At 35.7% G+C, this 72,089-nt stretch overlaps 1 protein-coding gene across 1 annotated transcript; it reads left to right on the forward strand.

Annotated features, from left to right (window-relative positions):
• Positions 1–22,685: 22,685 nt before the first annotated feature.
• Positions 22,686–36,913, forward strand: LOC109110459 (malonyl-CoA decarboxylase, mitochondrial-like). The gene is made up of 5 exons (XM_042775461.1): positions 22,686–23,312; positions 31,220–31,332; positions 31,423–31,579; positions 31,867–32,019; positions 34,867–36,913. The coding sequence occupies exons 1-5, from the start codon at positions 22,764–22,766 to the stop codon at positions 35,410–35,412; spliced, it is 1,518 nt and encodes a 505-aa protein (XP_042631395.1). The 5' UTR covers positions 22,686–22,763; the 3' UTR covers positions 35,413–36,913.
• Positions 36,914–72,089: the final 35,176 nt, after the last annotated feature.

The raw sequence follows: 72,089 nt of genomic DNA on the forward strand, positions 1-72,089 counted from the left end.
CGGTTGTGGAGTTCTCTCAGCTGTTGCTGCAGGGTTATGGAGGCATTGTATGTCCTAAAAACCTTTGCAGTCAATCCTGGCATGAAGGAACTCAGGTGTTTATTCAGCATTTGAGTCTTTTAAGGCAAAAACAACACATTAAAGTTAGAATTCACACACAAACACTGAGAAAACATCATATTTTACTATCCAGCTTCACTGTTAACCACACGATGGCGCTGTTGCCTTTATTGTCTAGAAATAAATACGCAAAAAAAAAGAGATGTCTAAAACAAGAGCAAACATCAATAGAGCAGTCTTTTTTTCTTCTTCCAAAGATATCAGACATTTGTTCCAAATTTAATGGATTTGTGAGTGCAGGAGTATGGGTTGTATATTCCAGACATGAAGAAAACATATCCATTAAATCTGCCTACATCAACAAGATGTGTCTTAAAAAGGGCTCACAACAAGCTATGCAACCAACAAGCTGTCTGATGTGCGCCCACATCACACCCATTTGAAAACTTTTTAACAGTAAAACCCTTTCTCACTTTTCCTTTAAGACCAAAGTATTAACAATCCAAATAGTTACTTCAGAAACTGTGTAATCCAAGGGAAAACAATACAAGTACAGTCACACATTCTAATGAAGCTAGATGTTATATCTTTAACCCTCTATGGCAACAAACCATATAACCCCCCCCCCCCCATATATTTATATTTACATATAATATATGTAGAATTGTAGATATAATATCACCTGCAATGTCTGTTCAATAAAATGATGGGGTGAAGTGAAAACGCCTTCTTTTCAGGGATGGAGCAGTCATTTAAGGAAGCAAAGCTGCATGGGACACAGTGCCACAAATTGGTAAAATATATAGCACTGTTTAACATGTTTAAAATGAAATATCTTTATATAAAAATATATGCATGTGCATCAATATGTAAATACGTATGTTTGATCATTAAAATACTTATTTTGTTTTTATTTATATACTAAAACTGTTTTTGTTGTTGTTGTTGTTGTTATTGTTGCCTCAGGGCAACATTGTGCAGTTAGAGAACTTTTGTTCAGGCAATAGGCATATCATGCTAAAGTGAGGATGCATATTAGAACCATATGGTGCATTCAAGTCCTCCTATGATTTTAGGATTACGAGCTTTGAAAACTCAAAGAATGTGCATTATGTGTGTAATTGATATTTATTATTATTATTATTATGCTGCCACAGAGAATAAAGCCTATCAGCTGATAAACTGACTAAATGAGTAGTGTTTTCTGGCAAACTTTATCTTCACACACACACACATACACACACACAGTGGCGTGCACACAAAGTGACACACACACAGTGGCACACACGCAGTAACAGTGGTAATATGTTATATGAGGAACATTTATACATGAAGTGTTGTAATTAGCAGTAGTTTGTTTATTTGATTGTTTGAAGTTTTTGATTGGTTTGGAATAATTTGTGATTGATGTTTATCAGAATAATAACTTTTTCTAATGCATATATTGCTTGTTTTCTTTAATACACATATATAGAAAACCTTGGTTATAGTACCCTTATGGCATATTATTGCCCTGAGCCAACAAACCAACATCTGGGGTGCGACAAATTTTGTGATGGATATATTATCAGGGATCCCCAGGATCCCCAAAAATATTATTTTACCCAAAAAGTTTTTGCCATCGAGATACTAAAGCTAATGACACCAGCTGTATCCTAGCATGTCACCCGCCACTAATGTTCAGCACACGCACTGCCGTCTGATGATGACACGCGGATGGCAAAACACTTGACGCATGTTGAAGATGTCGGTCTGTTCGACACTGTTCACCAGGGAATACTGTGACATTTGGGCTAGGACACCCAATGACAACACAGCTGTTTTTAATCAAACTATACTTCTGGGAACACAACTGCTGCAGAATGTCCCTCAAATGTTAGCTAAACCTGACAAGCTACTTTTGGAGTCATCCTCATAAAAATGACTAAATGTCGCTTTTCAGCTCTATAGTTGTATTATAGGGATAAGACTATAATTAGTAGACAAGCATATTAGTTTGTATATAATTATAGTTAGCCTTTTTCAGTATTTTTGGCCTTTTTGGCATTGTGTGGATATGAATATGAAGAGAAGAGCAAAACAACAGTGGAATGTGATGTGGAAATGACAAACTTCTATGGTATATTTTCTCTCATTTTATTGTGCGCATAGAAAAAAGTAAAGAAGAGTAATAGAACATGTAATAGGTGAGTTAAAAACCCCATTCATATCCTCCTATGCAAGCTTTCCCTCATTAAAATATTTGTTTAGATAGCTAGGTAAATGATTGCAACTGACTGTTTGTAATAATAAAAACAGCGCGAGCATCATATATGCACACACTTGCGCACACAAGCTTAAAAGCACAGCAGCATGCATTAAGATTTGCAGCACTTTGTGGAAAAGGGCCAGAATTACTCTGTCGCGTCCTCCCTCATTCACCCCTTCGCTCGGCCTTTCGCCGAGTCAGTTGGAAGAGCCCAAAGTACAGATTAACGTTCCCTTCCCACGATGGCCTGCCATTACCAACCTGACCTCACTGAAAGGGCACATTTCTCTCTCTATCTCTTTCTTTCCCACACACACAAACAGTTTTTCAATTTTCTCTCAAAATATGTCTCTATGATGCAAAAATTAAGACTGATCGTATCCCTTTAGAATGAAAAATCTACGACTGTCTTGCTGCCGTTTCAGAACATTACACTCACAGTGAGTCGATCAAAGAGGTTGTCTCCTTCTTGCTTGTTTTCCATGAAAAGCTTGAGGTTTTTGAAAACCTGAAACAGAAAACACATGTTAGATTGTTTATCATATGCACAGAACAGAGGTTTAAAGGAAAGGAAAGAGTCCTGTTTTCCTCCACTCCTGCTAAATAAACCAGCTAAAATATGCATGGAACTAATTAATGGTAGCAGATGTTGGTGCTTTTAAATCAGTCTAATTTGAATAACAATTTATCCTTGAGCCAAATGCATGAAGAAGAAAGTAAACAGACCACTCGCCAAGCAATGACAGAATTTATATTTCTGGAACATTTTCCCCCAATTTAACACCGCCGTATGGTAGTAATGATTGATTCATATGTTGACCTTCCTGTCTAATAAGCACATAGAGGGGAGATAAAAATGAACATGATCACACATTCAACACTGTGATGTGATGTGATGTTCTCCACAAGTAGTGAGCAACAACCCATGGTGTCTGCCAACTCGCCCTCTGCCTTTTCATTACCTGCTTTCAGAGCCAGCTGAAGAGTTTAACACAAACATGCATCTGCTTCATTCAGACATGACACTACATATCCAGAACATCTTAGAGCGAATGCTTATCTGTTTGTGAACGTCTGGATATGCCAGTAGACTAAAAGCTGCAGTATGGTACTGTAGAATGTAATAAGAACTTACTCATAAAACCTTTGATATTGGATGTAAACTTTGAGACAGTATTTCCACACAGAACAGTGTGGAATGTGTGTGCAGTTTTTTTTTGGAAACTGAGGAAAGATGCTTGCCTTTAAAAGATATTTCCATGAAAAAAAAAAAGTTGAACAGTCAGATATAGACAAAATAAAAAATAATGAGATTTACAAGAAATAATTGCAACATTGTGAAAAAAAGTTTTTTTATAAAAGTTGCAAATTGGGAGAAATTCGCAACTGATAAATTTGATATTAAGATATGCTATTATGCAATTGTGAGATGAATTTGCAATCATGACAATGTAACAATTACTAAAAAGTTGCAATTGAAAAAATTGCTAAAATGAGACAGTCTCAACTGATAGATGTGAATTTATAGTGAAATTATGAAAAATATTATGAAAAATTGTTGCAAGAATGAGAAAGATGCAATTGTGACAAATTTGGTCTTATGAGAAAAGTTACATCAATTATGAGAAAATAACATTGTGGCAAATAAAGTTACTGTTATGTGAAACAGTTGCAACTATGATAAGTTATTGCAATATATGTTGCATAAGTCAATAGTCAATTGAGTCAACTGACTCTTTGCAAAGACCCGCCTTGCTTAGTTACTGTTGCTACATCCAACAAGCCATGGCGCTCTCACGCCACACATCATGTTCTCACACAGTGAAAAATAGAGGAAAGAGGACACTGACTACTACACAGAGCCGTAGTTCACTGACAAGATACACAAAATCGTGTTCAAAATCGGCAATGAATCGCCAGCAATTCTGTGTAGCTCGTCAGTGAACTATAGCTCTGTGTTGTAAAAGCTGCTCCCGGAGCGGCATTTACATTTACTGGGAGCGGAGTTATTATTAAATGCTCAGAGCGCGGAGGGGAAATTGTTGCCGCTCCACTCCGCTCACACGTGCAGGAGATTACCTACTTATCACAGGAGTGGCTTTACTGATGAGATGCGCATGAAAATCACATTTGATTTTTTGCCCAGCCCTACTTCTCACTTTTTGAATATATGTGATTCTACTTATGAATCCACATTATATTATTGTCTAGCTTCATAAAGTAACTTAAATTAACCATAACATGAGAAACTGAACTTTGATCTTTTGAATGAAAGATTTCATTTTAGGATGAAACACACTGTAACTGTCAGATCTTTTGTCCAAAACATCCATTAACTGTAATTAAGATGCAAAAATATCTCGTTCTGAAATCCTTGGATTTTGCAACTCAACTTCAGTTACCAAAATTAATTAACACACAGTCCAAAAGACCTTTATTAACAATATAAGTTAACCACAGGGGAACAATTTATAATATAACCTCCTATGAACACCTGTGCAGATATTTCTGAGTGGTTGTCACAGTTTAAACAAACGCCCAAGAAATAAAGTCATCATGATTGAAAGCCCTCTGATGTAGTGCATGTACACAAATTATGTCTGTGCAGGTTGTGTGGCCTGACCTTGTCAATAAAGTAGAGGGCTATGACTCTCTGGCGTGTGCCCATCTGTAGGTCTTCCTGGTACTGGGATTGGATGGCATCCACACAAGTCTTCAGTCTGCGAGCCACCTCATACTTTTCCCAATCCTTCTCACCCTACAGGGGACAAAATAGTAACAAAGAAAAACCAAATGATCTGACAAGGGGCAGCTCGGCCTGACACACCACGAGTGATCGGTCTTAAAGTACCATCTTATTCCAAAGGAACAGATTGAATTCTGAGGTGACAAAGATATTTTTTCATAAGAGATAAAAAAAAATATAGCTTTAAGATTCCATGAAATGGTTTGACTAACACATTTTTTGCCAGCCTTACCTGTGCAATTTTACTTTAAAAATATCAAAAAGCTTATATGTTAGCAAAAAGCACATCACTAACATACAGATGTCTTCAAACTAACAGACATGAACTAAAAGCCACAAAACTCATATACTGATTTCATGGAATCCTTAAGAATGAAAAGAAATTCAATAATGAAAAAAAATAATAAAAACACACAAGTCCAAAAAAAAAGAAAAGAAAACCAATATCATATTGACCTTTGTATGAAAACACATCTTTTAAAGATCCCTATTGCACGTTACAATCAGGTTTGTCTGAATCCAGCCACTAGCATTTAATTTGAACAAATAAAAAGGTACTTTCTTGCCACAGCAACAGCATAGTGACCAACATAGTCTAAAACTACTTAGCCTTCACTAATTCAGCACATATAAAGCAACAGGAAATAGACTAATGAAAGGACCCAGGAAAGAAAAGCAAAGTGATGAGGTGGTTTGGAGATGGTGTTGTGAATCTGTCCTTCTTCAGTTATTATTACTAGGATTCTTGAGAGGTGTCCATCACTCCATTCTGATGAAAAGGATTGCTTTGCTTCCTAATTAAATTAGCGAGAGGAAGTGAGAGGAACGAGGGTGAAGATGAGGTGCTGAACTGAAACTGAAAAAGTGGGCGTGATTCGGCAGAACACGAGAATACACGTCTGCTCTGTTTGATTGGCCTGGACTCAGTGCTAAAATGTGACATCAAATTACATCTATTATTAACAAGGAGACAGAGACAGACAGTCATGAGGTGAAGAGGACGTGAAGATGGAGTTGGAAATGAAGGGATGTACAGGCAGAGAGAGAAGGGAGAGGGTAACAAGTGCATTTTAAGCAAGTGAATAATAAGGTACTCACTAAAATTTTACTCTCATGTTGCCAGACTTTTGACTAACTGCATGAAGTTGAGTCAAGATTGCAGCTTATTCTGACCAAGAACCTTAAACTTATAAAGAAAAAGACTGTCTGACCAACATATAAAGCGACCAATCTGAATTTATCTAGGTAGATTATACTGCAGTACGTTTTTCTAGAGCCAAACCCCCAATAATAAGAAGAAAAAAGAATAAAAAATAAAGTTACTTAACAAAAATAATAGTTACGAAATTTGACATTCTACTCTAAGTAATTAATTTTTTTTTCAATATTTCACACACATTTGTGGTTTAAAAAAAAGTATATAATTATTTATTTTTAAAGAAAATGACCAAAAATTATCGTTTTGCTAGATAAGATGCTTATTCCTCAGCTGGGATCGTGTAGAGCTCTTTGAAGCTGCACTGAAATGGCAATTTGGACCTTCAGTCCCACCACTGAAGTCCATTATATGGAGAAAAATCCTGAAATGATTCCTCAAAAACCTTAATATCTTTGTGACTGAAAACAGAAAGACATGAATATCTTGGATGACATGGGGGTGAGTAAATTGTCAGGAAATTTTTATTCTGGAAGTGGACTAATCCTTTAATATTTAGGGGGTTTGAAAATGCCTTTTCTAGATATTTGGTGGGTCACAACCTAAAAAGGGTAACAAATCTATTCTGATATGGTAGCATATTATACATAGATTATAATTGTGCATGGTGAAATAACAAAAATTATTCTTTTTTATTTTTATGTTGTATGTTTTTTTGGTGATGATTTTTTTATTATGATGATGATATTATATTTTATTATTTTATTTTTTTTGTTGTTGTTGTCCATCACATATTTACATGATCCTAGCAAATTTCCAGTCCAGCTTGCTAGCTTTGTTACGGTGTCATCATGACGAACCTCCTTCCAGTGATGACCAGCTGGGGGTTCTGGGATACGAGAATCCCTGTGGGATAAATTCAAACCTTATACTTCCTCTGAACACAACACACTGACTGTAGAGAGAAACATTACTTGATATTGCATATGTATGTTTTTTCAAAAGAGCTCTTGAGGGAAAATAGTGGCATGCAACTTTCTATAAAACATATCTGTGATGTGCTTTTGTTAGGCCTTGAATTCATGCCAGAGTGCTACAGCAATGATCCCACTTCTGAACCTATAATATGTGACCCTGGACCACAAAACCAGTCTTAAGTGTCAGTCTTAACAGTCTTCGAAATTGAGATTTATACATCGTAAATTAGCTTTCTATTGATGTATGGTTTATTAGGATCGGACAATATTTGGCTGAGATACAACTATTTGAAAATCTGCAATCTGAGGGTTCAAAAAAATCTAAATACTGAGAAAATCGCCTTTAAAGTTGTCCAAATGAATTCTTAGCAATGCATATTACTGATGAAAAATTAATTTTTGATATATTTACATTAGGAAATTGACAAAATATCTTCATGGAACATGATCTTTACTTAATATCCTAATGATTTTTGGCATAAAAGAAAAATTGATAATTTTGACCCATACAATGTATTTTTGGCTATTGCTACAAATATATCCCAGTGACTTAAGACCTGTTTTGTGGTCCATGGTCACATATTATGGCTCAAAAAAACTATGCTGACAGTGGACTGTTACGACTAATCCTCACTTGCTGCAGCTGATGATGACGTCTTCATGATGTCTAAAGATTGTAACTTTGATTTATACCGTATTTAAAACATTCAGATTTTATGAAGGACACCTAACAACTTCTCCTCTTTGCTTAAGTTCTTCCTGACTTCCACCTTCTGTTTATGCTTAGCATGGAGTTCTCCAAAATCACACTTGTTCAGATCCATTATTAGCTGTTTCTCCTCCAAATTTATCTCTATGCAGAAGAGCATGCATAACCATTAAAACCAAGACTTTCCAAATGAAGTTTGAGCTAGGATAACTTAAGACGTCTGTGAATTTGGATCTCTGCAGTTTTTTCTAAGACTGTGTGTTACAGTTGTTACGGTGTTACATTACAGTGTTAAATTAGTATTATTTATGTACTATTATATCATTTATTATTATTTTTTAATAATTAATAACATTTATTAATTAATTTTAACTGCAGTTTACATTGTATTTTAGTTGTGTCTGCTATTTCTATGTTAGTTTTTGTTTTAAATATTTTTGATGGTTTTAATCTATTTTTATTTAAATTTGACAACATCTAGTAATTCAACTTATTTTAGTTAGTTGCCACATTTTTTATGTTTTGTTTTTAATCTAATATTAATATTTTATTTTATTTAAGCTTTATTCTAATTACTGAAAAATGCAACTAAACTTATAACTAAATTACAACAAACTTATATACAGTATGTGCTAGTTAAAACATTATACACATATTTGAAAGAAAATAAAAAATAAGTGGTGAGGATCAGACCAGACACAGCTCTACAGTGGCCGTTCTGAGCAGCAACTTTCCTCATTGATTTAATTTTCTTTTCAAATCGGATGGCAGCAGAACTTGAACCACCAACTGTTATTTTGGCATAAAAGTTGGCATTAAATATATTGGAGGTTCACCAGGCAGTAAAATTAGAAATCTTGCCTTAGTTGCTGTATTTAACGAAGGTCAAAATAAATTTGGAGAAGAATTGTGACAAAATAATACACAACACCTGCCCAGATGGCATTTGGTTTCTCAGAGGACCCCAGAGTAAAAAAAAAACAAACAAAAAAAACAGCAGATAATTTGCACAAAAATTTGTCCTGAGGTTGGGTGAGAAAAACAGATTTGGAAAGGATTAAAATCAATATTAAAAGCTGTGAAACACAAATTTAACTTGACTCCTCAGGGAAAACTAGTTCCATCCAAACAGAGCTTTCAAGATAGTGGCTGCTCACTTCATATGTCTACCAGACATCTGATAAGCATGAAGCTGAGGGCACTGCTTTGTATCCATACAGGGTGATAGACCAAGCACAAATTGCTTGAACTGCGTGAACTTCGGCTGACCTTGGGTAAGCATATATGTGTGAAGATCAGAAAATGCTCACAGACAACCTGATGTTTTTAGGAAAAACACAAACACTTGAATTGCACATACAGTATCAGAACTTGGCCTTTTTCTGTAACAACAGCAAGAATTGTTTCAAGGAAGAATATGTGAGAAAAAAAACTGATGAGAGAAAATTAAAAAGAGTATTGTTTAGCTAAAGAAGCTATCCATTTTCAAATGATCCAAATTGTCCCAAAGCTTCTGGTAGTAAAGACTTTGAATCATAATATTTTAAATTTTAAATTGTAATCATATTTTCACAACATTATTGTTTTTACTGTATTTTGATTAAATAAATGCATCCTTGTTGAGCAGTGACTTAAAAAAAAATAAAATAAAAAATAACGTCATCCCCAAACTTGTTTCATAGTGTACATCGCTCAAATGTTAGAACTATGACTTTGACTTTGCTTGGGTCAAGATTGTGAGAGATTACAGCAACTTTTTGAGTTAGCCATGCATTCAAATTGATTCCAGTCGGCAGTCCTGTCATGAATTGCAACTCTGTGAAGGAAAACCATACATTTTTCTTGAGACTGGGTAAAAGATTCAGTGCTTGAGACTTTTGTGACACATATTAACATGTATTTATCTGTCAGATGCTTTTAACCCTACCGCAACTTAGCATTCAAAGTATACATTTTATCAGATCCTACTTTCCTTGGGAATCGAACCCAAGACATTGGCATTGCTAGTACCTTGCTATACTGTGTAAGCTAATAATAAATTGACAAATAATTAATAGACTTCTAAAGCATTTTAATGTATTCAATAATTTACTCATCTTCCATAATAATGTCTTTGAATGATCTACTTCTGGGAGCTTTTCTCAGCAAATATTGAAAATGTCACCAATTAAATGGTATTTTATGTTAATGAATTAAAATTGTTACTATAGACAGCCCTACTTCAAATTTAAACTCCTTTGAGTGTACAATTTAAGTTTTTTTTTAGCAGCTGTCTACATCTCAGTGACTAAAAAAAGCCTGCCTTCTGATCCTTTGCACTGAAATTGCTTTGGGATTTGTTTTGTTTTATGATTTAAGTTAACAACAAGTACATCCTACATCAGAAGACACTAAAGATCATCCAAACAGCTCTAGAGGACCCAGATCCCCTCACCTGTGATGATCACAGCTTCCCCGTGGGGCACAGGAAAGCAGAAAGAGGAGGACGACAAGTGAAAAACGAGAGGAGAGAAAAGTAAGTATGAGATGGAAGGGTCACAGAGGACTGCCATACGCATTTCTCTTTTGTCGGCTTATGATTTATTCTTGCACTTTTGCGGTGCTAAATGTCACACTAACACTGATTCACTCTAATCTCTCCTCCTGGGGCTGGTGAAGAGAACCTGTGCCACGGGACCTCACATAAGCAATTTCCTCTGACCTGCCCCCCCTCCATCTCCCCATTCTGTCACACACATACACATGCTCGACCATGAATGGCACCCCTGGGCCATTAACCAGGGAGCAGAGCCCAGCACAGAGGGGAGGAAAAGAGTAAAATGAGAGGGAAAGTGAGAGAAGGGCCCAAAAATGGCACACGAACAGACTCTCAATCATCACAAACCCACAAATCAATTACAACGCATAAGAGCACAGCTCGATCCATGACTCTATACCAGGGGTGTCAAACTAAATTCCTGGAGGGCCGGAGCCCTGCAGAGTTTAGATTCAACCCTAATTAAACACACCTGATACAATTAATCAAGTCCTTCAGACTTATTTGAAGGCTCCGGCCCTCCAAGAATCGAGTTTGACACCCCTGCTCTGTCTATACCGTTGAATAAATCAAATTTATTAAACGGCACAACAATCTGGCAATCAAGAAATGTGTCACTGTATTTAAAGCTAAAAGGTCATTTCTGTAAAAACAAATGGAAAAAAAGTAGAATACCAATTTTCTTTTAAACTGTTGCAGTGCTTTGATTTTTCTTCCAGTCGGTTAAAGATTTGATACATTGCATAAATTGTATTCTACTTGAAATATTTTATTCATTTTATATTCTACCAGTGATAAAACTGTGCTTGATATTGATAAGTTTTGTTAGGGAGTGGCACTGGTAGGGAGCCTTTGAGTTTCATGGGAGCTCTGTTATGATTACTACTATATAGGGAAGCTGAAATTGTGTATAACACATAACAGTGACTGTAAAATGGATATTTAGGTACTGGAGTGGTATTTTGAAGTTTTAAATTTGAAATAGGGTCATTAGGTTCGTTTTGGGCTAGTTATGTTTTTCGCAGATATGGCAACACTCAAGTGATCTTGCCCATGTAAAACTCACCAACAGACTGCTAAGATGTTTAGGGTTAAAAGGGAATTTGTATGTTGCTGCTAAGACATTCAGAGTGTTTTTACTGTGTTGCTTGCTAGCATGATATGAGTGATTACTAACTGACCATGAACCTAGTAGTGCAGGTCCCTCCTTCAATCTAAGTTTATGTTTTTTTTTTTACACATCTTTTATCATCTGCCATGTACAAAATGTAAGTCTACTTAAAAAAAAAAAAAGTAACAGCACAAAGAGATTTGAGATTTAATTCAGCATTAGTAATAGTTTCCAGAACAGATTTCCCAAACTCTGGTTGGGCTAGGGATGCACAATATATCTGCACCATAACAGTTATACGCTTTTTTTTATATCACTAATAACATTTTAACATTTAAATTACATAATCTATTCTAGCACCAACTTTAAAGGACTAGATTATGCAATATTATGCTAGATGCTACATTATGGTAAAGATGTAACACTTTAACAGGGTCAAATTATTCAAACTCTCATTCAATTCCTTTGGACTTTCTAAGCTCTCTACTGTAAAGTGTTAAGTTTTTAGGGACAATTCAACCAGCAGTGCAATTTCATCATATATATATATATATATATATATATATATATCTATATATATATATATATATATATATATATATATATATATACCATCATCCAAATCTAAATGACTTTCATCTGAGGAACACCAAAAAATATATTTTAATGAATGCTAGTAGCCATACAGTCTTAGTGACCACTGATGTTTAATGTATAGACAAAAACAATACTATATAGTATGCGATTAACAGAAAGTAAAATGAGTAGTATGTCCAAATTCATGGTATTCACGAAAAAAAAGTAGGCAAAGCGTACCCAGATAACTTGCTACTTCCACCGAGATTCTGAATTCAATAGACATTTTCCTATCTCATGAGGTCACGGAAAGGTATTATGAATGGCAGTGAAGCAAGGCAACTGATGCTGGTAGTGATAGAAACAACATGTCAGATGCAGTATGTCCGAATACTTTATTCATCTTTCATGCTGTACATAATAATGTTGTGATGGCAAAATTCACTAGCATTTACAGTAAATGATTTATTAAAATTTTTGGTGTTTTCTTAATTTTTAATATATATCAGACATTTATTGGTTACTTGAAAAAATAACTGGAAAACAAAACTTATCTGTCTTGGCTAGAATTTCAATATTGTTGCTTCTGTAGTTGAAGCCATCACTAAGAAAAAACAATCAATGATGAATTCTCCTATACTTGCATTTCCACTTATCCTAAAAACAGTTTTGTATCTAGTTAAGAGTTAAGATGCTCACTGATTATGTCCTGTGGCGCCGGGTTCTGGCGGGCCTCTAATGTGCAGTAATTACCAAATGCTAAGAAGTACATAAACACGCCTCCTCTCTCCCAGCACACTTTTCATTGACCTTGTTTTTCTAATTGCTGTCTACATTGCACAGTCAATGAATGTGGGCACAACTGGGGGCAGCCATATATTGAAACACAAGAAATTCATTATCCACTAAGCCCTCAATGGTATTCTGAAGTTTAGTCTTCATTAATAAGTACTAAATTGGTCAAACGGTCATGACACATCTAAATGAACATTTTTAAACAAGTGTTTGCTGCAACCGCTACTCTGCAGATCACCCAGGAGAAAACAACGAGCAACAAACAGGTTGACACAAAAACACACTTTAGGAAAGCACTATAATAATAGAGCCTGTGTCTCATCACTTGAATTCCTCTCTCGCTCATTCTTGAGATTGACAGTCGGGCACGGGGCGGGGACTGTGCTCAGTGAAGCGAGCAGGGGCTTCCGTGTTATAATAAAACAGTTAAATTGGATTTGTTCATATGCGGGAAGCGAGTTGTCTGGATTAGCATATCAATGCCTTTACACAAATCGTATTTTCAAGAGCATTGAGCACTAAGCAGCACGAAATTAATTCTGCATGATATGCCCCGAGGCCTTCTGGGATGCTGTAAGCTTCATAACAGTTCCGTACTCATAACCTGACACCCATCCCTCCTAGAGCCTCCACAAACATGTAACTGTAAAAGCTAGTGGTTAAAGATTGAGCTAGGCTTACAAGTGTTGGAGATGTTTACCTTCCTCCAGTCCCTGAAGAAGTTATTGCGGAAGACCACTTTTGTGGTGTATTCGTGATCCAGCATCTGAGCAAAGAATAGGGCCACTTCCTCAGCTGCTAGGCTGAGCTTCACTGGCTTTCCTACAACAAAACAGAACATATTTACTTCCTCTAAGGACATTAGCGACTAAAGCAACCAGCTAACAACCAGCTACATGTGGGTTGGGTCAAAGTACTTCAAATTAATTATGTATGTTATATAAACATGGAGTAGATGATTTAATGATCATCTAGTGTTTATCAACTAATGTTAATATATTGACATTGATATTTAAAATCAACATAAAATGAAAATGCACCCTTATTTATAACTAATCGTTTGTGCATATAGGTTTCATTTTTTACGTTCTTTTGATGTCATCATTTCTAATCAAAAAGTCATTTTTGAGTGCAATGTCCAAAATTCAGAATCCTATGGATATTTAACAAACTACTTTTGTTTCATCACCAGATTAATAAGACATTTAATAATGCTGTTATATGAATCTTCAGAAGATCTAGCAATATATTCATTTCATACTTTATAACGTAGTGATGCCTAAATTCACTTTTTTTTGCACTATCATTCAATTCAAAATTTAAATTGATCAGTCATTCACAAACATAGTGATTAGTTATTATAGTGCTTTCTTTTTCAACATTTCATTGTTTGCAAGGCGCAAAAAGAAAATTCACTCTTCTGATCATCAAAAAAAAAATCACATATCTCCTCTGTAAGCTGAATGATCTGAGATTTCATTCATGTGTAAAGCACTAATTGCATGCAAGTTTAATAATTAGTGTACACTAATCCTAAATATGAGTATTCTAATGACTAAAAGTTTGTTTCTGTAAATTCAGCATTAGTTAATCTATTTATTAGCTTATTTCCTCCTAAGACAAAAGCACATAAATAAGATATTGTTTGCAAAGATCTACCACAGAAGATTGTTGAAGGATTTTATAACCATCTTAAAGGGTTAGTTCACCCAAATCTGAAAAGTCTGTCATTAATTACTCACCCTTGTGTTGTTTCAAATCTGTAACACCTTTGTTCATCTTCAGAACACAAATTAAGATTTTTTTCTTTGGAATCTGTAGTTGTCTGACCCTGCATGGACAGCAATGCAACTGAAATGTTCCCAAGTCCAGAATTTTTCTTTGGAATCTGGAGCTGTCTGACCCTGCATGGACAGCAATGCAACTGAAATGTTAGTGAAAAAAAAATCACAACAACGTAGAAAACAGTTCCGGCGAAGGTCTTACGGGTTTGAAATGACACAAGGGTGAGTAATTAATGACAGAATTTTCATATTTGGGCGAACTAACACTTTAAGATGAGTCATCATCAGACTCATGTTCCCACAGGACACAACAGCACACACAGCAAAATAGGACTTTAAATGCATCACGGAGAATCATGGCCTGGGACAAATATAATCAAAACTGCATTTATAGCTTACCGTTAAGAGAGTCTCAGTTACAAAATCCAAATACTTCCCCCTCTGGTTTATTCTACCAAGATTAATGGCCTGGGCCTTCCAAAACGCACTTATAGTTTAAGAAACGCCTCTCTACGGTAAATGGCAGAGTGGATATTAATAGAGGAAGCTGACCTTAAAGTTTAGTAAAGAGATTAAAGATTCTTCCTGTGCTCTATAGAGCACGCCTGACACCAGCAGAGGAAGAGGTCAACCTTGAGCTGGGCTGTGTGCCCAAACCGAGAAAATTAAAGGGAAAAGCACTGACCAATGAACTGACCGCTCTCTGACCAAAATCTCTCTCTTTTGTACACGTTTTGCTTTGAAACGATTCCATGTGATGCATCAGTAAGACAGACACAACTAGATCTTTATAATGTCTGAATATGTACCGCTATAGTAAAACTGAACATCATCTGGAAGGGGTTGTTACTCGGGAGGGAAATACGGCTCTTTGTGTTCTAGAAACTTCCATTTAATTCCATGCTCATACTTCTCTTCTTCCCACCTGTGAAAGAGTCAAGAAGTCAAGAAAAGTAGAAAAGAGACAAACAAAACTTCCGGACTAAAAGGTGTCTCTCTTCCGAACAGACAAGAAGATGCATGCAGACAGCCCTACCATCTCCATCTTTGATTTTCTTCCTCTTCTTTCTTCTTTATCTTGAGAGCCCTGGCTGCCTCGATCTCTGCCTTGTTTTTTTTTATTTATTTTTTTATTATTATTATTGTTATTATTATTATTTTTTTTACATTTTAATTGAACATATCACCTACATAACAACTTGAAATTAACTTTGGGTACAATATTACACTTCAAAAGTTGACAGGAGGATTAACACTCTACTACGAACTGTGAAACTGTCAAAACAGGATATACACAAAAACAGGATTAATTGTGCCTTATTGCTGTTGACAACTTGGTTGCAAGTTTAGAGTTTTTGAGGTAAAACTTGCAGGGTATAGTATCTCTAAACATATATTTTTAGTTACAATGGAGGAATATAGTAGTGACAAATGGCATTTTGCTATTCAGAAAAAAAGCTTTTCTCATTGAGATGATCTCTTTAAGAAACTGAAGCACACAGAATTCTAGTCTGCAGTAGGAAAATAGACAACACCCGACCAGAATAAAGTCCTGAGGGGCAGTGTAGACTGCATCTTTTCACAGTACGCCAAAAACAAAACTGTAAACGATTTCACCTGAGAATAAGATTTTGGGCTCTGCAAGAGAGAAATGTTCTCCAAAACTGCTTTCCGCAGAACTAAAATTACTATCACCGGTAGAGAGAAATAGTTTTTGAACAAAATGACGGCTTTTCAGCACAGGCAATCGATTTTGCGACATGGACTTTTAAATCCATCAGATTGGAGGGTGACTGCGAAGTTGCTGTTGACCTGCAGTTGGAAGTTCAGATAAATAGCAAAAGATGAATGAAATCACATTTCTGTGATTTGTGTGAAAAAATGGAAAGGGCTAATATGCGGTAAAGAAATTAATATAAAATCAACCCTGTATGGTACAGAATTATAGTTCACGAGTTCACGCTTACATATAATTAGCTGAAGTATGGTAATGCATATTTGGCGTGCTGTCCGGGGAAGGGCTCCGGCTCGGGAATGGCCCGAACCTAGAGTACCACACCTCTCAGTTCTTCTCGCTATAATCAAGGTACCGCTAATGCACTTTGGGTAAAACCCACCTTTTTCTTCTTCACTGTTGCTGAGTTTCCTTGTCCCTCTTCTGCAACTTTCTTCTTATTTGGCCTTTCAAAGACATTTGAAATACATGTAAAGCATCCCTTTGAAGAGCACCAAACCAGTATATTACAATGATTTATAAAGGATCATGTGACAGTGAAGACTGGAGTAATGGCTGCTGAAAATTCAGCTTCGCCATCACAAGGAGAAAATTACATTTTAAATTTTATTAAAAAAAAAGAAAAACTAATTATTTTAGACTGTAATAATATTTCATGATATTGCTGTTTTTAAATGGATTTTTAATAAAATACATACTGCCTTGGTAAGCATACCAGAAGAGACTTTCAAAAAGATAAAACCCCTAAACGTTTAAATAACAGCATATATTTAGAATGGGCCCATCATATACAGCTCTCTGTGATTAATGCACATGAACACTTTAGAAATTCCATAATCTTTCTGGCAAATAAATTAAACGTAGTCAATTAATTGCAAGGTCTCTGAAATCCATCTGAAAATGTCATTTTATATTCAATTATGTAAAAGCACATTTATTCATGTATATCATGTATGTTGGTGATCCTCCAATGAACAAAACCATGTTAATTATATGACTAAAGATTAGCCATAAATTATTAAATATCCAAGCTGCTCTTTTCCATATAATAAAAGTAAATGGCGAGCTGTCATTGATACCTTCCACCTTCACTGTATAGACAAAAAGCACCTTTGAGATTTAGCTTAACATCTCCTTTTGTGATAGTAAATCATACAGGATTGGAATTATATTAAGGTGAGTAAGTTTTGGGGTGATTTATGCCTAAGTAAAAAATGCCACAGCTTACCCCACTGCTTTTATAAATAAGAAATATATCAAGCAGGATCTGATATTGGCTTATTCATTCATTGCTACGCCTAGAAAAAACAAACACTTACAAAGGCACTTCAGAGGTAGAAGAGGGACCACCCGTGTTATCTGCCTTTCTTTTCCTCTTTTTCCCTTTCCCTTTTGTTACAAAGTCTGAATCTTCCTCTGGCTCTTCCTTCACATTCACCTGAGAGCTAAAACAGACAAACAGCCAAAAACACATTTAAAAGCTTTAAGAACTTCAGTCTAAAAAAAAACCCTAAAAGGACAAATATGCATTGACCAATGACAATGACTAAATTACGGTGATAACACAATAATGCTTAATGGCCACTGATGATAATTATATAATTATAGTAATTATGCCCAAGGATAATTGCGGAGAGATGCAAGCTTCTATTTCCATGAAGCATGATTCAGATGTGGCGGGAGGTGAGCAGACCAAATCAATTAATTATGATTACCATAACAAATGGTTAAATTCAGCAGAGAACTTTCAGGGAGAGATTAAGTGTAAAAGAACACTCGGACACCTTCAGCAGTTTTAGAGTCTGACCTGTGCCGTGTAAATCAACCTCCCACCTGCAATCACCAGCAGGAGTTGATTTACAAAGCGCCTGATTGTCAAAGTCCCTGATTAGAGATGTACTGTTCTTATCTTATCTGAATCTGACAGAAACAGTCAATGAGAGATTTTATATGGTCCAACTTTTATATATAACAATCTTATATATTAAATTTATTTCTGTATATGAAATATCAATTCATGTTGTGCAGATTTATGCCTCAGGCTCCAATCCATTCCACCCCAGGACCCCCTCCCACCCAGTCTGATCTGAAGGCTTTAAACTTATTACTTTTCTGACATGCCACAGCTTTCTTTCCAATAAATAAATTAATTTTCTGAAAGACAGCCAATGTAGAGAGAAAATCGGAATGGATATTGTCCAGAACTGCGCACATTCAAATCATCAGAATTAATTTTCATCAACTCCAAAGGCAAAAAAAAATAAAAAAAGTATGATTGCATATTTGAATCGTAAATGGATTAAAACTCATTTCCAAGTGCAGCTGCTGATGCCATTTACTCTAAATCAAAAGCCTGAATCAGTGAAACTACATGCGCAGTCCTGGCCACCAAAAATACCATCACATGTGACACAGCGATCTCACTGTACCTTCTGTCAGCGTTGTCCATGCTTTTGTCCGCGCTTTCCTCTTTAGGGGTTTTCATCTGAAATAAAGAATATAACAACCTGATGGAAACTTTTGTACTGCTTTTCTCAAACGTTTAAGAATTAAATGAAATATATCATTTAAAAAAATTATGTTTATGTATGTATATATGTGTGCAAATACAGATCACAAAAGATTGGTTGGTATGATTTTAATGGTTTCTTGATCACCAAGGCTGCATTTATGTGTGCAAAAATACAGTTAAAACAGGAATATTGTGAAATATTACTACTAATGAAAAGAGCTGCTTTCTACTTCATTAGATTTTAAAATGTACTTAATTCCTGAATTTTCAGCAGCCATTACTCCAGTCTTTAGTGTCACATGATCCTTCACAAATCATTCTAATATGCCGATTTGGCACTTGAGAAACATTTCTTCTTATCAATGTTGAAAAGAGTAGCTGACTAATATTTTTGTCGAAACCATTTTTTTTTTTTTACAGAATTATTTGCTAAACAAAACATTGTATATTGGAAATTGTTATTAATTGTTATGTTTAATAGTAACTTTCGATCAATTCAGTGTGTCCTTATGGAAAATATAAGTTATAATTTCTAAATCAAATGCTAATAATCAAAAATAAGTTCCAAACAACCAACTTATTTACGTGACAAGGATATTCCTATAAAATCCCATCTTATTCCACTCTGCAAGTACCAGTAAATCACTGTATTAAGATAGTTGGCAGGTAATAAATAAAAAGAGGCAATACATGGAAATATCGAAGAGATGAAGAAGCTCAAGAAGCTGCATTATGCTAATGTAAATGTGCATGGGGAAAGTAGGGCTATTTGTGGGTTTGACACACCACAGGGAAGCCCAGTCTAATCAATGGCTTACAACCTGCTATCAGGGAAAGCCATCTAGATCACTTGAGGCCAAACCGGAGCCCGGAGCTGTCAAGGAGAATCATATTACACTACAAAAATATCAGCATGGCAGGAAGTAGGTTGCATTAGAGAACAGACTTGCATAATGGCAAAATACTATTACTATCGTTCACAGATAATGAGTGGTTTTGTGCAGCCGCCTTGAAGAGGGAAGACTGCACTGTTTGCTTTCCTCTGAGTAACAGTGTATTCTTGTTACAACAAGGTTTTCATAACCTATGAATCCCGATCACAGGCTTGATTGCTCGCTGACTAAATGCTTTTAGGTTATACTCTGTGTAGCAGTCTGTTCTTGTTATATTTGGGCCTCTGTAACCTACAGTACGAAACAGGCTCTGAATGATATGTCTGCATAAATATTCCTTCAGAGCAAAGCTAACAGGGCCTCTTAATTAAGCAAGACTTGAAGAGAGAATCCCAGGGGCATGACGAAAGAAAATTAATGGTGACATTGAAAAACTACCTTCCTGTGTGTTTTCCCCTTTCCTTCATGCTGAGGCTTCACCTTGCCTTTGGCCTTTGCTTTCTTTTTCTTGAGCTTTACTCTGCAGAGGAACAAAAAGGAAGAGGAAAAGATGATTAGAGGAATATGAGACAAAAGACAAACCTATATGAGAAAAGAAGGAGGGGTGGGAATAGATGAGACGAGGAGGAACATAAAAAGGCCATTAGTGCTGAAGAGTTCTGAATCCATATTATCGCTTTACAAATAAACATCTCCCTTCACTGGAGTGTGTGACAGCCTGCCAGCAGGCCTCGTCACAACAGGCTGCTGTCAGAAACACTTACAGGTGTCTAAGTCTTTCATCAGCTTAATTACAAACGCCAGAGACAGATGGATGTCCCCGGTGTTAGTGTGCCCATATAATGCATTAGATATCAAAGTAAAATAATTTATTCATAAAGAAGATGGAGTATAACTCTCTGAATAATGAATGCAAGCTCTTTGGCACTCACTTCACACTTGGTTAGATTTACGATTTCTGGTGCACATCATTTGTTTGGGAGGCTCAATTTGTCGCCATCTTTCGCAGTAACACGAAAGGCGTTTCCTGCTGCAAAGTGCAGCGCTGTGTCTAATAATGTGCAGCTGTTGTTTGTGTTGCCATTAAATCATGCTTATTTTCAGCTGAATAACAAATATTTAGCTCACTTGTATACTCATATACAGAATTCACAGATGTATTAGGGTTGATAGTGAGTTTGAATGGAGTGTGTGCCAGCAAGGCACAATCACAGGATGGAAGTCAGTCAAGATCAAGGGCTTCTTTTACCTACAGTACAATTGGACAAGTGTTTGTTTGTGATGTATAAAGGGCCTAGTGGTGTGTTGTAATTTCACTAACAGCTGCAATCACCCAAGTGCATCACCGCTTGAGTCTGGATTATCTTTCAACTCTTTTTTTCACAGCTTTCACGGAGTTGGAGCCTTCTGCCGTCCCTAAAAGTTGATGTCAACAATTCAACTGAATTCACTGTTGAACGCATTCAATTCAGATTTAACTAAAGGCAGCCCTTGTGCAAAGCAGACGTCTTAATATGTTCATAAACTTCACCAAATAAGTTTACTAATTAATTTAGCATGCTAAAACAGGAATATTTGCTCTGAGATGTGAATAAAATAAAGAAACATTAATGTAATACCTGCAAATCTGTATATTGTGCGGTTGTTATCAATCCACGTGGTACAGACGAGCAACTGATTTGAGGTTTTGTTGTCGTTGCTATTTTATAGACCAGTTTATGCTATATTTCCAGTGTGATTGTAAAATTACCTGGTGGTACAACAAATGTTAAATTAAAATGGGTATTAAAAATGCATATGGGTTTGAAATTTCTTTGACTCAACAGTATAAATAAGCCACCGGACCACTAACGACAGCAAATGGAACTAATGAATTAATTTAATTAATTAATATATATATATAATAAATGGATATATATAAAATAATACGATATAACTATATATATATATATATATATATTTTTTTTTTTTTTTTTTTTTTTTAATAATAATAATGTTTTCCAAACAGGTTTCCCATGATTTCCCCAAATACTCCAATTGGCCAGACAAAAAGGTATTCCCGCCTCAAGCCCACACCATTGGTTGATTTTGGCAGAGAACCTTCTCTATGTTTTCTTGATTGGCTAACACTGCTATCACTAGAATTGCAGCGACTTTTCGCCATAAATCCCACTAAATAGGAAGACAAGAAGAGGGATTTCTCCTGAAAATAAAATTAAAATAAAATTTAATTATAGAATTAATTATTATAAAACAATTATACATATCTTAAAATATTATTTGTTATGGTCGGATGACTGTGTTCGATACCCATGATTTTTTAACACCACACACAAATAAGATTTTAATATTTTTAAGATATCACCATATTCACCAGTTGTTTAATCACAGTACAATAAGAAAACTGTTTTGTATTACAAGTTTTCTGAAATGTTTAAATATGCAAATGGGATAATGTAATTAAATATCAATTAATTTGCATACATTTCCAGAAGAGAAACCTAATGTAAAATATCCAGTTGTATAATACATGCAGTTTTATGACTTCACATTTATTGCATACATTGACAGATTGCATAGAATGAACTTATTTATTTATACACGCATACATACATACATACTGTACATACATACTTTTTTTTATTGTACACATTTTCTCTTTTACTAAAATATTTTTACTAAGGCACCTACCCTCCCAGCCGTTTAAAAATACCAAAACATTAATGTATTAATTTTTATAACGACTTTAAAAGCTTACTTCATATTTCTGAACATGTTTCAGTGTTTGTGAGTAAATCACGCTGTGTACTGTGGTGTCATGCATTTGACATTCTGTGCGCGGTTCCTTTAAGAGACCCCGGAAGTGGATGTGAAGTGCAACATTATATACAAGGTTTATTTTGGTTCGTTTTTGTCAGGCGCGCAATGACGCCTTTCCACTTATGTACAGCCGCGCGATCTTTGCTAAAGTCTTATCGACACAGAGCAGTGTTAAAAACGGTCCAACAGGGACTCAGAGTGTGGGAGTTCAGAAACATGTATCCATGTACTTCCATCGCATGGCACAACAGCATGGAGGAGATCCTGAGAAAGACAGTGGCCCCATTTCCCAGTTATGAGATGAGAGACAAATCTCCACCTCCACCTGAATCCAACAGTCTGGAGTTCATGCACTTCTACAAGAGTTTAGAGAAAGAGCAAAAACTGGAGTTTCTCGAGAAGTTGTCTTATGATTTCGGGGTAGATCACAGATGGAGTTCGGATCTGGCTGCGAAGTTGCTGGACACTCAGGGGCGGGATGTGGCCACCATCTTGCAGGTGGAGGACAGGTTACGGTACAGTTTAACACCCCGGTACCGACAGCTGCTCACGCACATCAGCAGGGTTCAGGGCGGGGTGAAGTTCCTGGTGGACCTCAGGGCAGATCTCATCGAGTTAGCGTCCTCAAAAATTACTGACAGCCCACATATGAGGGTAAATACACATCATTTTATTGTTACCCTTTATGATATGCAGATATCAAATGTAATAGTTTTGGGGGTGATTCCAAGAAAAAAAGGTGCATTTTTTTGTCCTTCATGAACATATCTATATAAAATATAGATATTAAAAATATATATAAAATTACAATTCTAAATTGTGAGATATAAACTTTAATGCAATTGCATGGGAAAAGTCAGAATTGTAAGATACGTCGCAATTACCTTTTATTTTTTACTTTGTGGCGGAAAAAAAAAAGAACTGCGAAATGTAAAATCAGAAAACTGAGAAAAAAGTAAATATTCTAAATAAATATCTAACAATCCTGTTTATATATATTCTGCTTTTTTCCCCTCTCCGAAAATTGTGAAATAAAAAGTTATATTCATTCCATAGCAGAAATAAAAATAATTTTAAATAAAAAGTGAAATAAAAAGATAATTATCATTCCATAGCAGAATTCTGTGGCATTAAACGTATAGAACTAAAAATGTGTGCATGTGTGTGTATATATATACACACATATATATATATATAAAAATTTTAGTGAACATATAAAAAAAAAAAAAAAAAAAAAAAAAACATGCCCCCAGGTTATCATAAATGTTCTTATTACCTTATAACTCTTGATGAACTCGATGTTTCCATGATTTTGTACAGTAAATATCTCATTATTGAAAACATGACATATTTGTAGAAATATCAGCATTATCTTTGTAATAAACACTGTGTAGGGGCCCACATGACCTTCTGGCTTTCCCAATGGTTTCAGTGAATACTGCATTTCTAACACTGGCTGGTTATGACAAGGCATGCGAACTTGTGATGTGCCCTTTCCCCTACTTTAGATCCTGGTGGTCTCTGATTTCGCATGGTTGGTTGTGTTTGGAGCCAAACGACCTTTGTCCCACATTAGTGAACGTCACAGGCTTCAGCTGTGACACAGTTTGTAATGTTTTGGTGCCAGATATACACTTGAATTTATGGCATGACATTTTAATTTAAGCCGTGACATCATGGATACTTGTCTGTTGTACTACATACAAGGTCTACAGTGCCTTATAGCTCTAAATTTAGTCAGACTGATATAATTTTTCATCTGTTGGAGAACATACTTTTTTTTAATGAATTACTTAGAAATCAAAAAAGTCTTTTAGTTTATACCTTTTGAGGTTAGGAATTTTATAAATTTTTATGCCTGCAAAAGTCTCCAGTATTAGAATGCTTGTCATTTTCAACATTTAACGCTTAAAATTTAATCCTTTTGCATCCTTTTGTGTTGTATATTTTGGCTAATTTGATTATGCTTTCAGCTCAATTTTCCACATTTACCAAGTTTAAATTATATTCAGAAGAATTTCTTTTCTTTTCTTTTCTTTTCTTTTCTTTTCTTTTCTTTTCTTTTCTTTTCTTTTCTTTTCTTTTCCTGAGTATTTTCAGGCCAAGCAGGTCTTACCAGACCAAAAAAGAAATAATTCTTCCAAAATATTTCTGGTTTTGTCTCTTGGTGCCTAGCAAACTTCAGTTTTGGCACTATCTGTATTTTTCAAAAGTGAGCTTCAGTTGCTCTTGCTCTATGAAGTGCAAAGAAATCTTTGAACTCTGGGCAGATTCCCCCACATTTCAGTCAAAGAGAGTGTTGTAGACAGCCTTTGGGTCACTTGCACAGCACCTTGTCCTGATGCTTATTTTGAAAGCATGCCAATCTCAGCTCCAGTGATTTCCCCCCATTTTGTTACAAAGGACTTCACAGGGATTCTTGGAAAGTTTGAACTTTTGACAGTCTTTTTATAGCCTACTCCAGGTTTTTTTTTATTTTATTGTTATTGTAACATTATCTCAAAGTTCCATGGGCAGCTCTTTGGTCTTCATGGCAGCAGGGATGATCTGATCTGCTGTTTTAGTAATGAGACTGAAAGTCAGCATTTATTGTAGACTTGAACAGGTGGATTGGGAAAAAAAGAGAATTGAATTACATACACTGTAATGTATTACATAAATTGATTTTTTGAAATTGTAAAAATATTATTGGAGAACGTTTTACTTTGGTCTTTCTACCTCAGAATCTCTCATTTATTTAAGGTGTTACTTGCCATTTCTTTGTAATTAATTGTAAAATTTACTAGAGTGAAATTTGTTTCTCTGACATTTTTGTTTTCAGTGAAGGGTGAGTTGACATTTAATATCTTCAGAATTGAATATTTGTGTACTGCTTACTGCATATTATCTACTATTTCTTAGTAGTATATGTGAAACAGTACCCATATGCAAGAATACATGTAATTATGCTTCATTGTTGCCCCTCGAGCTTACACTATTATGTGCATGTTTAATTTTGTGAATGGTTTTCATTTATTAACTTGTAAATTGGTTATTATTAATTAATAAAAAAAATTCAGGAAAAAAAAGTAATATTATTTTCTTTTTAATTTGTTCCATTTACTGCAGAAATAATAAGATTATTGTGGTAGTTTGTTATTCTGAACAGTATTAACTTTTTGCAGAATAGACATTATAAAGAATTACCTAATATAATTGCATTTAAATAGGATGAAATTTTTTATTTGAGTTTGCAGAGTGGGAAATAATCAGCGAATGCTGAATACTTTCTGAAAGCACCAATGGTGTCAAGCTGACATTCAGCCAAGAAATAATTTGGTCGCATAATCATTGTGTATTCTGCACTTCATTTAAAAGTCTTTTTACCTGTTAGTGAGTGTTAGCATAGCTCTCAGTGGTGGCGTTCCCTGCTTCTCTCTCCATAATAATATTGCATTACAGCGTATCCCTAAGGAACGCTTTAGAGAGACAATCTGGCACACCTCCAGCCCGCTGGGCCCTAGATTTGGAAAAATGTAGCATTCTATCACTTGCTCATCACCAATTGGTCCTCTGCATAGAATGGGTGCCGTCAGAATGAGAGTTCAAACAACAGATAAAAAAGTGTTAATCATGATTATTGTAGTTCATTTATTAGCTTGTTGTGTGAGTGGATGTGTTTGTTTGTAGGAAAATAATTCATTATTGTGTTAAACTGTCACTTCAGGCCAAAATACCAGCCATTAATCCATAAACCTTATGCTTCACAAGATTTTAATTGATGGACTGGAGTCGTGTGGATTGCGTGTGGATTATTGTGATGTTTTTATCAGCTGTTTGAATTTACCTTGGAGCAAATAGGTGTTCTCCCTGATGTATGTTAAAAATACTAATTTGGAAATTAGGGATGACAGATGCATGAACTTCTTAAGATTGGTTTAAAGATATGAAAAAAGAAAACCGCTTTTATCACTGTGCACCTTGTGTTAGTATTATAAGTGACTACCACAGCTGTTTCACAGACAGACAGAGAGAGTGAGTGAAAACTAGATCCGAAACCCATTAACTGTGAACTAGCACCTGAACTGATTTTGCTCACCTCCTGCCAGAGTGCTGAAGAACAAAATAAGTTAAAATGACAATAATCAGTCAAGACAGAGAACAACTAAGATGCTGAGCTTTGCAGTAAAATTTAATCACACATCCCAAATTCTCCCGAGCAGAATTATCAAGATCCCAAAGAAACGTCAGTTCAAATTTTTGACCAGGTGCATTTCTTGATATATAATCAATAAACAGACATAGTCTGTCTGGACTCAAACAGGTGCCCTGCCGAACTCCTCTGCATTGTATTGGACAGTCAGCAAGCTGCTAGCAGTGGTTTTCACAGAGCAATTTAGGATGACTTCACGGACATGACATAGTCAGTATGCAGTATTAATGATTGAAAGTTACATTGGGTGCCTTAAGACATTTACATTTCCTCAGTCCATTAGTTTTGAGATTTACATTAGAGGTTTATATTAGCAGGGTAGATCTGCTCTCTGAAGCATTTTTAAAAAGTTGTATTCAAAGCCTTTTGAACCAGAAAATTCTGGGCTGGAATCCAGATGAAAACGTTAAATGTTTGCAATAGCTATATACATTTAATAATTTTTTGTAATATTGTAAGTGAATACACTGTGTTTTACATAAAGTGAATTTTTTTTTTTTTTTTTTTTGCATATTTTGCTAAGATACATTTGTGATACAATTTTTAAGTGTTTACACTGTGTTAATCCTTTAATTGGTGTAAATGTAAATTAAAATCTGCATCTCATGCCAATTTAAGGAATAACAGTGTAATCATTTGAGATTTAAATATTAATATCATAAATATAGCATATAATTATGAACAAAATTATATAAATAGTGTAATAGTTAAATACCTTATTTATTTTTGATGCTATATGTAATTATTAATGAAGTGGTTTAACTTTCAAAGTCCTAGATCAAGAATTCCAAAAATTAATACACACACAGAAAAGTGTTTTTCTTTCCAGACTATGAAGGTTAATGGTTTCACTTTCAAAATATATTTTTTTTTTCCACAAAAGAAAGTCACACAGGTTTAGAACAAGAAGAGGATGGGTTGATTATGTGGTGTTTTAGTTTTTTTTTTTTTGGATGTACTTTTAATTTAATTTTTTTTTGTTTTTTTTCTTAATGTTTATTTTACAAAGCTACATTTCTCAAATACTCACGGTGTAAAACAGGCTTTCATTTTTATGTATGAACAGGTGAGAATTGCTTTAATGTCAGGTTTCTTCCATTTGCACTAGCTTTCTCCACTTTTCGTTCATGTCAGTAAAATCAGAGAATGTCAAAAGCCCACTTTCAGGTTCTGTTCAGGTGCAGTCATTGACACGTCCTTGACATTCTTGCTTCTTTTGTGCAGAGCAAATTCTGCAGTCTTATTATGGGATCAATTTTCTGGCAAAAGTATTGTAGTCACGGATAAAAAAAAAAAATAGCATGAAACCAAAATTTAAAAACGCAAGAAATATATATTGCACAAAGTGCAAATCAAAAATGTAATAATGCATATAAAAAACAACCCCCATTTTTCTGCATGGAGACACAAATGACATATCCAAAATTAAAAGGTTGCTGCTCATGAGTCTTTCTTACTAGATACATAATCAACATATGCTCACAAAGCTGACACTTCAAAGTTTTCTGTTCAGGAATCAGAATTACTCAGACTGTTATGATAATAGAGACATATAAGCTCAAACATGAAAACAAAAATAAAATTATTATAAACATATTTTTTAAATGTATATAAAAAAAATGTTGATGTAGGATATGATTTTAGAAACATAATGAAGCTAAAGCCACAAGTCTACTTATGCTTCATTTCAGACTTAGTGGGAAGTCGTGGCGAGTGGTTAGCGAGACTCCTAACCCTAAGGTTTTTGGTTCGAGTCTCGTGCCGGCAATACCACGACTGAAGTGCCCTTGAGCAAGGCACCGAACCCCCAACTGATATGACGCTGTTCATTGAATCTATGTGAACACAAATAAACCGCTGCTGACGTGACTGAATATGAATGCTTGGTGAATTTCTGTTCTAAAAATTACTCATACATATTTATTGTTTTGACATAAATTACTGTCACTGCAACAATGTTTTATCAAAACAGTGGTCAGATATCGAAGCTAGAATCTTTAAACTTTGAACTGATGCACAGTTTCTCCAGATCAAGTAAGAGAGTGTGATGTTTAACGTGCTGTTAAAGTGAAACAACAATAATCTGGGGCCGTCGCCGATCTTTGACCACAAAGGGGTTTTAAACACGACGATATACATTCTTTTTTTAATCCGTGACTGTGGTACTTTGGCGGGCGAATGTTCACTGCCCTTTTAAGTTTTAGCGTGGCAAATGTTTTTCTGGATCTATGGTGGGATTTAATCATTTGTGATCTCTGTATCTCTCTTGACGTTTATAGTTTAGTGCGAGTTAAATATCTTCCCCTCTCTGATGCACACAAGAAAATAAAAAAAGGTCTAAACAGTGCAGTGCTTTTGAAAGTTGTGGCCTGCAGTCAATGGCACATATCAAAGTTGGATTCCACTTATGTACGCTTGGCCCTAGAGTAAATTCAGCCGTGTAAGCAAATACAAAACTCTTTCGGGTGAAGAATTTCAAATGGTTTAGGCTGCCCTGAATTTTAAGGTAGAACACCAAATAAATGCTTAGAAGTAATTTCCCAGCCCAGAGAGGATTTGATGAGTTTAAAGTTAAGTGGAACGGTGACTGCTGGGGCGGCCATAGGCTGTGGATTGCACTCGGAGTAAAGCTGAGATAGACAGAAAAGCAAAATGCCATAGACTGCATTACCAGTTCAGTCCCTGATGGCCTGCTTTCCTTGAACAGCCATTCTGTTTTCATGCAGCACTACAATCCCAACTTTGTTAGATTGTTTTGAGCTATTGGGAGCCTCTGACACCTTTACCTTGTCATCCCCTGGTTATTTTCTACATCCAAATGCATCACTTAGTGACACATTTATGTATGCTGATCTAAGCGAGCGGGTTTATAGGGAAAAGCGTGCCGAGAAATGGTAATTTAGAGATCTTTTTGCTTGCAGGCACAGCTGAAAGTGCTACAATAAGGTCAGATTTTACATGTACTACCTATAGATGAAGCCGAAGCACGTACGGATGGCCGGTGTGGACGTATGATTGACAGCCCCACAATTCTTTTAAGCACATGCATCTGTGGGACAGGCTAGTGTAAAAGCCGCTTTGTGTGAGTGCCCCGCGAATAGATCCAGATATTTGTATGCATGTTGTGTTGCTCATCACCATTATGAAAGAAATCTGACCCTCGAGGGAGAGTGCAGAACCATATGTCATGTGGGAAGCAACAGCTCTTTGATGAAATGGAACTGTGTTTACCACAGAAATCTTTCAGCGTCCTCGTATGGACACTAACACAAATCTCGGCGATCTAATGAGAACACCACCAGAGCAAATAAACAGATGCTGAGAGACTCCTCTGAAAGTATTGCGTGCTGTACAGATGAAATGGCAACAACTGTGAGTTGGTTTCACACGATCTGTGAAAGTGGCTGTGAAATATTAATTCCCTCGACGGAAGCTGCACACTTTATAATTAGGCACCATTATGAGCGCAGCTGTACTGAGAACGATTCCTGAAAATCGGTGGGTATTGCACATGAATTATAATATTAAACTGGTCGTGTTCTACACTTTTGCGCTGCATTATTTTTTCCCTGAAGTCCATTTAATATTAGTCAAGGGTTTTTGCACATGATTTAGTTTTGCATGACCATTTGCAACACTCTCTTTGACCCTTAGGATTAAACAGGCTGCTTTTGCCGCTCTACTTTTAAGACTATATGTAAATAACCTCTTCGCAATACTGGGATGATTTCTGAATGACCCATTTTTGCAGCTTAGTTATCATAAATGGTCTGAGTGCAGACAGGAAGAAGTTTTGCATTGGGAATGTAGCTACAGGGTGGTTCAGTTCAGTTTTTTAACTGAACTTTGAATAACCATCTTTAACTTTTAATGTAATTTATAACAAGTTATAAATGTGAATGAATCTTTTTGATTTGAGTCTGATTGATTTGGCTAGTCTAGGGATATTATCATAAAATAAAACTATGAAAAACTATTATTTTTGTAATAAAAAAAGAATAATTATATCAAATATTAATATAAATAATCAAATAAAATATAAATATGAAAAACTTGTTGCCTTAGCAACAAATTCAACTAAGTTGGAGCACTGAAATTACTAACTAGAAAATAAATAAAACTAAAACTGTACCATAACAAAACTATGATAGTATATACATAATAGCAAAATAACACTGGTTTAGGGTCTCACAATTTGTGCATTTTAAATAATAATAACAACTTTCAGAACCTAAATATGACAACTTTCAGAACTTTTTTAACAAATACAGGACTATGCTATATGTGTATTCTAGTGATGAAACTGCATGATCACTTCTTGCATTCTTCAGTGCTGTTCTTCTTGTGTTTGTATATCTTGGCGTGTTAGGATCTGAACAGCACTCTGAAGAGTCTTCTGTCAGAATGGTTCTCCGTTGGGTTACTCCAACTGGAAAGAATCACTTGGCAGTCCCCATGCGAGATCCTTCAGAAGATCAGCCAGTAAGATCTCTCTTATATGTTTAAACATTTCCTTTTTATTTGTCTTTCCTGTTGAGCCTTTTTTTTTTGTCTGCTTGTTTAAACCTACAGGTATGAGGCAGTCCATCCTGTGCGGAACTGGACGGATATCAAACGCAGAGTGGGGCCATACCGGAGATGCTACGCCTTCACCCACGCCTCCATGCCTGGAGAACCACTGGTGGTGCTGCACGTTGCCTTAACTGAAGACATAGCAAATAATATCCAGGTAAATGCAAATGAAAATCACATTTGTTATTCATCACAAAGAATAATTTATGGACAGATAGAGTGTAAACATATTATTGGGTTCATGAAGGGAGAGAGCGTCCTTGTGCAAACCTGTTAGGATCAGAAAAATATGCAAGAAGGCACTAGTGGTATAAGACAGGCAATAAAAATGCTTCAAAACCGCACACTTTGTCTAGAATGTACAGATTTGTTCATTATGGTCCCTGATTCTGCCAGCGCCTCCAATGAGTTTAATAATTTACCGTGTGCCTCTTATTTTCCCAGGGAATTGTAAGAGAGTTTTCCACTCTAGACACAGATGAGGATGTGAACAAGATCAATGCGGCCATCTTCTACTCCATCTCGTCCACTCAGGCTGGACTGCAGGGGGTGGAGCTTGGAAATTACCTCATTAAGAGGGTGGTCCGAGAACTGCAGGTCGGCAAATGAATGAGAAAATGAATCATTAAAAGTGATGTTCATCACAGCTGTTTGAAAAATTATTGCATACTATGGATAAATAATAAATGCTAGGAAAACAGTCAAGTAGGACTTAGGGCTGGGCGATAAATCGATTTTATCGATTAACTCGAATGTGTAGTTTACATCGATTTGTTTGAATGAAAATCGGTTTTCTTTTTAACATCCGCCGGCGCTCCACTCAGGGCTCCCGTAGTTCAGAATGGGCCAGAATGGGCTTGTTTCTGATTGCAATTTAACCTGAAGGGGGAATCCAGATCAAATCCCAGAAGGTAAAATCAAAACAAAATAAAGTTAAAACTTGTTTTGAACAATTTCTTTGTCATCTGAATATTGATTTTAAGTAGGGGGAAAAAAAATCAATTTAAATCGTAAATCGGATTTTTTGTTAAAAAATCTGGGATTTTTTTTTTAGGCCATATCGCCCAGCCCTAGTAGGACTGTATAACACTATATTCAAAATATTACAGTTTTATATATATATATATATATATATATATATATATATATATATATATATATATATATATATATATATATGATATGTGTGTGTGTATTTTATATTACGATATATTACATATTTTATAATTTTATATAATTAATAAATTACATATTTAACTTTTTATTGAAATTATTTTTTAATCAAATTTACATATATTGTTTTTTTGCTTTACATTTTAAATGATTAAACAAAAATGTATTTTTTTAAATGTTGTTATTATTCACCTTCACACACACACACATATATATATATATATATATATTTGCTTTTTTTTTGCAACCCTTCTCTTGTGATATCAAAGGTCATCACTGGCCTGCTGGCCCTGGTTTGGGCATTTTGTAAACAAAAACTAATATGCAATTTAATTAATATCTTAAATTAATTAATTGAACACAAAATAGAAATTGAACCTAAAAACTTAACCATTAATTTATTTGTCCCACAGCATCACGTTTAGCACATCTCTAGCTGGAAGAGAGAAAAAGCAGGAAAGCTAATACAATTTCAGCTGTCACCCTCAATAACATAAAGAAGGAGGGACACATGGCATGTCACAGAGTTCCTGCCTCTTTAGTAGATGAAGGCGAAATTAAATGGAAAAGAAATGAGAGGCACTCAGGTTTAGAGATTCAGATGAGTTTTGCTTCAGCGGGAATGTTGGTGAAACAAAGTGCTGGATGGCTGTTTGTGTAATAGAGGTTAACCTTAGTAAAGAGCTCTCTGTGAAGGGCTGCGGTTCTCAGAGAACTGATTTACCCAGATGAGAGATTGAAGGCATCATTTGAGTGGAAATGGACAGTTGATAGATATTATTTTATGTAAATTGTGCATGTTGATGCTCTGGGTTTGTATTTGAATTAGTTTCTGAAGTGTGTGTGCAAATGCAGCTCACTTGTTTTTCTTTGAAACAAATTCTCTCCATCTCTGTCCATAAATATCCATATGACCCTTACAAAAATGTAATTTGGTAACCATAGTTTCCAGCAAAACACCATTATTGCTCTAGGTATTGTTACTGAGGTTATTGTTATTACTGTTATAAATAGACTTATAAATAGGCAGTTTCATGTTTATATGAGCTGAGTTACATGCCAAGTTTAACAACTTTGTAATTATTGTTGACTGATTAAATCTGTGAGAAGTTAAAGCTGTTTGTAAAACTTGGGAACATTTGTGTAAAGTTTATGTAGTTTGACAAAAAAAGTATAAAGTACCTGTTAGAGTCTAAGATCATACTTCTGCTGAAGAAAGAGTAAAGGTGACTCGCCATGCCACAAGGGGACGATTGGCGTGATGGATGGATGATAGACAGATAAAAAGAAGTGGAGAAAGGTCACGGTGTGATTTAGGAGAATGGGAGGAGGGTTTGCTTGTCTTTCAGCAGAATCCTCATGGGGCTCTTTTGCACTCGCTTTCGATCTTACATTCACTCTCTTCTTGTCCTTACGCTCCATTCTCGCTCTCTGTAGCTTTAAACCTGCTGACTGATGTTTTACAGAAAATTGAGTTGATAAATGAAAAGTGACCCTTGGACATGCTTAATCTTCCTTCACTCCTGCCTGTCTGAAGGAATGATGCATGGCAAAGAATGAGAGCGAGAGGAAGCGTGATGGACTTGAGATGTGGAGGACTTAAAATCTCTGCTCCTCCGGGGCCAGTCTGACACATTTGGTTTGTTCAGTGCTTTCTTCTTGTTGAATGTGGGCAGAAGAGGGAGAGAAAATGAGCGTGTCTATGTCCTTGTGGGGGAAGAGAAAGAGACACAGTGGACTTGTTCAGCACGGTTTTTAAATTAGTACAAATGGAGTGTGGATGGAGGATAAAAAATAAAGAGAAAAAGAAGCATAAGGAAAGAGGACATGGTATTTTATATAAAAATATCAGGGTTTACACAAAAATTTTCGGCAACAACTGTTTTCAACATTGATAATAATAAGAAATGTTTTTTTGAAGCAAATCAGCATATTAAAATTATAAGGAATCATGTTACACTAATCATTTGCTTAAAATCCACTCATAAGAGTCATTTGTCCATGAATCGAGACACTCCTTGTGTTGTATTTTTTTAATATGCTGCTCACATACACAACTCAACAGAAAGATTTGTTTTCTTGCCATTATTATTTTAAAGTACACATTTTGGGATCCAATTTGAGCTATACTGTATATATTACTGTACTGTATTTTGTTACAATAAATACTCATTTTACTGTAAAACATATATGACATATATATAATTTGTGTGTGTGTTGGTATAGATATGCATTTGAGAGTTAACTGTCTGTGTTTACCTTTTTGTGCAGAGTGAATTTCCTCACATGGCCCAGTTCTCCAGTCTGTCTCCCATCCCAGGCTTCTCCTTATGGCTACAAGGGGCTCTCGGACAGCACAAGAAAGAGGGACGTGCTATAGAGCTCCTGTCTGAGCAGGAGTGGAGGGAGGTGGAGGATGTGACGGGAGCCGCCCCCGGTGCCCCAGCCATGGAGGCTCTGCGCAGGCTCATCAGCACCAGCGAGTGGATCCGCTCTGACCGCCTGATCCGTGCTCTGGAACCTGCCCTAATGCGGCTCTGCGCCTGGTACCTGTACGGAGAGAAACGGCGGGGCTACGCCCTAAACCCCGTGGCCAACTTCCATCTTCAGAACGGCGCCACCATGTGGAGGCTGAACTGGCAAGCGGACACAAGCCCACGAGGGATCGCCAACTCTTGCGGCATAATGGTTAATTATCGCTACTTTTTACAAGAGACCAGCCCTAATAGCGCCGCCTACCTGCAGAATAAAGTCATCAAGGCTTCGGAGCAGGTGATGGGACTGGTGTCACAATTCCAGAAGAGCAGCAAACTCTGATTCAAATCTGTGTTTCTGCATTAGGACAAAATGTGTTGGCACTCAAATTCAGTGTTATCATTTTTGATAACTCTGATCAGCACAGGTTGGGTTAAATAAGCCTTATATCATGGATCACATTTCAGTTGTACTCTGCCTTTCTGAAAGATAATAATCCAGTAAATCCAATTTTAAAAGCATAGTTCACCCAAAAATTTAAATTGCCATCATACTCACCCACAAGTTGTTCCAACCCTGTATAACTTTTTTTCTTCTTTTTTAGAGAATCGTCCTTTAGGTTTTTATTTTTAATTTTTTTTTAATCCAGCAGTTCTCAACGACAACATAATGTCTTAGATAAAACATTATCAAAAGTATTAAAGTAGTCCATATGATTTAGTCACTATATTCTGTGAAGCCATACAACTTTTTGTGAAGAATAAATTGAAATGTAAATAATTGTTTGCTCTCAAATTATTCATGCAAATCACATGGCTCAGGATTGATGTCATTACATGTAAGAACCAATGACATTTGATGCTATTGATGTCCAACCTGCATATGTGATTTGTAAGCAATAATGACTTAAATAGCTTGTTTTTATAATATTACGCTATCTTAAGAATACTTTATAGTTCACAAGTTATACAAACCAATTTATTTTTGGAACTTGACACACTATGATCATTACTGTTGTATATGTTGTAAACATATACAACTTTATTTTGAGACAGCCGTCACTGAAAATGACAAAATGCACTTCAGTAAGTGAGTCAGAAGTTTATTCAGTATTTCTGAAATATTCAGAGTTTATTTAATGATGGAATTGTCTGACTTAATTCCATAACTCAGACTGTATTGGAGTGATTTTTTTTAAAGAGTCAGTTTTTAAGAGTCATTTGCTCATGAATCAGCATTTGTTCAGAAATCAAGATACTCTTTGTATTGTACTGTATGTTGTTTAGCATGCAGCTTCTAACAGAACTAGAAAGATGCATTTTCCCACCATTATTTTGGGTACACATGGATATGTGATTTGGGATCTGATGTAAAAACTATTAAATATACACAATTCAACTATAAAACACATTACATAAATTACATATAAAACAATCTATAAAACAGCATACAGTTTAGAAGGACATGAGGGTGAGCAAATGATGACAATTTCCATCTTTAAGTCAACTCCCTTTTATCAGGTTTATTATTATTACCCAGCATGCTGCTTGGTGAAGTGATGTGATGTGCCAAATCTCCACTAATTTCAAGCAAGAAAAGGATAATTGTCTAAATTAATCTATTTTCCTTAGTCCTTTTAAGCAGTGCTTGAGCCTTTGTTTGATTAGCCGGTTGCTGATTTTGATGTGGACTTATGCTACACTCTGAAAGACTGGGGGTAATGAAGCGGGAAGAATCTATCAGCCCCTGTCATGTCTTTGCCTTCTCAGCGTGTGTATGTAAGAGAGCGTTCCAGCACGACTGAGTGGAAGCTGCTGTAATAAATGATGTTTTGATTCCTTCATTAGTGTGATCTGCTTCACTGTGAAATGGCTGTCTGTATGTTCAAGTCTCTGCATAAATTTGTCTCAATGTGCGCACGGATTTGAACGTGCCAGCTAAAAATATTTTTTTTACGAATTTAAATTCTGCCTATCTTTCAAGACTGATACTTTCTGTTGGTTCCATTGTGAACATGACATACTATTTCAGCGTTTTGGGCAATGGAGAATGTTCAAATGTTTTTTTTTGAAGTTAACACAGGACAGTACGCTGTCTCTTTGGGCCAGATCACATCTGGACCGATCTGTTTCTTGGCGGTTTAACTAGCAGTGTTTAACGAGATTAAGCACTCTCCAGCAAGCATTTTATTCCTCCATGACTCACATCTGCACGTGCACTCGTGCAGTGTTCAAGTGGCCTCCTGCCTTTTTTTCTTCTCTATTGTTGTGTAAAGTATCTCAGTGTAAGTTGACTGTGAAATTGCATTTGTACTCTCTAAGGAGGCACACATCTTCTCTCCCCCCGTCCCTCCGTGGGTGCCCTAGAAACTAATGAAGAGAGAAATAAAGTCCAAATAAATTGATAGATGTATGATATTCACTTAAACTAACCGAACAAAGCAGACAATGTTTAAAGGATGCCCTTGAGAAACTCCTCCCACAGTGAGGGAGGAAGTGAGGAAAACACACCTATAATCACAGGCCCAAGGCTGGATGGACATACTTGACAACATCAAGTGCTTTACTATGAGGCAAATACATGAGGTTACCATGGCAACTGCTTGGCAACTTAGTACAGCATTCACAAAATGGTTCTAACGCAGTTCATTTGTCCTCTTCTGATTAATTTTGCCCATATCTGAGGCTTGTTTAGCTGCAAATATGTGTCTTTTTAGCATTATTTGCATGGTTATAAGATATTTTTCATTTTTACCATCTCACAAAAACATATTGGATCAGGAAATGAAGTGTAAAAAGTCCTGATGTTTTTTAGCCATTCACGAAGAGGCTTTTCTATACAAGTAAAATGAATACCCAGCACTGTTTTAAGCCTCAAAATTGAAGGGAACAAGAATTCAGTTGGAGATTATGACCTAATAAATGTGTTTACTGTGCTAGTAGCACTACCTGAAAAAGATGAATATTGAGGACTTATGGGACGACTCTCGGGAGGACTAAAGGTATTGCTCATCAAAGACACATTTGTATTTGAGCTTTACAAGCCTCAGGTACTTGTTGGTATTCAGACCATGATGCTGTCATACACACACACTCACAGAGATTATAAATAAATTGCAATTTTTTTAAGCTGTTATTGAAGAAAATGTGACTATTAGAATGAGTATCCAAACAATAATAATAATAATTTCAGTAAGTTGTAACCCTAATTCAAAGTAACAAATCTTTAAAAGCTTTTAAAATCAGCAGTATAGAGCTCATGTGAACTAGAAAGCATTATTAATAAGTTTAGAAGCAGTATATTTTATTATATTTGTACTGATTAAAGTTAACATGGAATGTCATGCAGTTTTTTTATGGGACTATTATTATGTGCTATTATTGCAGTAAACTAAATTATATTAATTTCATTAATATTAACTAGAAGTTTTCCCGGTAACGGCAATACAATGCAGTGCGCCTGACTTTGAAAGATGCAGTTTATTCAGTGAAATCGTAGCCTTTTTAAATTTAATGTACATATTAATCTAAATTGCAATTCTTGTCTTTCTGTCCCCAAATGTAAGACCTCTTATAACTAAGACTTTCTATATCATTTTAGAGTTTACATGGCCTTAAATTTAAACAATTTAAGACTTTTTAAGGACCCACGGAAACCCTAAGAACATAGTTTAGTGCAAACATTTCTGTCATGCATTTGGCAAAAAGCTTTTGTTGACAATGCATTTTACCTTTGAAATTTGAGGCAAGTGCAACTCTGGCGTCCCCGTTGTTTGTTCGTAGTGGTGTGATGTCAATTTAAATAACAGATTTCCAAACACTCCAAACATATAAGTATGCCCTTGAACATAGAAAAAAGATCATCTGTTTACCATCTTGACTGGAAAATGCTGTTTTCATGGTCAGTTTTTCATTTATTATTTGCTAATGTTAGTGAATGTTTACATTAGAATGCACATACTACTACACTGAAATTAATACAGGGAGCGGCTGGTAGTATTAAGTTGGAGATAGTATTAACATCATAGACTGAAAGCAATATTTACGTGACTTACATTTCAAATATTTTAAAATTAATCACAGAGTCTAAAATGATCCAGCGGGCCGTACTTAAAGACATTGCGGGCTGTATACAGCTGTTTCGGTTTCTTATAAGCAAAAATAGATTGCATTAGCACCCCCTTTTGTCGACTGACAATGTCACTTTATCTGACACTTTTTCTTTGATGATGAATTAGCCGGGCTGACGGCCGTTGGATGGACGGCAATTCTGGACTTCTCCAGAATGTCCAGATGGCCAGTCCGCCCCTGGATGGAACCCGCATAAAGAGGCAATGAAAAACACCCACCATTAAAACACAGACTCGGTCTTAAACATGCAAATGCAGACAAGCCTAATGATACAAACAGTGAAAAGTCTCAGTGCTGTTGGACTGTTATAGACACCTTTGGCTCACTGTTCCAGACTGGAACTAACTGTTATATAACAAAAGTTACGCAATATAATGCTAGTTGTTATTAATACTGCATCACTTTAAAAGGCATCGGTGATCTGCCTGTCCAGAATAGCAGCACATGAGTCACAATAAGGCCTTCTAGACCTCAAAGTGCATCACAAAGTGACCTGAAAGATTCAGTACAACATGTTAATCAGCAAACACACAGCTGCTAGCCAACTGCACATTAACATTTTAGTGCCCATTTGTTAATACGCAATTACAGGCAGGATGGATTAGGAGACACTTTACACCCTTTTTAATGGCTGCGAGCTTGTCATTACAGTTAAGTAAAGCACATGCTGAACAATGTTCTATTGCCTTGTTGCAAATTTTCCCACAGCATATTAATCAATTTACTGTTTGATTGCCATTCTTATGGATTCCACATGCAGAAGATATGGGAATTCTCATTTCCACATATTGATGTGCTACCTGCGGTCTTCTCGCAAACCATTTTTTAAAATTGAGACACAGTAGCTTGTATGCATGCGGGGCGCTCATAAAAATGCATGTGAAAAGATGGGTATGAGAATGGGCTGAAATGAGCAAATATGCGGTTTAATACCTCGCTGAATTCACACAATAAGTCATTGAGGCAGAGGATTTCACCGAAAAGGTTACCTTGGAAGACACCTTATTCCAAAAAAAAAGGGGGCATAGAGAGGGGAAAAGTGATTTTACTGTCTTTTGATAAGTCTATGGAATTGCTCATGTGTATGAAGGAAATTAAAGGATGGTTGAAAGTGACTTTTTGTTCATTTAAACATCTAGGAAAAATGTCTGAAACCGTACAATGTGGCATGTGAAATTTTCAAGTGCCACTTGATTTGGTTTGAAACTTATTTCAATAGCCAAGGTCTGCAATATGATATGACTAAGGTTATATTAAAGAAAATCGACAAAGCCCTTTAAGAAAAGGAATATAAATGGTTCAATCATATACACTCTTAAAAATAAAGGTGCTTCAAAAGGTTCTCCACAGCGATGCCATAGAAAAACCATTTTTGGTTCCACAAAGAACCATTCAGTCAAAGGTTCTTTAAAGAACCATCTCTTTATTACCTTTTTATAATCTGAAGAACCTTCTTTCACCACAAAGAACCTTTTGTGGAACAGAAATGTTCTTCAGATGTTAAAGGTTCTTTATTTAGACAAAAAGGTTCTTCTATGGCATTGTGAAGCCCCTTATTTTTAAGAGTGTGTGCTCTTTAGATGCATTGTTCACAAATGTATCTACAGGTGAATGTTCTTAGACATCCTACTTAAACTTTAAAAATGTATTAAAACCTTTGAAATCCTCCTCTTTCTTTCTCTCCATTGCTCTGAGGGCTGGAATGTTGGGGCCATAGCTGAAGTAATAAATAATGCTTGCTTCATTTCTCTTTGTAAGGGCAAACGGCAACAAAAGATTAAATTTTGAAAAGGGCTTCCATTTTTATCCATATCATGATGACTACTGGCAGATGTTGGCAAGTGAAGAGGATATAAGCAATGTACCAGGAAAAAGATGAATGGATGGAGATATCCTATGCTTCACTGTGTGTCCTGAGTGACGGAACTAATGAACTTAATCAGTCTTAAAGGAAACCATTACTACCAGTCAACTGACCATAAAATGCACTTATTGAGAGAATAACCAAGAGAAATTATATCCGAGATACTTGTGTCTTTTGTGATTGGCTGAATGCGGGAGCGGAATCAGCCATGTTGAAGGTAATTGTGGGTGTTATAGTTCCTGGGGTAATTTGAAGCTAAATGAGGCCGGATTGTCCTCTATCAATGGCAGCTGCTTCCCCAGTGCAGGTCAGGTGTCATTTCTCTCTCAGTCTCATCTGCATAGGCTAATGGAGGCAAATGGTTTGGTAATTTATTCATTCCTAAGGCTGATTAAGGTTATACTGTGCCAAAGCGGTTACCTGGTAGAAACTGTCATTTGACTGTAAGATTTCAGTCTGTGTGAACTGTTCAGGGTTTATGACAACAACAGCTGACTTTCTGCTTCGTTGAGTTTAATATGTAGTATTAGTGCTTTACATAATTCAACATAATTTAATGTATTAATATTTGTAAATGGGTCAATGACAAATAAGGATATTCAAAGATTAATCTTCTAAAAATCTAGACCAAATTTAACAGAAACTCATTTTTAAAAAGTGGTGTAACAATCAAGTAAAAATTAATAATTTATTTTCCCTACACTTTTTTTTGTTTGTTTTGTTTTTGGTAACGTTATGCTGTAAATGTCTTCACTGTCACTTTGATCAATTTAATGCATTTTTGATGAATAGAAGTATTAAGTCCATCCTGTTAACATTGATAATATTACAAATTGTTTCTTGAGCAAAATAGCATATTATAATGATTTCTGAAGGATCATGTGACACTGAAGACTGGAGTGATGGCCGTTAAAAATTCAGCTTTTCCATCACAGGAAATTATTTAAATAATTAAAATAGTTAAATAATCAAAACAATTATTTTAAATTGTAATACTATTTCACAATATTTCTGTTTTACTGTATTTTTCTTGACTTGAACATCCATCAAGAGTTAAACAATATTCTATGTTATTTTGTGTGGAGGTTTTTTGATCCAATAATTAAAACATTAATTTTTATTTTTTAAATTAAATTAAATTAATTGTAGGAAGTTGCTAGTCATCCAATTTATTTATATCCACTGTGCATACAGTTTTGTGAATTAGTATATTTTGTCGAGCCTCGAAATATAGTGTAATTCGAAAAATAACTCCATGTTTCTTAATAATATCTCGCATTTTGAACCATGCCAATCCAGTTCCATTAATGCCGACATCATATTCATGCCTTTCCAAAAGCATGTTGTGGTCGATAGTGTCAAAGGAAGCACCAAGGTCCAGTAACACTAATAGAGAGATGCATATTTATGTAATATTCACTACATACTTCATGTTAATCATGTGCATATTTATCTTAAGTTTGGCAAGTTTAGCTTTATGTTTGTTTTGAATACAAAAGTCTCTCTCCTCCTGCATGTGGGCAGCTCTCTGCTTTTCCAGACATGGTGCAGTAGCATCAGTTTGAACATTACTACAAGGTAGGTGAGAGTTGAGTGCATATCTCAGGGCAGTAACAGTGCTACTGAATAAGTAATTGTACTCCAGCCTTGATCCCAGGGTCATCCAACCATGCTTTCCAACCAGATAATACAAGCCAGTATGTGGCGAATGCTGGACCACAGCCCTGTGGCAGTGGTGCAACCTCTTGTCCAAAGAAGCACTATTAATTCATGCCATCCAACCATTCCCTGAGGCCAGTGCTGTCTCTGAACAAGACGTGCTGCCTGCACACATTCAAATAATATATATATATATAAAAAACAGTAATAAAAGCATGAACTACCATGCATCTCTCAATCTCATTCTCGTGTTTTATAGTGTTTTTTTTTTTCTTCTTTGCTTTCTTCTGGTCTTAACTTCAGCGGAGTACACAAGCCTGAGACCACAGTGAAATTCTGGATTTTTTATTTATACCTTAGAATAATATTTTGTAAAATATAATAATTAATAATAAGTAAAATATAATGTAAAGCATTTAATAAAATAAATATAATCATATCAAAAAATATAAATATAATGTTCTGTACTATTTCTTGGTCACTAATCAAATATTTGGACTTCTAATTACAACTTTTCACTTAAATTCTTATGTTATAATATAATTTAACATTTAACAAAAAAGAATGATAATAATAATAATAGGAGCAAAATAAATAAATAAATAACTAAATAAATAAAATAAAAAAAAGTATTTTCAATGCCATGCATCTCTCGATCTCTTTTTTATGATTTTACAGTCCCCCAAACAATAAGTATTTATAATACTTTTTTTTTTTATATATATTTTTTTATATACACGTTTGTGTGTGTGTAATAATATCAGAAATCTAAATATAATGCTCTGCACAATTTTTTATCTCATGCCAATAATGTTAGCCATTTAAAAATATGCATTAAATTAATAATAATAATAATAATAATATTTTTTATGCTAATAAAATAATTTGAAATTTAAATTTTGTTAAATTATAAAAAATATAAAATGAAGCAAAATTTTGGTGCAACTTTGGACCAGGTGGCCACGGCCACCCCTGTATAAACTCTGGCCACCCCTAGGATGATTTGCAGTGGGTACTATTAATTTAAATGCATAATGTAACTTCACAATAGTTTAAATGCAGCACTTGCTGCAGCCACCAAAAAAGATTGGCGCCACCAGAGTAGCTGCCCTTCCCCCTCGCCCTCTCCCGTCCCGTCGTTGACTGCACAGGGCAAAAAGCAGGACTGATTCGATCACTTGAGAGCAACTGCACATTTTGGAGGGACAGGTGTGTATGCCACACAAAAATTACTTTTAGTAAAGACATAAATGTATATTCTCAGTTAACTTCTCTGGCAATCTAAAAGTTACTCAGTAAAGTTTTTAGAGTGTTGAATAAGGGCTGGGCGATAAAACGATAACGAAGATAATCGCGATGTTCACTCGGCTCAGAAAGAGGCGAGCTCACTCCCGCTGAGTCTTGGTCACGCGACAACTACATCGCTTTGAGATCCGGTGTGAAGCGATTCAATTCAGCGAAGAACACAAATGTTATTTAAACTAGTTTAAATCCAGATTAAACAGCGCTGTCAAACAGGAGAAACGTGTGCAAGGACGATATAGTCAGAAGGCTTTTCAATCTACAAATTGCCATCATTTACCATGGATTTACTGTAGTAACGCTAACGTTAACTGCACCATGCATTGTGTCATAAATGTCATGTGGGATATTCATATCTAATTTTATTTAATAGACATATATTAAATGTATTAAAGGAGTAATATAATATATTTTACAGTATTGTTTGTGATTAGTGTTTGTGCATTTATGTATATACCACTGTTTTTCATATACATACAACATATAAACCATATAGTTAAATTTTTACCATGGTATTGATGTTCTATATATGTGTGGTTTTAAACGAGTATATTACGAAAAGCAAACAAAACAGAGTGCGCGCATTACGTGATGGTCTACACTAGTGCGAATACGCATTTATAGTGCGTTTTCACTGGAAATTCAGAATTATCACATTTCAAAATATGGGGCAGAAAATGTATATATTTATATAATTTCATATAGTAACTATCACACGAAGAGTGACGTTTTTCTCCAAAAGTCAGCATAATTATAAATTTATACAACAGTTCAATAAACAAGAAGTTAATATTAAGAGACTTACGTTTTAGACAACATATTCCCTGTTTTTGATCTATTTCTAAAAACAAAAATCATTCCAAACACAGCCACTTTTTTGCTTCTCTGAGCGACATGATAGTGTTTCGTTCCTGAATGAATCAACCTTTTAAATGATTCGTTTTTTTATAATGATTTTTTAAATTATTTCAAACATCAGTTTTCAATGTTTTATGTTTAAAATATAAAACATTATTTATTCATTTGTAACTGCAGGTTAAAGTATTCCATGTCCAACAGAGCTGAAACTTTTAATTATTGTATTTTTTATTTCTTTATTTTGGTGTGCCACCACAAGATTAACTGTGGCCTCGTCTGGCCACCCCTATTAAAATTTTCTGGGGGCGCCACTGCTTTGGACCATCCTGTATTTATTTTTCAGTTCGGTGGCAATGTTGAATGACAAAGCTCTGATCAGGTGTGGTGTTTGCCTGTGTTTGTTATCAGTGAGCAAATTTAATCCCTTTCTCACCAGTAACTGTCAGAGTACAAATTTGACCAGAGGGCATGACTGATGTTTGCACAGTAATTTGGCATCATAAACTGATGGATATGTGATGTTTCACTGTAATGATACAATCTGTAGCCCTACAGAGAACAGAGGCTGTGTGTGCTGATTGCCATGTGTAAATATTGCACATCACATCATGGAGGGTAGAACGGGCCTGTGGCTCTCTCCGACATTCAGGATTAATGCTGGAGCTTATCATGCACGATTGAAATTGAGAAAAGAAAGGGAATAAGTGAAAGAAAAGGGGATTATGGTGGCGGAGGAGAGAAGTGACAGAGTGTGTGTGTGCGATCATTAAATTACACATTCGAGATGGCATTAGTGGAGTGCTTTGGGGATTCATTAGTCAATATGTCACTCTTCTGAATAGAGAGAAGGAAAGTTTGGATGTGTGGGGTGGTAAAACTATACTATTATATTCTTAATGAATATTTTTCTCTTGTTTTGGTGGGGAAAAATATCCAAACAGTCTTAAAACAGCATAAATTCACCTAATAAAGACAAATCTGTCAACATACCTTTATGTTGTTCTGAATAGGTTGGGTGGCATTCTGATTTGAACTGACAGCACTTTTTAAATTCTATTTTAATTCATGAGGTTTACATACAATTTGTATTGAAGTAGCAAACAGTGGGCAGAATTGGAAAATGAAAGGAAGTAGAACGAAAATGAACTGAAATTCCAATAAATTCATGTAACTGTCATTTTTAAGTTTGTCAAGACGATTTTTGAATGTTGACTGATTTATTTATTTAAGATAGATAGATGGGCCATCCAAGATTTAAATGAGTTTGTTTCCTTATCAGAAGAAATTTAGAGAAATGTAGCATTATACAATGGATCCTCTGCAGTGAATGGGTGCTGTCAGAATGAGAGTCCAAACAGCTGATAAAAACAACACAATATTCTCCAGTCCAATCAATTTGCATCTTGTGAAGTGAAAATCTGTGTGTTTGTAATAAACAAATCCAACATTACTGTAAGTTGTTTTTAACTTCAAACTAGTTCTCTGTCTGTAAAAGTCAAGTTGTCATCAAAAGTCTTCTAGCCTGAATCAGGAGAGAAATATGCACAGTTTACAAGTGAAAACAGTCTAAAACAGTTCTAAACATGACAGTGGACTGTGATGTAAGAGGACAACAGGGATGGACGTTTTCACTGAATAAATGTTATTGTAGATTATAGTATTTTGGCCAGAAGCGGTGGTTTAAAGTTAACGGTGGATTTATTTCTTACAAACATGCAGTATTTTTGGATTACAAGATGTTAACTAATGGACTGGAGTGGATTACCTGTGGATTATTGTGATGCTTTTATCAGCTGTTTGGACTCTCATTCTGACGGCACCCATTCACTTCAGAGGATTCACTGGTGAGCAAGTGATGTGATGCTAAATTTCCCCAAATCTATTCTGATGAAGAAACAAAGTCATCTACATCTCAAAAGACATGTTGGTGAGTAAATTGTTTAGCTAATTTTCCTTATTGGGCAAACTTTTCCTTTAAATGTTTATACATTTGAGCATTAATTTCTTAACATTTACACCTAGATCGATTAAAACTGACACTTGATACAACTGACAAAATTTTTGTATAAGCAAAATTTTGGCTAGTGTTTATTGACCATTTTTTATATCATAAGTGTTTATTTTAATACTAGTGATGCCAAATCTCATAGCATTATTTTTGCTGGGTAGACAGATGCAGTGTACTGTATAGATAAAAGAAAGAGTGCAAGAAAGAAGAAAGGGGCTAGAAAAAACAAAAACAAAGAGGAGGGTTTGTTTTGACAGATGTGTTTGCATCAGATTCATGCCACACAGGATTTGGTGTCACAGATCTCTCTTAATTATAGTCTCTCTCTGAGCCGCCCTGTTTGTTTCTCTGTCTAATGAGTTAGATGGGGATTAAGGACTGTGCTCAGGGCCAATTAACTCACCCAGTCCCCAACGCCCACCACTCTCCGCCCATGCAAACAGACAGCGTCTGAGAGAGAAGAAAGATATTATGATGAGCACTTATCCTCATATTTACCTTCTCTCTCTAAAAACAAGAGGCAGATGAGCTCTCTTCACAAAGGGCAAGACAAGCGAGCGCTAGAGTGTTCAGACAGACAGCCGGAAGAGTTCCAGCTGTGATGCTGAGGGCCAGAGAGGAAGACTCTGAGACTTATACAAACAAATATGGAGCATCAATGGAGTGCATTTACAACAAAACACCACATGTGATAAAAGACAATTGTGTCTTCTTAGGTATGCCAAAATAAAAGATATTTACATAAGTCACAGTCTGAATGCTTGCTGTTTGTCATGTAATACATGTCTCAGACTTAAAAGGTTCTGGTTTGATATAATGAGTTTACTTACAGTATGTACAGCTGCTCACAGATGACAGTAAATATCTGTGTGTAAATTGTGGCTCAAAAACATTTATGTACACACACACACACACACACACACACACACATATATATATATATATATATATATAAAACACACACGTAAATATCTGTGAAATGATTTTTGTACGTTTATAGAATATGATTTTTTTTTACATTTTTGTCTCACACGCACACACAAGCCTATTAAATTAATTTATATATATTTTAATTTTTTTGTTTACTTGTTTATTCAGCAATCAAAAATTACAGTAAACTTTTACAACGTTACAAAATATATATTTTTTATGTTTAAAACTTTCTAATCATAAAAAAATGTTTTATTGATTACAATTTCTTAAGTAACAAATCATTATAATACAATGATCATGTAACACTGAAGTCTAGAGTAATGGACAATTCTGCTTTGCAATGACGAATAGCCTAAATTACATTTCAATATGTATTGAAAATACATTTGATTAAATAAATGCAGCTTTGGGGAGCATGAGAGACTTGTTTAAAAAACAAAAACAAACACTGAATTTACAGCATTATGAGGAAGTACTAATTACATTTATTTTTTTTATGTTTTTAGGAGTTTTAGTGTATTTTGAGTATAATATTTTTTACCTAGGAATCAAACCCACAATTTTTTGCTATTATAACAATGCTCTACCACTGAGCCACAGGAACACTAATGAGATTAGTCTGACAAAAATATGTAAAAACAACAAAACTTTGCAGTAGTTGAGTGCTTTACAGTGGACAGTTCTAAACTGCAAAGACTTGTGTTAACTCAAAAGTCAGGCTAAGCAAGTCTAGCTGAGATGTTGCTAGGTAAATACACTTGTAATCTTTTTAACAATGGCAGCATTTATTGAAATGAGAGTGAAAGGAGCCGTTTGCTCCCGGTTGCTACGAGGTCAACTAACTGCTCTTGTATTAAATAGAAGCTGGTGTGCTGTAAATATCTAACACGCCATTTTAAAAATCATTTCAAATCACTTCAGTTATAACATCTGTGAACCTCATCAACATGAGTGAACAATAAACTAAAGCAATGCTAAAAAAAATGATAAAATAAACATTCACATTTTTTTTTCATATAATTGTGCTGCAGGCCTCTGCAAGCAAATACAAAGAGTGTCTGTTCGGATTGTGTGTAGAACAAAAAGCACAATTAAAACTACACATTCCATTGCTTTGAAATGAAGACGAATGAGTGGATAAATGGATGAATTGAATCATCAATACATGCCGATGCCGTTTGGAGAGGTTGCGTGTGGAGCGTATGCCGTGCTGCGTTGCCTGTTAATGTCGGGAATGGGAAGCGTTCAGTTTAGTATTCCCTGTGCGATTCTCTTCACGCTGTAATGCCCTTAGTGCTACTCTGTGGGCTCTGGCCTCCTTGCTTGTCTAATTGGATCTGGTGATTGCTGGGTTTTGTCACACAAAGGGCTGATCTGTGCAAATTACAGGCCAGAGTGTCAGAGAGCGCAGCAGTCAGTGTCAGAACTGAATTTCATCAGAGTCGCTCCAAAGCAAACAGTGGCAAGAGTATCAGTCTCTTTCTCTTCCTTCACCCTGTCTTTTTAATGGACAAACCCAACTCATATTTTCTTTAGAAAACATAAAATGTATTCTCAAACTTAATTTCATTTCCACCATAAACAGTGAATAAAACATACACTGGCAATTTGGTTGTTTTGAGCTTGTAAGCATTTGTTTTTGAGTCAGTGTCTTTTCTCTTTGTAATTTACGGATATTACGCAGACTGAGATTGTTCATCTGTTGTGAAATAAACACAAACACAATACACCATCAATAAGTAAAGACGCTGAATTTTTTAAAACCCACATAGGGGAGATATTCTTCTGTTCTTCTTCAAACACACACTGCTCAGAAATGCATTAGGTCACAACAACAACAGATCTTGAAGTGAATGAATGGTACTTGATTCAGAGATTGACATGTTTCCCACTATAAACCAATACATTGTGAATACACTGAATAAGAGAGATTCTCTGAGCACAAGCGTATGTCTAAATTCAACAGACCTATATTTACAAAAAGACTTAAAGGGATAGTTCACCCAAAAATGAAAATTATGTCATTAATGACTCACCCTCATGTCGTTCCAAACCCGTGAGACCTCCGTTCATCTTCGGAACACAGTATAAGATATTTTAGATTTAGTCCGAGAGCTTTCTGTCCCTCCATTGAGAATGTATGTACGGTATACTGTCCACGTCCTGAAAGGTAATAAAATCATCTTCAAAGTAGTCCATGTGACATCAGAGGGTCCGTTAGAATTTTTTGAAGCATCGAAAATACATTTTGGTCCAAAAATATCAAAAACTAAGACTTTATTCAGCATTGACTTCTCTCCCGGGTCTGTTATGAGCGCGCCGTTCACAGCACATCCGGTTCGCGAACGAATCACTCGATGTAACCGGATCTTCTTGAACCAGTTCACCAAATCGAACTGAATCGTTTGAAACGGTTCGCGTCAACAATAAGCATTAATCCACAAATGACTTGAGCTGTTAACTTTTTTAACATGGCTGACACTCCCTCTGAGTTCAAATAAACCAATATCCCGGAGTAATTCATTTACTCAAACAGTACACTGACTGAACCGAGCCAGATAACGAACGAAACATTGACTCGTTCTCGAGTCAAGAACCGTTTCTGTCGGACGCGTGCGATTCGAGAACCGAGGAGCTGATGATACTGCGCATGCGTGATTCAGACTCACACACAGCGCGTCTGAACTGAACTGGTTCTTTTGGTGATTGATTCTGAACTGATTCTGTGCTAATGTTATGAGCGCGGGTAAACCGAAGGCTTGAATCAAGGGCAATCATCGCCAATGAAGTCATTACGTCGAGTGCAAAATAACTGGTGAACCGTTTTCGGCAACCGGTTTATTGAATCAAACTGTCCGAAAGAACCGGTTCGCGGAGAAGAACAGAACTTCCCATCACTACCGGTGATCCGAAAACCGATGCAACCGGTTCTTGACTCGAGAACGAGTCAATGTTTCGTTCGTTATCTGGCTCGGTTCAGTCAGTATACTGTTTGAGTAAATGAATTACTCCGGGATATTGGTTTATTTGAACTCAGAGGGAGTGTCAGCCATGTTAAAAAAGTTAACAGTCTTAAGTCATTTGTGGATTAATGCTTATTGTTGACGCGAACCGTTTCAAACGATTCAGTTCGATTTGGTGAACTGGTTCAAGAAGATCCGGTTACATCGAGTGATTTGTTCGCGAACCGGATGTGCTGTGAACGCGCTCATAACAGACCCGGGAGAGAAGTCAATGCTGAATAAAGTCTTAGTTTTTTTGATATTTTTGGACCAAAATGTATTTTCGATGCTTCAAATTCAAATTCTAAAGGACCCTCTGATGTCACATGGACTACTTTGAAGATGTTTTTATTACCTTTCTGGACGTGGACAGTATACCGTACATACATTCTCAATGGAGGGACAGAAAGCTCTCGGACTAAATCTAAAATATCTTATACTGTGTTCCGAAGATGAACGGAGGTCTCACGGGTTTGGAACGACATGAGGGTGAGTCATTAATGACATAATTTTCATTTTTGGGTGAACTATCCCTTTAACTCACTACTAATTAACCTTCATTAATACTCCATTAATCTTTGTTTTATTCACATTTTTTTTACAGTACTCTTTCACTGTCACGTTTGTCTTTTTGATTAATAAAAAAAAAAAATTCATAATATTTTGTACTATTTGGACCATATTTGTGAAAAGTGCTAAATGCAGTCCTATTTCATTTCTGTATAGTTCTTTCCCCTCATAGATAAAAAAAAATAAAATAAAATCCTGTGGAATTCGATTAATGGCAGTTTCACGCTCACGTTCTTTTAACTTCGATGTCGTGGCGACCTGCCGGATAAATTAAAGGCATTTAAAGATGTCTAATGTGCCTGTCTGGGTCCTCCTCCATCCGCCTGGGGGAAAAGAGGGCGCTCTTAAAGGCGTGACCATCTGCTCCTCTTTTAAATTATATATCTTTACACACACACATGGTGGGCAGCTAATATTTAATTAGTCGTTTTCCAAGTGTTCAAGGTTAGTGTGCCTGAGAAACAGCCCTATTGATCCCAGTTATTAATGCATGGATGCGGAGAGTGATGGATGTCAGACTGAAATTTCAGAGAGAGGATATGACCCAATTTGCATACTTATACTATGCACTACAAGTAAATACTTTGCTGATAATGAAAATGCACACACTAGTCCATTCTGACTGTGTAGTAAGAGCATAGCAATATTATATCATATTATATCATGTCATAAAAATCCATACTGATACCACAGACCCTCTTGTCTTGTACTGTAAACATTAATTTATTTACATTTATTATTACTTCCATATATTTTAGGGAGTTTATACCAAGGGGTCAAAGTTTGGCTGGTTAGCAGTTCAGTTAGCACCTGCTGGTCGATTTCGGGAACTTCAATTTATGGAAGGAAAAAGCATACTTTGCATTTATTTGATCAGAAATATATTAAAACTGGAATATTGTTAAAATCAGTTGCGTAGCTACGGGTGGGCCTGGGTGGGCCACCCAGTCAGTTGCTTCACAAGGTAGCCTAATCATTGTGAATTCTGTTGCAATAATCACAATACTTGACCTATAAAAAATGTATTGTGTTGTTTCTTAATTCTTAATTGTGTTGTTTAACATATAATTATGTAGATAAGTTTGCAAACATCCCCTTGCCACTTAGCTACAGCAGAGATGGCTATACCATTATACATACCTATGTCCATATTAGGGTTTTCCTGGCACATCACGTTACTTCTATGAGTCCGTTTTGTACTTTCTGAGCGAGAGAGTGCCCTCCGGCTTCAAGTATGAATGAAATGTCCCCAGCGTATTCTACGCTCAAGGAGCTGATCTGCTCTGCTAGTGCTAACGTTAATTCACCTATTTCTTCATTCTGCAGCGTCTACCTCCCCTACACGCCAGTGGACAGGTACATGAATCTACATTTCCCTATTATGTAGTTGCTTAGTTATTGTTGTTTATTTCGTTTATGTGGCTGCTGAGCCAGACTATGACCAAGCATTGTAATTCCACATTGTAATTCCTGGCTACGCTAGTGGTTAAAATATAAAATAATTTTTTTTTTTAAATATATTTTATGTAATGTACATTACACCTGCGATGGCAATGCTGAATTTTCAGCAGCCATTAACTCAAGTCTTCAGTGTAACACAATCCTTCTAATCCTTCATATTAGTCCTTTTAAAATGCTAATTTGGTGCTTAAGATACAATTTTTATCATCAATGTTGATTATAAATCAAAACAGTTGTGCTGGTTAATATGTTTGCGCAAACTGTGATTCATTTATCAATATTCTTTGATGAATAGAAAGTTCAAAAGAAAAGCATTTATTTGAAATGCCTTTAGTGGTCACTTTTGATCATTTTAATACATCCTTGCTGAAAAAAAAAAATATTATTTAAAAAAACAAAAATCTTTTGAATAGTAATGTGTATGGTAATTTAAGGTTTTTTATTTTTGCAAGCCACACATCAAACGTAATTTTCTTTTTATGTTTTTCCGCATTGGCCACCTTTGATCCTAATTAATGTTTGTCTGAAGTGCTCATTGGTCAATGTTTACATTTATATAACAGTATCACTTTTGTCCACAAATGTCCACTAGACACATCATTCCCATTAAACTCAACTGATTTGCATTACTCTCTGACACACTGTAAACTCAAGTGTGTAGGTGCCCTAAAACTGTGCCAGCTTCGCCCCTTGCATTCCTCAGCATTTTCACTCAACATTATCACCACAAATTCCTTTATATATAATGTCCTTCAACAGCAGACATGACAGTAAAATGTCTGCTTCTGCAGCAGGTTTTCTTTTCCAAGTCAATACTGCCAAGGAAAAACAACAGTTTTTGAATTCTGCTGAGCAAATTAGTTAAAGTTGACACATTTGTAGCTATAGCTCTGAAAAATTAAGAATCAGAAAGAGCTTTATTGCCAAGAGTGTTCACACACAAGGAATTTGTCTTGGTGTCAGAAGCTTCCAGTACAGAAAGTACAAGTGCAGACATACATATAATTTAAGGTAATAAAAACACTAATAATAAAGAAATAGACAATAAATGATAAATAACAATATAATAATAAAATACAGAGAAAAATAAAATGTCAGTAGACAGAATTGTGAATGTGCATATGTGCTATTTACAGATGAAAGTTTAGATGAGTTATTTACAGATGTACAGTCCTGAGGTGTGTTATGTGCTGTTCAGGTGGGATATGGCCTGGGGGGAAAATGTTCTTGTGTATGGCCATTTTGGTGCTCAGTGCTCTAGCGCCTGCCAAAGGGCAATAGTTTAAAGGGGAAGTGTGCTGGGTGTGTGGTGTCCAGACTCCAGAGTGATTTAACCAGCCCAGAGTGAGGAAATATCACATTTACACTTTTTTTTAACTTTAAATACAGATCTTTGTTGCATTTGCAAAGTGTTGGCCAAGCTGTTCCAGTGTCTATCTGTTTTCAAAAGTGCCTGTATGCCCCCTTAGAGAGAGTGAGATATTGTTAAAAGTTAGCTGTGAAACATTTTCCGAACTAGCACAGAACAAGTTAAAACTGTGAAGCGGACGCTGAGATGATGCAGAACAACTGAGAAATGCAGCAGGCATTCAGTGAAGTGACCTTTGCTTGTTCCTCCCTCTGGTCTCCTGCTGCAAAAATTGAGGTGAAAGTTCTATGGGAAAGGAGCGTGAAAGAAGGTTGCGTCCTGCATCCTGACCATTTCCCTCCGGCTAAAACCTTGCTTTTCCCTGCCATATGTAACCATAGAAACGCACATTCCCGACTCCTCCACACCTATTCCGTTTCTCCCGGGGCCAAAAGGGACAGCGATGTTATGCGAGTGGGATGGGGGAGTATAAAAGGCGAGAAATCTCTCCGCTGGACTCCGATTAAATTCATTTTCAGTCATCATCTTCAGAAGCAGCCTGCCACTCTAAGTTGTTTTTCACCCAGGGTAATGCTGTGTTGCATGCTGAGACTAAGAGACTTACATAATGATTTATGAGTCCACAAAACTATGTGCTTTTAGCCCGGAGTGAACATTTTTTATTTTTTTTTTACACCGTGAACTAATTTAATTTTCTGCTAAGTGCATACACAGACAGGCTAGTCATAAACACGAGCACACAGATTCGTTTAAGCTTAATATATTCTCTGTCACCTTGCTCAATCAAGGACATGAAAACTAGAGGAACTAAATTCTCTAATCATCAGCCACTAAAATGCACAGGGAAAGATGTACTGTATGTTAAACCTGAAGCTTTATTAAATACCTTCTCCTACACTAGCTTAATATACAAAGGCAACAAATAAAAAAGAAAAAAAAAAATCAACAAACATGCAAAAACAATAAAAAGGAGTGAGCGAATAAAAACTATTAATAATAATAATATGCATTGGGGAAATAGCACTGTTCATCTCTCTCTTTCTCTCTCTAATAAAAGAAATTGATGTATTAATATTTTGTTTAAATATTCATATATTCTGTTTATATATATTGAGAAATAGCACTCTAATAGCTTATATACATATGAATAAAAAATTTAAATGAAGAGTATTTAGAAATCCTTTGAAAAAAAATATATACTACTGTTCAAAATTTGGTGTCAGATTTTTTTTTTTTTTTTTTTAGAAATCAATAATTTTATACAGCAATGATATGTAAAATTGATAGAAAAATGATATTAAAGACTTATATTGTTACAAAGGATTTCTATTTTGAACAAATGCTGTTCTTTTTATCCATCAAAGAATCCTGAAAACGGTATACCACAGGTTCCAAAAAATATACAACATTGATAATGAATCAGAATATTAGAATGATGGAGTCTAATGGCTGATGAAAATTCAGCTTTGCATTACAGGAATGATGAGACACTTCTTTAAAAGAAAACCAAAATCTTACTGATGTTTGTTTTCTTAGCTTTCTGGAAGCAAAGTTATCAATTATTCCTTTGTAATTAATAATAATACCTCGAGGGCCAAACAATAAAAAGCCCTGCAAACAACTATAATAGATATTTGTATGATTATCCAGAACACTTTGACTCTACAATTCAGGCATTTTGGTGTTGTTGACATTCATATTTTAGTTTGCTTTTAGAGTAGTACTTGAGCCTCAGGTTTCTCTTTATAAAACTGTCAATAAGTTACTGACTTCAGACAACAATGGCTTTTCAGATGTTCACTGCATGTCAGCCTATTTTCCTTTTTAGCAATGCAATTTAGCACACATTATCTGTAATAAGATATATTTTAATAATGCTGAATGTCAAACACAAAGTAAAGCTGTTCTGTTAACGAATCGTCTTAATTGGTGCTCTTATCCTAATGCTTTCCTTGCCCATTTCTGCAAAAATGCCCCATAAATGAACATTTGATCTCAATTAGCAGTTGAAAGCCATTCATAAAGACCAATGGCGGTAAATGTTCGAATATCACACTGGCTGATCTCGTCAAGGTTAAGTAATACCTCAAACCCAAAATGCACATTTGATGGATCATTAAAAGCAGTAATTAAGTTCCATGAATCCTGCCAGGGGCACCAGTTTGCCTCCCTGTGACACCAATCAGAACCTATTTGTGTCTTATCTGTAAGACTTCTGTATTTTACACCTTTATGTCCAACCTTGAGGAAACAAACTATTTAATTGCGAGATTGGAATGATATTAAATGAAAAAAAAAAAAAAACAGAGGACTGTTGACATCCCACATGGCTTGACAAATGTTTACATTGTAAACAGTCTGGCAACTTTCTTCTTTGACACCTTCAATTATAATGCTCAACTTTCTTCTTTGACACCTTCAATTATAATGCTGCCTTTACATGCTATCGGAATTATTGTAAACAATCCTCCATGTTTCCTGTTCTTTCCAACAGCAAAGCATTTGAATGTGATGAACTCGTAACTTCCTAACTTCAGAAGTGGAAAGTAGGATAATAATAAATAAGAAAATTCGGTCACAACTTCCTCACATTGTTCCAAACTTTATGATTTTCTGTGAAACGCAAAATAAGTTATTAAAATAAAGACTGTTTTATATAGTGAAAGTTGGTGGGGTCCAATGTTGTTTGGACCCCATCGTTTCCCAAAGTATCTTCAAAATATTTGAAAATGTCGCTCCTTTGGTCTCTATAACCAGTCACATGATCAGAGATGTCCACGATTCAGGTCCATGGCAATTTTGTCCTTAAGTTTAATGAGAGAACTGTTGATGTCTGATTTGTGAAATAATCATTCTTTTTAGTCTGGTCTTTTCAATGAATCAGTTGATTTGGTTCTATTTATATATCATTTATAGAAATATCAACTATTTATAGAATTATTTTGATGATACTCTTTAAATATTTTCTACCATTCAAAAGTTTGGAGTTTACATTATTTTTAAAAGTTAATATTAATAATATTTTGACAGATGATTGCAATTTAAAGTAACTATTTCTATTTTAACACATTAAGTATTTGATTATTAGGAAGTTTATTTAAAAAAAATACGATTAATATAAACGTTTTCTATCAAATAACTGTTTTTATGTTTTCTAGTTCATTCTTCGATTAATAGAAAGTTTTAAACAGCAGTGTTTCTTTGAAATCATTTTTGTAACATTAGAAAAGTCTTTTCTGCCACTTTTGACCAATTTAATGTGTCCTTGCTGAATTTAAATATTAATTTCTTAAAAAATAAATAAACTTTTAAACTGTAGTCTATATTTTTGACAAACATTTGTGCATGATGTCACCATTGCCTCAGACATCTCATGGTTCACTGGGGGCTTCCAAGATCTGTGGTACACCACTGCTTACCCTTATCAAAAAGTAGTATACTTCAAGTTTATTTTATGAAGTATACTTAAGTGGTTCACTGGGGGCTTCCAAGATCTGTGGTACACCACTGCTTACCCTTATCAAACCTTGGGACTATTGGCCCACTTTTCTTATATAAAAGTATACTTTTAAGTATACTTTTAGTATAACAGTAGCAAACTTTGAGTACACAACTAGTTTACCTCTATGTTTGTAGTTTGTACTGCATTATACCAAAAGTGAACTTATAAGTATACTGATAGTTTTTACAAATTAAATACTTTGTAGACTTTGAAGTATAGTCTCTATAAACTACTAGTTTAGTAGTTTTATACTGCAAGTATACCCATAAGTTTTCTTTAAGTGAACTTTACATCATACTTTAAGTATACTACTATGTCCCTATTAAGGTTTTAATTTGTATATATTTTGTTATATGATTATCTGAACATACAAAACATCCAAAGAAAGAGAAGCGTATCTGCTTGTAAACAAAACCATTTCATTTTAGCTTCATGCATTCTTTTTTTAAACACTTTAATGTGGGTAAGTTTCATAAAAAAATAAAGAAATAACATTTTGAACAAAAAGCTGAAAAAAGACTATGATTATGACTATGACTGTAATTATTACCTCTTTATCGGTTGACATTTTATTCCATAACGTTACAGTTTTGATGCTGTTTCATGTCAGATGATCGTGTTACATATGTTAGTATCTGTTGTTTCTTTTTCTTCTTCACTTGTGTTTTTTTTTTTTTTTTTTGGAAATTCTGTACAGAAGATGTGTACTAGCTCCCTCTACTGTATAATAATGAAAACATGGATTCTAGGAGCACAGGTATGGTTCAAATATATTTAGACTTTTTGTAAGTGTAAGTCAAGTATACTTAAATGTCATTTTAAGCCCATTTCTGAGAAGTACATAAAAAGTAAACTAAAAGCATACCTTTCTATTTTTAGTTTAAAAGAAGTACACTAATAGCACACTTCAATAAACTTCTTTTTCGTAAGAGTATCCTCTCTCTCTCTCGTCATCAAGCTTTGCCATGTTTTCATTTTCTGCTCTTTCGACAAAGACAATGTTAAACATTCTCCTTCTCTTGCTTGCTCTGCCTTTCCAAACACAGACAGACTCCCACAAACAACAGCAAATCACACTCTTGAAAAACGAAAGCCAGGGAGCTTTTTTGTGTGGCATAATTCACTTCCCACTTGACTGTGAAAAGAGAGCCTGTGATGGTGAGCTTTTATATGTGAATAAACATGCTCGCTGAGATCAAGTCATGCACACAGCTTCTCAAAGGGAGCATGGGTTTGGTGCATTTCACACAACAAACCCATTCTGGTCTAGTTTCCTGGGGTCCCACAGGAACTGCTAGCACTCAGACACCTCCAGCACACTGAGAGGAGATGAGCCGCTCACCAGGGGACAAATTTGTCCTCTGTGTTTATTTCATGCTGGTTTTGATATGAAATGCATGTGCTTTATTCAATTCAACGACGCCTCTAACCACAGGGTTAATATGGCTTTTGATTGCCTGGTTATAAGATTCAATTATCCTCAACTTGGGAAAAAGCTAATGAATTGAAGATTTCAAATGAAAAAAAGAAAAAAAAAGAAAAAGAAAGTTGTAGTGTATATACATGAGAGCATGTTTATCTCCAAAGCTGTAAAGTTATTTTCTGCACAGGAAATAAATCTGTTCAGTTTGTAGTCATAAAACCTTAAACCTGTACATAAAGACTACAACATCAGTCTAATTCTTCAAGCACATTTGAAATATGATGGTGTGTTAGAACAAACAATTAAAGCTTTTCTGTCTTCAATAAATTTAGCTCCATTATTTTACACATCCATTGAGTTAAATTTGTTCTTTTATAAGTGATTTAATATTTGCATTTATCTTATTTTATTAATAGGCTATTTGCATAATTCAATCCTCTACCTCTATTATAGTAGTGCTATTTTAGTATCACTGAGATATGACATTTTGAATTAGATTTTATTTTTATATTTTCTGATTCCATGATAATTTTAGTTAAAGTTTTAGTCATTTTGTTGTGTCTTTTTTATTAGTTTTTGATGTTTTTAAATATGTCTTTATAATTTTTAGTAACATATTTTGGTGGTAGTTTTAGTTCTAGTGTATCAGGTTAAATTTAATGAAAAAACAGTATTACAATAGAAATAAAATAAAAACTGTACTACACCGCAAACGGAAACATTTTCTCAAGTGGTCTCAGATATTTGGACCCCACTGTAAAAACACAGCATTTTAATTTACGGTTACAATTTGCAGCATAAGCAATATGAATGTAAGATCTGTCGGTGCACATCTTATCTTTTGTTTAAAGTTGAAAAATTAATTGGCACAGACAATGACCGCTAACAAATATGTCTGGGGTAAAATTTCAAAACATTCAGATAAACATTTTCTAAATAAATGAGCAAAAGCCAAAGAGAGTTACAATAATTTCTGCTCTCTCCACTTATTTAATTTTCCTGTAAAATCACTGACTAGGGCATCTTTGTAATTTTAGATGTAAATCGCTCTCCTGAACAGTGTATCACTTCCTCTTGTCCCTAAATGAATCGCTGGCTCTATTTTCCAAGGCCAATTTATGCCAGTGTCAACCACATGTTCAGGGAGTGGGAGGGATAATTTATCATAGAATTAGAGCCGTTACTGACAATTTTGTGTAGTTTCCTATAGGAATAAAATCTATTTGCTATAGGATTAAACAAATCTGCTTTGAAATAGGGCCTCTCCGGTGCAGCAAAGGATGGGGCATTTTCAATAATATTTACTCACTTTACATGCCATTAAATAAATCACAGATGGGATTCATTCATGAGAGGTGACATTAGAACATTTCTGCAATTTGCCGCCAAGTATCTTCAGATTGCTGCTGTAACCCCAGCATTAAACCCGGCACTCAGGCTCTGAGAGCGGCCTATTTTTCACTCGAGTCCATTATACGAGGCATAATTTACTCAGCATGCGATCGGACTGAAGGACAGATGGTGAAAGGAGGTCTGTGTGTTCTTTTTCGTAGAGGAAGTGATCTTCAGAGACCCATTATGTTCAGGAGCGCAACTCTGTATCACTGTATCTCACTGTATTACTGCCTACTGAATGTCTACATTATTAACCACACTAGCAAAGTCAATTAAACCAGTGAAGCCAGCCCCTTTGCCCCTCTCTTTCATATGTGTTATGAACTCTCTGGCTCTCATTCTTTCCCTCTGGATTTCTGTTGCTCTGTGTTTCTCATTTCTCTTTCTCTGACACAAATTGAGTGAGTAAATGTGAGTTCTTTTGAGACCTGGGCTGTTAATTGCAAGGAATGAACAATAATACCTAGAAATAGCCATTGAAACATAATAATACACAGAACAACAAACTTTTCACTCTTCAGACATGTTTCCCTTGCACCATAATGCTTAAAAACGTGTCTTACCAGAGTTGTGCATTATTCAGAATTGAAGCGATTTGCTCTTATTCAGTTCATGAGAATGAACTTGAACAGAACTGGCTACAAGACAGGAATTTGTTTTCCATGGCTCAGGTAACTCCAGTCCAAATTTGTTCCACTGGTTGAGCCAGTGTTGCTATGCAGGATTAGCTCAAACAAACACATCAATGTTTTTATAAAACCACAGAACCCCAGGAAAATCAACATACAAATATCCTTGGTTGTCTATCCACAATAAGGTTGGTAATACATTTCAACATCAATAATAGCACATAACACCTTTAACTAAATGTTATAAGAACAGTAGTTTTCCTCAACAGAGTATAGCTAGTACTACTGTCACCTACAGTACTCATTTTCCCTCTGAGGTCCGCTTGAGCAAAATTTTCAGATAACCTTTCCCTAATCTGTGAGAATCCATCAGCCGTGCCCTTGACTGAGAACTCTGCAGAGAGATGGCGGGACGATACGGAGCCCCAGAGAAACAGGACCTTTGGACAGAGCTCTGCCTCAGGGACCAGTGTAATCTTCTCATGCTCCCTGCAACCGCAAACACCGGATCAGTATCTCACTCACCCAAAAGCCAATGTCCAGCCATGCCCGCTGTAGGGGAACAGGACAGTAGAGCAGAAATGATCCCTTCTCCAATAAACAGCTACATGTCACCCCAGGCGAGAGCTGCTCTCTGAAGTCACTGGAGTGACCAGTGGAGGAAGAGAAGGTGAAATAAACACTTGACATCTTGATGCCTGAATGTCCTCCATTTCTGTATGATCCTGCCCTTGAAGTCATTTTCACATGTAGATGTGAGAGCTTGAACAGAAGCACTTGAATATAGAAAAAAAAAAGCTGTGTAATAATTCTGCTTTTATATTATCCACATTGTGAGTAGCACGATGTAGTTAATGTCACACTCTTTTACTTCTTTTGTATGTCAGAACTGTGGCTTGCAAGGCTAGCATACATGCTCTGACAAGCTCATATTCTTATACTAACAAGTTGATATCCCTACTAACATCATTTTCCAATCCTGTTGCCACTCAGAACATGTTTCTGCATCAACGTATTTGGTTATTCCTAAAAACACATTCCTGTCAAAGAAACATAGTCTTGGTCGACCAGTAAAGATAAAGATCACTCTAAAAGCAAGATTTGTAAAAGTCTACGAGGTTGCAAAGGAACCCAGGGTAACTTCTAAGCAACTTAGAAGCTGCATTCTCACATTGGCTAATGTTAATGTTCATGAGTCCACCATCATGAGAACACTGAATAACTATGGTGTGCATGGCAGAGTGTGTCTTTTCAAACACAAATACAGTTAGCAAGAAATTGAATCCAGATTACAGATGCCAGAACGGCTTTGTTTCTCAAAATAAAATAAATTTAAAACCACATTTTTGAAAAATAATAACAAAAATGTTTATTCTTTAATGAAAAATCACTATTAAAATAGTATAGGCCTATGAGCTATTCTTCTTCTTCTATTCTATTTATGGACAATGTCTACAAGATGATTCACCATGTGTTATTCAAGGAGAGGCAACTGTGAAATATGAAGCCAGCTCTTGATATCACGCAATATAAAAAAAGCAAATAAGTAAGCATATGCAAGTGAGAAATTGAATGTCAAGGTGTATGACCGAGGAGGAGGAAGAAAATGTGTTTTTGACAGTAACCAAGCAGAGTGAAAGTATCTAGTCACCTTATCTTTCTCTATGCTATGAAGAGAGCTCTATTTAAGCTTAATTACCTGTGGATTAGCCAGAGCTTTCAGTGGCTTACATCAAGAGTAGAAAAGAGAGCTATCAGGCATTGGCCGAGACTTAAGCTGTGACCTGTGTCATCTCTAAGATGACACAGGCTACATATGTGTTTCTCTATGCTAGTGAACAAAAGCAGGCCTGTTATAATGGCACTAGAAGCAGCACCGTTGTCCCACAGTAGATAATTTCCTCAAAGGAAGTGGATTTGTTTACCTGTTCATACCAAAGCCAAATTAACAACAGCTAAACAGACACCAGGCTATAGAAAAGGTACGTCACTGACGTGCACATTTTTGCATGTCTTTTGTTCACAGGCCATTACGCACAATAAAACTCCAGTAACTCCAGTCCAAATTTGTTCCACTGGTTGAGCCAGTGTTGCTATGCAGGATTAGCTCAAACAAACACATCAATGTTTTTATAAAACCACAGAACCCCAGGAAAATCAACATACAAATATCCTTGGTTGTCTATCCACAATAAGGTTGGTAATACATTTCAACATTAATAATAGCACATAACACCTTTAACTAAATGTTATAAGAAAAGTAGTTTTCCTCAACAGAGTATAGCTAGTACTACTGTCACCTACAGTACTCATTTTCCCTCTGAGGTCCGCTTGAGCAAAATTTTCAAATAACCTTTCCCTAATCTGTGAGAATCCATCAGCCGTGCCCTTGACTGAGAACTCTGCAGAGAGATGGCGGGACGATACGGAGCCCCAGAGAAACAGGACCCTTTGGACAGAGCTCTGCCTCAGGGACCAGTGTAATCTTCTCATGCTCCCTGCAACCGCAAACACCGGATCAGTATCTCACTCACCCAAAAGCCAATGTCCAGCCATGCCCGCTGTAGGGGAACAGGACAGTAGAGCAGAAATGATCCCTTCTCCAATAAACAGCTACATGTCACCCCAGGCGAGAGCTGCTCTCTGAAGTCACTGGAGTGACCAGTGGAGGAAGAGAAGGTGAAATGAAATAAACACTTGACATCTTGATGCCTGAATGTCCTCCATTTCTGTCTGATCCTGCCCTTGAAGTCATTTTCACATGTAGATGTGAGAGCTTGAACAGAAGCACTTGAATATAGAAAAAAAAAGCTGTGTAATAATTCTGCTTTTATATTATCCACATTGTGAGTAGCACGATGTAGTTAATGTCACACTCTTTTACTTCTTTTGTATGTCAGAACTGTGGCTTGCAAGGCTAGCATACATGCTCTGACAAGCTGATATTCTTATACTAACAAGCTGATATCCCTACTAACATAATTTTCCAATCCTGTTGCCACGCAGAACATGTTTCTGCATCAACGTATTTGGTTATTCCTAAAAAAAACATTCCTGAAAAAAAAGAAACATAGTCTTGGTCGATAAAATAAAGATAAAGATCACTCTAAAAGCAGGATTTTTAAAAGTCTGCGAGGTTGCAAAGGAACCCAGGGTAACTTCTAAGCAACTTAGAAGCTGCATTCTCACATTGGCTAATGTTAATGTTCATGAGTCCACCATCATGAGAACACTGAATAACTATGGTGTGCATGGCAGAGTGTGTCTTTTCAAACACAAATACACTTAGCCAGAAACTGAATCCAGATTACAGATGCCAGAACGGCTTTGTTTCTCAAAATAAAATAAATTTAAAACCACATGTTTGAATAAATAATAACAAAAATGATTATTCTTTAATGAACAATCACTATTAAAATAGTATAGGCCTATGAGCTATTCTTCTGTATATTTATGGACAATGTCTACAAGATGATTCACCATGTGTTATTCAAGGAGAGGCAACTGTGAAATATGAAGCCAGCTCTTGATATCACACAATATAAAAAAAGCAAATAAGTAAGCATATGCAAGTGAGAAATTGAATGTCAAGGTGTATGACCGAGGAGGAGGAAGAAAATGTGTTTTTGACAGTAACCAAGCAGAGTGAAAGTATCTAGTCACCTTATCTTTCTCTATGCTATGAAGAGAGCTCTATTTAAGCTTAATTACCTGTGGATTAGCCAGAGCTTTCAGTGGCTTACATCAAGAGTAGAAAAGAGAGCTATCAGGCATTGGCCGAGACTTAAGCTGTGACCTGTGTCATCTCTAAGATGAGACAGGCTACATATGTGTTTCTCTATGCTAGTGAACAAAAGCAGGCCTGTTATAATGGCACTAGAAGCAGCACCGTTGTCCCACAGTAGATAATTTCCTCAAAGGAAGTGGATTTGTTTACCTGTTCATACCAAAGCCAAATTAACAACAGCTAAACAGACACCAGGCTATAGAAAAGGTACGTCACTGACGTGCACATTTTTGCATGTCTTTTGTTCACAGGCCATTACGCACAATAAAACGCTCATAATGATTTCTTTCAGGAGTCTTCTTCATCTTTACACTGCAATCTCTGCCACAGCTGCCTGTTTATGATCTTTAAACAAACAGTTGCCAGTAATCTAATTATACAATTAGACTTATTATCTGATGCATTATACTAATAAGCCTTGATAAAATGTTCTTTATCTTATTTAATCATTGCTTCATTAGTATTAATGAGTATCAAAATTAACATAGCTGAAAAAACTGAGATTGTCACACATAAACATGCACACGGAGGAGGGTGAGAGTGCGCCGCTGTCATACAAGTGGCCTGTGCCATCCCTAGGGTGTGTGTGTGACTGATGTGTACTGACATCTAGTTAACTGCGGGCTGGCCTCCATCAATGACTCCTGGAGCCCTTCCTGGTCTGCCAGCTTGAGGGTCCCGCTCTAATACCTTTCCTGAAATCCTCCCACCTGCTCACGTATGGCCCACTGCTGCTGATGAACAGACAGCTGGGAATGCTAAGGAAGTGGCTATGTGCAGGTACTGTACACCTCTATTGTGAGGATCAATGTCAGAAAAACAAAGGGCAAAGAAAAGAGGCAGAATGGGAGAGAGCGAACGGGGAGGAAGAAGGCAAGTCTTGAGCAGCTTGATTATGGTTAAAGGGCAGCTTAGAGCAGAATGGTGCTGTTGGGAGATAGCAGGCATCCACGGTGTGAATAATTTAGCAGAAAGGATAATGAGAATGAACATTTGCCTCTATGTTGTCTGTCTTTTTCAATGCCTGGGCTTTAAAGATAGCAAGAGCCCTCACTGAAATGCGTGTTTATCGTCATGCCGACTGACAGCACCAACACGCGTTCTCCAAGCCCGGCAAACCTGATGCATGCACACACACACATATGCATATACTCCCACAAACACTTGAAGAGAGAAATCCAACATAGCTATTACAGCGTAAACAGTAAAGTGGATAACACCAGAGCAGACTTCGAAATTAGTTTCTCTTTCTGGCATAATCTCGTGCAACACGTACGTATATAGATGCTATACATAATCCACTGCCTCTCCAGCCAAAGTGCAAAGGGAAAGTGCTCTTCTAAACCTGTATTAAACTTAGATATGTGAGTATCAAGTTTTAGTGCTTGGGATTAGTTGTTTTTTATTTTATCACGGTACTGAAATTTAGTTTAAAAAAGTGGTCATAATACCGTATAACAGGTTAAATAACATTTTTCTTATAACAAAAATAACTGAACATTTAAATACAATAAAGCAATACAGAAAAATATATAGAGTTAAATGTTTTACACAGATTAAAGTGCAAAAGAACTATAAAGACCCATAGGTATCACTTTACAATAAGACCTCATTACTGTAGTTAACCATTAACATTCACAATGAGCAATAGCTACATTTGCTACAGAAGTTATTAATCTTTGTTTAAAAAATACAAGTCTTATTTAAATGTTAGCTCATTAAATAACACAGTTGCAACATTCGATTTTAACAATGTGTTATTAAATATTGGAATACCTAAGATTAATGAATGCTCAGAATAATTTTTCATTGGCAGTTTATGTTAACTAATGAATTAACTAATGTTAACTAATGAAGATCTAATTTAAAGTGTGAATGAACAATAAAGAATCAAAACACTTTTTTAAACAATATCTAGGGCATGTTGAAGTCCAGATTAAAATGAAAAAAAGAATATTTTTTTTTTTGAGAATAGTTAGTATTTTAATTCTAAATATTTAAGTATTTGGCGCTGTGATTAACACCATAGCGAATACACACATTTGAATGGCTATTTAAAATTATTTAAATATGTTTTAGAAATTAGTACAGTACTGCTTTATTTATGGGGTTTCCATGGTAACGACTGCATTTTCTGCAGTTTAGCACCATCTGCTGTCAGAGAGTGAATGAACTTTCATTCAGCGCTTCTCTCACGTGTTCCCCCATGTGCTTCGCATCCGTGCTTTTTATATCAGAGCCGCACACGCGTCTTTCAAGCAGCATACAGCAGTGTTGTGCATTTAGACCAGTTGATGGGAAAAGTATTGTTAAAATGCATTCCAAATTCTGAATATTTTGTAATATATAATTATTCACGGTATTTAGAAGTGCCTACGATAACAATATTGTGCATATTAATTACCGTGATGTATCGCATTACCGAATACCACATGTCTAATCTCAAGTGTGAAATAAAATGAATATATAATTTGTAATAAACATGTATTGGGATAGGAATCATGAGCAATTTAACTCCAGTTTCTCTTAACAAATATAGTTCCTTAATAGTTCCATGAATGATTCCTTTGAGGAAGAAAATGTTAATTTCTTAACATTAGTAAATTACACAAGTTAAAATGAACTAACAATAAACACTACTTGTAAAGCATTTATTAATCTTAGTTAATGTTAATTTCTAGATTTACTAAAAAAAAGTATCTGTTAATGCACTTTGGATTAATATGAACAAAAAATATACACTTATATTTTTATTAACTAACATTAAGCTTAATAAATGCTGTAAAAAATAAAGTGCTCAAAGTTAGCTCATGTTAACTAATGCCTTAACTAATGTTAACAAATGAGACCTTATTAAATTTTTATTGCTGCTTCACTAAAAAGAACTTATTCATAAGAGTCATTCATTCGGGAATCAGACTACACTTCTGGTGCTTTATGTTTAGTCCTGTAGATTCAGCATTGATGTTGTGGCACAGCTTAAAAGTAGTTTACTGTAAATATTGTGACTTACTTAAAAAAAGGAGAGAATTTGGAATTTGTAAAAGTAAAGTAGTTTTGTATTCTGACAAAATAATTTGTGATTGGCTCAAAAACAAAGTGTCTAGAACTGAGCATCCAGCAAAGATGGCAGATTTCAAACAGCTAAGTGCATTTATTTTCTTTGGAATAACACGTACTGGTGATTTGTACACAAAAAGGGCCACTTCTGATTTTATGTTGACTTTAAAAGTAATTTTAGCATGTTTTGACAGTTTATAAAACTGTGCATTTACTCTTTTATTCCACCAGGAAAAAAAAAAAAAGGAAAACCCATCATGGTGGTGTGTTCCTCATCGCCTACCTGTCATGTTCCTGTCTAACACGCCAATGTCCTCAGGCGTCATGCTGCACTTCAGCCTCCACAGTGACTGCTCTAATCATCACACTGGGTGATTTTACCATTAAGCCATTTCTGTGATGGCTCCCGGCTGGACAGTATCGATCTCTGTACATGGCGCTTTACATAAACCACTCAAATCCACCTGCAGCAATCTCTGTGTTGTGACTCCTCACATGGCTGGTTCGAATGCTTGTAAAGTTCAGGTCTACTTCGGGACAAGACATCTCATTTCATAGCCTCTGACTGAGTGTCTGCCTTCATTTGTGTACATGTGTGTGTCCTGATGGGAGAACCTAAGCCCTGAGATGTGTAACGTATGGATTTGCATTAAAACTGGTCCTGTGGCAGAGCAATTTATCTTCAGGTCTGACAGGGTTGAGCTACAGATCAGGGATCTCTGCTGTTGTCACACTATAATTCTAATCAGGTAACCAAGAAACACACATACCTCTCTATTTCTCCTCCCACTTGTTCCTCTTATTAATGCATCTTGGTCTTATGTGGAAGGAGTGTGTGATGAATGTCACAGCTGATCGCTGATCAATACTTCATTGTAACCTCTGACATAGTCATTGAGAAGCTTTACTAAGCTACAGTGCACATTTGCAGTTACTTAATGTTTACATTTTCTTCAGTGGTGCTTGACCATAATTTTGCATTATATTTGCATAACAGGAATCATAAGGACCGTATTAGATACAGTATTCGGTAACAATTGAAATTCAGTGTGACTAATAACTAACACTAATGTGTTTTTGTGAGAAATATGATTTTTGCTGGCAACTTTTGCAGATTATATGGTAATGATCCTTGAGGAGAAAGCCAGCATATGGGGCCATTCACACAGAATGCATTTTCACTTTGAGAAATGTGAGATGCAAAGTGGTGGGATGACAAAAAAAGTTTGGACTTCTTTCAACTTGAGTGCCATGTTTTTAGAAAGCCATGTGCAAGATGGTGCAAATGATGCAGGCACAAATGTCAAATTGTCCATCCAGCGGATATTTACATAGAAAAACTATATAAAAGTAGCGCAGTGGAATAGAAAAATAGATACTGCGTTCTGTATAAATGCCCCCTATCTTGCACAATAAAAAACATGGTCGTTTTTCAGCTCAAAACTTCACAATTTGTTTATTTAGAAGTAGACAGTCCACTATATATTGATTAAGAAAGATTGTGTCAGTTCAAGCAACGAAGTTCATTGTGTGGTAAAGATGTTGCATTTCTTAATGCACAATAGCACCACATGATCCCAGTTCAATTTACCACTGTGTGTGCGAACATGGAAATGACACTGCTTGAAAACTCCATGGTTGTCTATGAAGGAGAGTGCCTCACATTTCCATTACTTTACAGGCAAGAGCATGTAATGTCCTGGGTAGCAAGGCGTAGCGCTGCAGTTATCAACCACTTTCACAGCAATCACTCGACATTAAGAGAGACGACACGCACGCAATTACACCAAAATTACACAGGTAACAGGCTCCAAGACTGCATGTGCACAACAAATACTCTTTTATTCTGTTTTATTTCTTCTACAAAGGCCCCAGCGACTGTAGTGCACTGAGACCATCTAGCATCGCACAGAAGAAAATGTTTCCAAAACGCGGCTAGGAAGAACTAACACTTTTGGCAAAGCAAGTAAAGCCCAGTTGCAGCACTGCAGTGAACCACAACAGAATCAAACAAAAGACTAAACAGGAGGAGGTCTGTGATCAATGGTCAAGGTCAAGATTAGGCAAAAGATGGAGATCCATAGTGCTTCTATATATGTGTTCATTGAGACCAGGATGAAGCACACACACAAGTCTAGGCATAATTGCACTACTCATGTAAAATTAGTCATGTGGCTATTAAATAAACTTTTAAAATGTAACCAAAAGGCCAGAAAAAAACCCTGTTTCTAATATCAGTGGGAGACTCTCTCTCTCTGAACATAATTAGTCCACCAAATCTGATAGCATTTAAGAGTAATTTGACTTTATTTGGCTGAAGAAAACAAGTTGTAAAACAATATTACTGGTATATAGATGATAGACAAATATACAGATAAATATAGACAGACAGACAGACAGACAGACAGACAGACAGATAGAGGTTGTAAGACAATATTGATGGTCAGACAGACAGATAGGTATGAGCTCACATGGAATGTGTTTAAAAAAGAGAGAGAGAGATAAAAAGATTTTAGATCTTAAGGGCATAAAGTTCAAACCCAATGAGCCCAATTAATAAACATTAGTCTCTAAAATGTATTATATATTTAATACGCAAAGAAACAGCATAGACCCAAATCTCATTTCTGACTGTCTAAACCCATCAAGCAGACAAATCCCCCCTGAAGCATATTAATATTTGATTCTAACAGACCTCCAGTCATGATCTCACTAGGGGCAATATACTGACATCAGACATTGTCCATGCACCTTGCATGGGTTTCAGAGCAAATTTATCACTGCCAGCAATGAAATATTGCAACAGACTGTTCAGACTCTAAGCAAGAACACCTGAGCACTCTGGTAACTCGCTAAAGGGTCTTGGATACATCTATCAAAGAGCATTTTGATAAGCATTTAAGTAGTGCAGTATGCTTTTGAAATATTTCCCATGATGGTCCTTTCTCAAGAACAGACGAGACTATATATCACAGGGCTTCTGTAGTCTATTTATGAGTTCTTCATTCAGACACTCCTGAAGGTTTCACTGGTTTGAGGGCTTGGAAAGACACACTTCCTCTGAACAGTCCCGTCCCTAAATCCCATCTCAGTACCACACTCAAACTTTTCCCTGCATATAACACTCTAAACAAAAATGGTACTAAATAGCGCTAAAAGGGGTTCATTTGCTTGTAATCATAGGGGAACCACTTTAAGTGCTATATACAGTGGAAGTGAAGCAATCAGTCAAGTTTATATTATTTAGTAAACTGATTTCCACTTTAATACAAATATATATTTCAAACACAATTAATGTAACCATTTTAAAGAAAAAAAAAGGATGTTTTGTTATAGCTTTTGGAGCTATCTTTTTGAACACACGGAAGGAAGACAAACTTGAAAGGATTGTTAAGCCCATAAGTCCAATTGCGTTACTTGACCTATAAAGTGTTGTAAAAAAGTTCCCACAGTCACAAAAAACCCCCCCAGAAAATTTTAGGGAATTAACAAAACGTCATGGAAACATTTACAGTGACTATAAGTTTTACATATAGTGTATACATATGTGTGTTAATATAATTATTTTATATTGTATTTATTTTGGCGTTTAAAAATATTGGTGCTAAGTGGGGAAGTGTTCTCCTGATATGTTCCACTCTCAAAGCTGTTTTGAATCACTTTTTAGAAAGTCAGAAAGTGTGAATATTTCCTAGAATATTTCTGTATGGAGGGCCTTGGGGCCAAAAGGTTGGGAACCACACTATCTTCATGAAATTCACATATTTTAATGTCATTTTTAATCCTTTCCCCAACTAAACTAAGAGAAAAAGAGAGAGTTAGAGAACCTTTAAAGAACTCTACAGGGGCTTAATTGGTTCTTTGAATGGCAGGGGTGCTATATAGTCTTAACCACCCAAAAGAACTGCTGAAGAATCCCATTTTTTCCTACACTCTAGGATTAGTTTCCACCAGTTCAGGCCAAGATACCAGAATCTCTCAGCAGCTATACTGTTACGTGAAACATATTGCTCTATGAAAGTCAATGCCTTCAGGACAAAGAAAGTCACATCAGCATTGTCCTACTG

This window comes from Cyprinus carpio, chromosome A18 (genome assembly GCF_018340385.1).
Source record: "Cyprinus carpio isolate SPL01 chromosome A18, ASM1834038v1, whole genome shotgun sequence".
Taxonomy (NCBI): Eukaryota; Metazoa; Chordata; class Actinopteri; order Cypriniformes; family Cyprinidae; genus Cyprinus; species Cyprinus carpio.

Bases quoted from the DNA above. Each gene is read 5' to 3' on its own strand.
- LOC109110459 (XM_042775461.1), top strand. From the start codon at position 22,764: ATGACGCCTTTCCACTTATGTACAGCCGCGCGATCTTTGCTAAAGTCT. The intron at 23,313-31,219 runs GTAAATACACAT...TTGGCGTGTTAG, and splicing joins CTGACAGCCCACATATGAGG to GATCTGAACAGCACTCTGAA. The intron at 32,020-34,866 runs GTCGGCAAATGA...CTTTTTGTGCAG, and splicing joins GGGTGGTCCGAGAACTGCAG to AGTGAATTTCCTCACATGGC.